Raw genomic sequence first — 72,089 nt, forward strand, 5'->3', positions numbered from 1 at the left:
TTTACGAATGGTTCATTAATTGCCGTTTTTTTCTAAGGTTAAGATGCGAAAGGAAGATATGTCAAATATTTTTAACACTATATTTCGTTTGCATTTTCAAATTAGGTTTTCCCGAGTGGTGCTGGGAATTGCAGGGTGCCGTAAATAGACAATATTACCTTCTTATTTTTTTTTTCACGGTTTTTCTTTATTTTGTCTTGTGGGTTAGTTTATGGCGTTTTTCGGCAGGTGTCTCTCGGTTACGGCCATGCATCAAAAGTCGTCCTTAAGTAGCGTCAAATGACGCCGCAAAAGGCCGGAGCATCATGGAATCGGACGTCGCTATTCCTACTTGCGTTTCGGCGTATAAGTTTTGGGAGAAAGCACGAGCGAGCGCAAGTGCCGATCTCAAGGCAGCGTGACAACTTCCATGGTTGCATAGCTTCCGCGGACTGGCAGAGCTGGAGAGCAAGCTCCAGGAGAGCAGGCATCTACCACACCCACCAGCGACGCTGCTGTGACAACGCTATTACCACGGCCAGCATCAACTATGGCACTTCTTTGACGTCAGCAGCTGGTAGTCTAGAGACCACTTATTCGGACGCAGTATATGAATCAGCCGGAGACGCGTTGCGGGCGTCTACTGGAGACGCGTTGCGGGCGTCTAGTTGAAGGCAGAAAGCTAATTAAGACGCATACACTCTTCACAAATCGCTTCTGTAATATTGGGTAGAACACTTATGAAAATAGAGTTTACAAATTAAAGTTTACGGAGGCTTATACAGTTGCCAATGAAAATCTCACGATTAACCGAATCAAAAGATGCTAATTAAAGGAGTAATAGCGAGTGCGGAAAGTCTCATCTGGCGAGTCGATGGTTGACGACATCTCCCTGCGCGGTCCGTCCAAGGTGGAGGAGTTCCGGCGGTCGGCTGGCTCACTATGGGCGGGGCCCCCTGGCCTCGCACCCACAGCTTCAGCTGACACGCTCACACACAGCGGAACGCCGTCCTGTACTTGGCGAGAGTCAGTCGACAGTCGTTTCGTCGCCCCACTCGACGACGCGATGGGTCCGTTCGCCTCCGAGTCTTTTCTCGCACTGCCCCCTTTGTTCCTCGTAATCAAACAGAGGTTCGCACACCAAGCCCGGAAATTTCCCTCTCCCAGACGGTCATTGCCCTGCGGATCTGCCCTTTGGCCCTGAAAGCAGTCTGCCCTGTAAACCCAAATATCCCAAAAATTCCCTGCCGTTTAAGGTAACGCAACTCCACTGGGTTCAAAGACCTCCTGTTATATTGTTCTGTTTGGTTTGTTTTTGGGCAGAGTTACGAGACAGCGTGTTTCGCAATATTTATGCCTGTGGCCGCCACAGACGCGGCCGTCTGCGGCCCGTGGCTTCGGGAGTAACCCGATCCTCCGGCAAGGCAATCAAGAACCTGGGCCTACACGCGTTCCCCCACTGAGCCCGGGAGAAAGGTGAGGGGAAGGAAACCATTGAGCGAGGTGCCGAAAAACACTTCCCGCACTCGTCGGAGAATTCAAGAAAGACTCCAGGAAGCCTGGCGACCGCTCACGTCGACAGAGTCCCCCTCTCCGACCTCCGTATACTATCCTTGCCGTTTTGTGTGACAGTTATAAACAAGAGTATAAGTCTTCGGCTATTCATCTTTTGAAAGAAGATAGAGAATGACGTTTGCTATAGGAATATTTAAAAAAAAAATTATCGTTAATCTGGGACAGGGGCTTGGAGAGTTTTCGTAAAATGCCATCATGTAATACTTGCATTGAAAATAAGAACAGCGCTTCTACCTTCCATTGCGCTCGAGACATGGCCGTTTAGAAACTTTTGTCAGCATTTCTCTGCATGCGGTAACGGAGGCTCTGAAAAAACTTAAAAATGCAGCTCGCGTTTTCATTGTTTTATTAAAACAATAAATATGCTCTTCTAATAGCTCTTTGTTCTTGACATGTTTATTTTTTCACAAATTTGTATTCGGGAATAAAATTCTTCCAGTTCAGCGTTTACGAGAAACGTGAAAAAGCTTAGTGACGCACAACTGAAACGCGATCGACAAATAGTCGACTCTATACTCCAGAGGCGCTTACCAAACTTCATAGATGTATATCTATGAACTACAGGAAAACAATCTTAGACTTCACACTAACTTCTACGAAAAAAAAATGTAATTAAAAAAAGCTACTTATGAAAAGAAGTCAAGAAAGGCACGGGGTTCCACAAAAGACCGCGGGCAATCTAACAACAGGGAAGAATAAATAACACCGACATCTGAACATACTTCGTCGGAATCGCGTAACCATCTCAAATGTAGCACCTTGAAATGTTGATGTATTATCAGCTTCCACTTCGAAATCCAATTTTTTTCTTTTCATACCTCTCTAAAAAAAAAAAAAAAAAAAAAAAAGTAACGTTTCTCTTTGTTTCAAATCTAAACGGGCGTGAACACTGGTACGTACAAGCGATCTTAATTGACTTCCTGCTGCGTTCACTACAGCTCTCGGGGTGGTCAGAAGGCTCCAAAACTCATCACGCCATGCCGAGGTAAAAAAATAAAATGAAAATGATGCGTCGAAAAGGATGTTTCTCTATCTCTTTCTTTTTCTGCCTCTCTTTCCCTCTTTCTCACTATTTCTTACTCTTTCTCTCTCTCTCCCTCTTTCTGTACTTTGCCACATCCAGCCTTTTGTTTGGCACGGTGTCTAATGGTGATCAAAATGTAACAACTTCTGTTCCTTTTTCCGCCCCTGGACTTATTCATGACCCGAAAGTCCCGAACATATTAATCGGCTGCTGGCCAAATTGAAAGCAGTCTGCCGACTAGACTGCCAAGCAAAGCCGAGCCAGTCATCCAACCGAGCGGTAAACATCCCGCGCAATATCTCACTCATATCCTGAGCAGCTCGGCTTTGGCTTCACTATGGTGCGAATTCTTCCGCTTCAAGGTACACCGTACGCAGCACATCGGCGAACAAAACCTGATGACGGGCAAAGTAACTCACGAAGACGACCCACGGCAGGTGACAAATTATCGGAGTAAACAAAGCAAGAAATAGCATGGCAAAAATCTATCTGACATAAAAAAGACTATTCCCGTACTTTCGCAAATATCCTTCATGCCGATCCTTTTAACAAAATAAATAAAGAAGAAAAAACCATGGCTCCATCATTATTTACCTTTATCCTAACGTTTTTCGCTTCTTCAATTCTTTACGGACTTGTTGGTTTAGCTGCTGATTATAACTTTTAAAATAAAATTATTCTAGTGAGTCAAAAATAAAAATAAAGAAATGCAATTTGTTAGGAAAGAACCGAAGAGGAAAAGCAGCGGAAGTAGCTACCTGAAGGGAATTTTACACTATTCCGGGAAAGTTATGTAGAAACAACTCAAGTTACGTGAAAATAACAAAAACCAAGATCAAAGCTCTACGGAAAAAAGTAGACCTTAGCATAAACGGACAGTTAAAAAAAGCTACTATGATGAGGTTCCTCCCTTTTCAAGGGCCTGTCCTTTCGCTAAATCACTTCGAGAAAACGAAGACCAGGAAAATCCGCCAGGATGGATCCCAAATGGATGGCCCGCATTAACGGCGTTCACTGGACCTTAAAATTGTCAAAAGTGTGATATGTTCAAAACTTTAATGCTTTATATTATTTCTTTTACCTAGCACCTTCATTCTGAAATTGTCAACTCCCAGGGGCTGGTTATTCTGTTCAGTGCTGCGATTATTTCGAAACGTTATATATATATATATATATATATATATATATATATATATATATATATATATATATATATATATATATATATATATATATATATATATATATATATCCATAGGTGCGCAGACACAGCAAACGCAGGATTATAAAAATAAAAATATAATTTAATGGCGAAAAACGTCACATACACAATAAAAGAGTAAAGTTCCGGAAAAATGTGTCATTAGTTTTCGAGAACAGTCAAGGCTAGACACAAGTACGCTAGATACGCCGGAAATACACTGAAAAAAATGACGGAATAAAAGTCAAAGTTAAACACAAGAACTTACAAACATAATTTGTTAAATAAAAAATTTTAAAAAACTAGAAAGGGGCCTGACGCCCGTGGACATTTCGTCAGTGAAACTGTCCTCTTCAGGACGTAAGCCTCCATGGCGAAGATGGTTGGATTTATAGAAAATCTATGGCCAGGGTTTTGTTAACGCGGAAGTTCGAAAGGATCCGCTGGGAAAGGGAAGCGCGGGGGATTTCAGGGCCGAGTCCACTTTTGTCCCGATGAAGGATGACGGTTGTAGGTTCTGTTCGGAGGTGCACTCAGGTTGGGTGGAAACGGTGCACTGACTATTGAGGAATCGGTACAGTAGTCATTGCTTGGACGACAAGGTATTCTACCTTGCCGCCCGAGCAACAATGGGCAGTCTTTTATTTGGAACTTGATTCAGACGACTGATTAAGTCGTGACTGCAACCCAAGCTTGATCTCTCCCGGGCCTCTTGCGTCAAAATCACTTCTTGTATTTACCCTAGGACGTCGCTCTTCCTCATTATGTTTGTAGGTTTTAGAAGTTTTAAAAATGAGCACATTTTTATGGGTATTACTCTCGTAGTAATTGGATACTTTTTTTATCAATATTTAATTATCTTACATCAGTATCAATGTATTGTTAATGATTCAGTGCCTTACTCGGTGTTGTACTTTCTTTTGTCGGGTAGAAAATTTTATCGATTTTGGTTGCCTCCGCTACTAAATTCCTTCATCATTGCTCAACATGTGGGTAAGCAAAACCACTCCTAACAGTTGCTTCCCGATTACAAAGATGTGCCCCAAGTATAGCTTTCTATTCAACGCTTATAACTTGTAGGGTTCGGTGCTACTGCTCACCCGCAAGAAGGACCAACGAGGCAGATATCATAGAACACACCTTTACTGTCTGGCGGCAGCCAACCGACTGCCGAGCCCCGAGACTCGACCGTGGCTCGCGCGCACGTTGCTGGCCGGGCGCGGAGCGCGAGTTCTTTTGCGCGGTGACGGGCCGCAAAGCCCACAAACTCTCCCCCCCCCCCCCCCCCCCCCCCCCCGTTCTCTGTCCTCTGGCTCCGTGGCTGTTCTCTCTGGTTGTTGGTGGTAGAGGAGGAGGGGGTTGTCACGATGCAGGCGGCCGGATGCGGTTTGTGGAGGCCGCCTCCGGATTGGTGATGCGGTTGTTGGAGTTACCCATGAAGTCCTTGAAGGGCGACGTACTCTCAGGATGCTTAAAGGGCCTTGCTCACTCCTTGGCAAGGTGATCCTCCATCTGCTCGATGGCACGGCCGTTCCTGTTCTTCGAAAACTTGATCTTGACGACATCGTTATACAGGCAGAGCAGACTGAAGAGCTTCTCGGTGTTCATCTTGTCAGAGTTGAGCACCATCACCGGAGACCCCTGATGATGGTCCGCCGCTTAATTACGAGTGGACACGTCCGGGGCCGTAGCTGGTAACGTCGGGCTCTGGTGGACCTTCATAGCGATCCTGGTCTCCATTTTTGTGTCCCGTAGCCGTCGTTGTAGCCGCAGCCGGGGCTGCTGATCTTGCGGCGTAGCTAGGGCCGGTAGAGGGTCCTCGGCCGCCCACTGCGTTGCCGTAGTCCCCGAAACCACGTGGCTCATCGAAGGGGTTGAGAGAACCTCCGGCAACGGTTGAGGCGGTAGCGAGACATGTCGAAGGTTCGAAAAGAACGAAAGGAAAAAAAAAAGAATCAACAGTTGTCTTCTGGAGAGACTTCTACAAGAAAGCGTCGGTACGTTGGGCGCGGCAATAGACTGGCTAAATTTGCGAGCACACTGTCGGTGTATATCGCACAGAACTACGCGCACAATCTGTATGGTGCGGAAACTAGTTCTCGTCAAAGCCTAATGCAACGCGCATTTTCTAAGTCTTCGTCTTCGTCTTCGTCACCAACATCAAAAAGAGTCCTCGCAGAATTAAGTTTATTTTTAATTATAACCCGGATCGGCATCACTCTCCACCTGCGAGAGAACTTCGTCATCCGATTCATAATACCGTTTGAGGTTGGTGACATGAACAGGTCCGGCGTGTCGACCAGACTCACAATGAACAAGCGTGTACGTAAGGCGTGAGGCCTTGTTTCGCACTCGATACGGACCATCCCACCGGTTCGCCAGGGAAGCTGTGAAACCTCTGGAGGCGTCACTAAGTGGGTGTGTCCGCCGGAGTACAAGATCTCCAACTTCGAATTGCACGTCCCGGTGGCCACGATTGTACTGCTCAGCCTGCTGAAGCCGTGCGGCGTCCAAGCTCTCCCGGGCATCACGAACGATGTCCCTGAGTCTGCGTCGTAGGCTTCCTGCGAACTGACCGTATGAGCGAGCAGCGCCACGGTTGTCGGTCGTGCAAGTGTTTTCCAGCGGGAAAGTCAGCTCTTTTCCGAAATTAAGGCAAGCTGGCGTAAAACCTGTAGACCGGTTAACGGTTGTGCGAGTTGTGAACGCGAGCTCTGGGAGCTTTGCGTCCCAGTCAGGGTGACGCTCGGTGTGAGCTATTAACATCGATTTTAGGTTTCGGTTCACCCGCTCTGTGATGTTTGCCTGTGGGTGATAGGGAGACGTCCGCTTGTGTTGTATGCCCAATGCGGCACATGAGTCTCGGAACACTTTGCTGGCAAAGTAAGTAGCGTTGTCGCTAATCAATTTCGCCGGAAATCCGAAGCGTGTGAACGTCTCCATCAGACACGACCAGATTCTTTTGGACGTCAGCGACCGTAATGCAAATAGCTCCACCCACTTGCTAAAGTGATCCGTGACAACCAACAAGTACTGGTTGCCACGCGGACTGCGTGGGAAAGGGCCCATGACGTCGACAGCAACGCATTCCCATGGGGATCGACTCACGACTGGCTGCATGAGACCAGGGGGCTGACCACCGCGCGGTTTGGCTTTCTGACAAACCGGGCATGAACGAGCGTACCTGAGCACGTCCTGACGAATTCCTGGCCAAGTTGCAGTACGGCTTAACTTTTCAAAAGTCTTGCAGCCACTACTGTGACCAGCCAAAGCAGAGTCATGGTAGTATCTAATGAAGGACGTGCGAAGTCGGCGAGGTATCACGGCTCGAAATGGAGTGTCTGTGGAGCCACCCTCCTCATCGTTGATCTGAGGTATGTACCGGAGAAGCAGACCGTCTTCGGCCAGCAAGTACGAGTCAAAACCCATGTCAGCGTCTCTGTTGCCACGTCGGTCACGTGAAGATAACCACTCAGAGACCCTGCGACAAAGTCCATCGTTCTGCTGTGCAGCACGAAGCTCATCTCGGCTAATCAAAGTACCCCAGCGCGAGCCAGCATCTATCGCAGCCACAACATTGGCATCCTCGAGCACGCGCTCTTTGCCGAGCGGAGCGCGCGACAAAGCGTCTGCAACTTTGTTTTGTGAGCCTGGTTTGTGCACAATAGTGTAGTCATATTTTTGAAGCGTTAGTGCCCAGCGTGCTAATCGTCCTGCCGGATTTTCCAGCCGCTGAAGCCAAGACAAGGCGGCATTATCCGACTGGATCACAAAGCGCGCGCCATCAAGATACATATTGAATTTCTGCAGGGCGAATATGATGGCTAGGCACTCAAGCTCGCAAACGTTGTAATTCCGCTGAGCTGCTGTCAACGTATGGCTAGCAAACGCTACGGGTCGTAAGACACCATCAAAGTCTTGAAGCAGCACAGCACCTAAACCGTAGCCGCTCGCATCGGTTTGCAGCACAAACGGACGGTTGAGGTCTGGGAGCTTCAAAGATGCTGTCTCAGCAATAGCTCTGGACAGTTGAAGGAAAGCATTTTGTTGTGCCTCCGTCCAACGCCACTTGACGCCTTTGCGCAGCAGTTCGTTCAGAGGCCGCGTTATCTCTGCACAGTGGGGAATAAACTGGCGGTAAAATCCAACTATGCCAAGAAATCTCTGCAAACTCTTTGCATCATGTGGGGGAGGAAACTCAGTTATGGCCCTCAGCTTGTCCTCATTAGGGCGAAGCGATCCATCGTCGATTACAAAACCGAGTAGGTTAATCTTAGATGTTGCCAGTTGCATTTTTCCCGGGTGAACTGTCAAACCAGCATTCTGCATGCGCTCAAGTATAGTCCGAAGGTGCACAAGATGTTCTTCAAACGTGCGTGAAAAGACTACTACGTAATCCATATATGCCATGGCGTAGTTGTGCCGTGCGTCTCCAAGCACAATGTCCATAAGACGCTGGAATGTGGCAGGAGAGTTGCTCAAGCCAAAAGGCATGCGCACAAACTCGTACAATCCTTTGTAGCATGTGAATGCTGTTTTCTCGATGTCAGCGGGTTCGACCTCTATCTGGAGGAAACCGCGACTGCAGTCAAGAGTCGTGAAAAAACTCGCGTTTCCCAAGTTGTACATGAAAAAACTCGCGTACCCATACCCCTCGACTCAATCGAGGGGTATGGGTACGCGTCGCGAACGGTTACCGCATTCAGGCGCCGGTAGTCGACGCAAAGCCGAGCCGTTCCATCCTTCTTGGGGGCAAGGACGATCGGGAAGGCCCAAGGGCTCTGTGACTCACGTACTGCACCCGTGTCGATCATCTCTTGGAGCGCCTTGTCCAGCAGGGCTCGCTTGTGTACGCTGATTGGTCGAGGGTTGCAGCGTAGAGGCCGTGTATTCCCGATGTCGATTGAGTGCTTTAAGACACCGGTTCTGCCGGGGTTCTCCGTGAACATCGGTGAAAACTCCTCAAGGAGTCTTTGGAGACGCCACTTTTGCTGGTCCGTAGCAGGACACTTCTGCAAAGAATCGCTTACCGCACATGGGAGTCGCAAAGCAGGCGTTCTAACGCCAACGTTATCGACACTGACGATACAATCCTCTCGTCTGGTAAATGGAATCAGTTGCGCGTCACTACCCAACCGGTAGCCTTTGTTCGGAATGTCCAGAACCAGGTTCTCCCCGAAAATGAAATCTCGCCCCAAAATAATCGGTACCGTGAGACCAGGTAAGCAAACGAAACGCTGACGGCGTTTTTTCTCGTTAAACCCGATCTGTAACCTCACGGCTTGACTCGCGAGCATTTCTGGTCCTGACGCTAGCTGTAAGCGCACGTTAGTCTCGCGCAGGTTGGCTTTCTGCTCTTTGCACCGTTCAATCAGGTAGTCCCCAATAAGCGACAGACTCGCACCGGTATCAATCAGCGCTGCCACAGCTATTCCGAGCACTGTAACTGTCATACGAGGCTCAATTAGCTCAAGGTCAGGCTGAATTCGACATACCGATGGAAGTTTTGCCGAGTTGTCCATGGTCATCGCGGCCGGCAGGCGTTCAGGGGTCAACGCCACCGGCCGTACTCGTTTCCCGAGGCTGCATTGCTGTTGCGCAGTAGGTCGGGGCAGTCACGCCGGAAGTGGCCATGGCGACCGCAGCCGAAGCACCGCACCGAGTTGCGCCGGTCAGGGCCGTGCGTCTGGCTTGCCTGCGCTTGTCGTTGCGGCCCTTCTTGGTGTCCCTCGTTGGACCAGCGATCGGCGCCCCGGTTGGCATTGCGGGGGAAGGACCTTAAACGGCTTTCACCCTGCCGTAGTCTCGATCCAGCCGGTCGGGCACGTAGCCGGGGGTCCGAACCATCGAGTGGTCTCCCGCGCTCCCATTGCCCGAAGGCGTAGGAGTCCAGCGCACGGGGGGGACAGACCGCGCCATCCAGGGTTTGGCGCTGAGTCGGACCTCTTCTGGGCCCGGGAGCTCGCCAGGCACAGGACGGCTCAAGAGCTTCTTCAGGCGGTGGCGGAGGCCGATACTGCAGCTCGGCCAGGAGCGTCTTTTGCATGCCGTGAGCGTCCCGGGCCAGTTGCTCCAGGGTGGAATACGTGCGGCCATGCAGGTAGGGCCGGAATCTTGGGTGGCTCTGCTGCATCACCCGAGCAACCCTGTCCGACTCCGACGTCGTTGGGCAGGCTCTTTCATAGAGCTCCTGCATCACCCGTACATATTCGACGAGGGTCTCGTCCGGGTGCTGGGTCCGGCGCTCCAGTTCTCGCTGGACTCGAGACTGTACCCAGGTGGAAGAAACTCATCTTGAAACTTCCGCCGAAAGTCTTCCCAGGTGAGGAAGGGGGCCACGATGCGCCACCAGCGGGCGGCGCTAGCCTGGAACGCCACGGGCAGCACCCGCGCAAGGACGTACTCGTCCGAGGCTCCCGTGGCGAGCTTATAGGCCGCCAGCTCGGCCAGGAAGTCGGCCACGGACTTCCGGTCGTCGTAGCCCGTGTACAACGGAACCGGCACTTGGGGTCGTGGCCCTTGCCCTTGGTGTCCGTGGTCAGCCAGGACCAGGCGTTGCGCGACGGGGTCGCACAGGTTGGCCACCCGAGCCATCACGTCCATGGACGTCGGGTCAGGCCCTTCTCCGGTCTCGCCTTGGTCTGCTGCGGCTCTATGGCGGGTCTGCATCGCAGTAGCAACCGCAGAAAAACAGGCAAACAGAAAAAACAGAACAAAACAAAACACAAAAAAACGGAAAAACACGCAATATACTACAATATGCAGACTATTCACAACGGCCAAGCCCCGATGGCAAAGATGGCGTCCGGTGGCCGAAGCCTAGTCGAACGACCACGTAGGCCTATCGGGGATGGCGAAAGCGAGAAAACCGGTCGAACACGCCTAAAACGGGCTAAAAGCCTGCGGTCCAACCCGCGGGCGAGCAGTAGGCCTCGCGTGGAGCGCCAAATAATGTAGGGTTCGGTGCTACTGCTCACCCGCAAGAAGGACCAACGAGGCAGATATCATAGAACACACCTTTACTGTCTGGCGGCAGCCAACCGACTGCCGAGCCCCGAGACTCGACCGTGGCTCGCGCGCACGTTGCTGGCCGGGCGCGGAGCGCGAGTTCTTTTGCGCGGTGACGGGCCGCAAAGCCCACAAACTGTACTACAATTAGCTAGGTCAAACAATAAGCGAAACGCCTTAAAATGTGTATTCATATTATAATTCTCAATGCATCTTTTACAAGCAGAAACCACATAATCTATATTCATTTATGAATGTATCACCCTTCAATGACAAGGCGTTTACGAGAATCTGCAAAGTCCTATCAGAATTAGAAAAAAAAATTTATCCGTAGAGGGATTGGAACTGGGCGTGCCAATAAACGCAGCTGGTGATATGCTTCGAATAGAGCTCTTGTAATGCATATACTTATAATTTCCTATCCACGCCATCACGTAAGAACTCAGTGCACGGAGGCGGGGAAAGGGGGGGGGGGGGGGGGGGCGGGGTGCCTCAAGATAAAACAGTGGCATCACTAGCCCATTGAGACATAAAAACTGTGCCAGCAGAAAGAATCATTATTTGACCTGTATCTTCTCTCGGCTCTTCATTTTCCTCACTAAAATTATCAGGCTCCGCCAATAGAAAGAGAATGAAACGGCGCTAATGAGGGACCCTACCACATAATCACGCTATCTGCAACAAAACCAGAGATAGCTCGGTCGCCATCGTTTATCACACAACCCATAATTCCCTTATCGGCTTCAGTCCCGGTATGCAAGCTGAACATCGCAATCACCGTGACCTCTTCTTTCTTTCTTTTTTTTTTTTTAGGCTTAGGTTTCCCCAACTGCTTCCTCCAGAAACTGGTGAGAGCGAAGACCCGTGCACAACCGTACAAAAAACAATTCCTTCCAAGTTCACGGGATCAAATTCCGCAGTGCTATTTCGCAAGGGCTGCAGGGCAATGCGACCAGAAAGGATCCAGACTCATTCGTGGTTCCGAGAGGCACTGACCACTTCCAAGATTAAAACTTCGAAAGGGTTGGGTCTAATTGGGTACAAAGGAGTGTTTTCTTTTTCTTTCTTTTTTTTTTTTTATACGCAATGCTGTAACATTTTGGAGATACTTCGGCAAACAAGTGCCAGCGCTAGTCCTCTTCTTTGGAGAGCCCAGTTCGGCTGGGTTCTACAACTCCGCTTTATCATAAATTGGCAAAAACTCCAGACTCTTTACAGGAACACTGAAGTGGAAACAAAAAAAAAAAAAAACATTTTGTGATGCGCTTAATGGGACACGCGTTTTTTTTTAATTTCTTTTTTTAAAATTTATTTGGGGAAAATTTTTTTCAGCAATAATTCTGACGCTATGCGCAATTTAGTTGGAGTTTACCATCCGGTCTAGGCCAAGCCCACAGAACGGTGGCCCCGCCCATTACTACCGGATTGGCTTGGCTGCTCGGCTGAACACGTTCGCAAACCTAAATAAATCTGCCATCTGAGCCCGTCCGCTAGTCGTGAGGGCAGACACATGGCAGCGTACGTTGTCGGCTGCTATAACAACACTCTCTCCTGGCACCCATGAAACGCCCGGAAGACGCGGCCATGAAAGCGGCGCGTCCGCTATCACTTTCGTCGGTGTACTATGCGGCGAGAAACTGAAGGCTCTGTTATACTCCGACGTAACGCGCGCGCAAGCGAACGCTAGCCGAAGTCGGCTACGTCACGTCAGTCACGCCGCGCGCGACAAAAAATCGCTCTTTTTATACTCCGGCGGCCCTGGCGGCTCCCGAGGCGCGCGTCGGTGGGCCGCCGGCGCGGCGCATGCGCAGACTCTGACTACGAGGGCACGTTTCCTGTGAGAGCGCGCTACTTCCGGTTCCTTTTCGTTTCGAATAGCAGACGAAAATCCTAGCGCTTCTTGAGCGTCAAGTTCGAGCGATGGCGTGGACGTACCTTGCACGACGAAAACTCGCGCTTGCACTGTTGACTTGGTGCACCGCCTGCGCCGCAAGCGTAGGCGGTCAATGTACATACGCTACATCTCTGACAAGCGCACGGTATACAAACCTCAAGCTTCCTCGTGTCGTAGACACACAGGTGAGGACGAATTCCCTCGATCAGCTTCTCGACCGACCGAGTCCGTTTCTTCGAACATGACTCCACACGGAGCGGTACTCCCGTCGTCTGCTATCGTTCGTATTCGTTGCGCTTCCCGCGCGAGGGCTGCCGGGAGCCAGCGCGTGATGCATCCTGGACCGGCGTCGCTGGCGCGGCCGGCGCGGAATACGGCATGCTCCATTTTGGCGTCGAGGCGGTCAGGCTGCGTCGAATGCCGCCGGTCGCGTCGGTTACGCCATGACGCCGGAGTATAGAGCGTCGGGTTTTCCTCGACGTGACGCCGCTGTGACGCGCTCGCACGCGCGCACGCGTTACGTCGGAGTATAACAGAGCCTTGACGGAGAGGAGAAGATGAGAGCGTACGCGGACACCACCACGACGCCCTCTGCTTGGAATAATTAGTGGGTAGACCTAAACCTAACTTACTTTGTCTTCACTGCACTCGTCGAACGCGTGCGAATGCGAGAGACAAACGCCAGATACCGCGCGTTCCCAGTCCTAATGCCTTCGACAGGCCCAGTGGAGACAAAGGCAGCTAGCTAGCTTTAAGTCTACCCACTAATCACTCCAACCAGAGCTCGGCGTTCTGACGAACCCACGCTCTCTTGTGTCCTCGTCTCCTTCAGTTTCTCGGCACATTCTGCCACCGTCTAATCCCGTCTCCGACAATCGCAAAATGTGACCATGAAACGGCGCTCTAGCGTTCCACATGTACGTACCACGGTCTTGCGATAACCAGGGACCGAGATGACTAAAAAAGATCATCAAAATAAATATGCATCCCGTTGAACATTTGTGTTCATTTTTTTTTGTACATGACACTAGCGACGAATGTGTGTTAGCGTCATTACGCACAATTAAAACACGACCTAAATATATTTGCTTTGGTAGGCCAGGTGCGCTGCAAAACTCAGAGCTACTCACCTTTTGAAGCGAAACGACGGGATCGTACCTGGACAAACTTCATTCAAGACGAACGCCCGATTGCCTCCAGGTGAATTACTCGAAAATAATTAGCTGCATAGGTATATACTCGGTATTGAAGCCATGGCCGCAATCACGATAGTTGCACAATTCACAAAGCTGCTTTTTATCGGAACAAATCCTTTTATTCGGCATGAACTCTCGCAAACGAACAAGTGAAGCCAGATAAATCGAAATAGCTGACGTGGGGTGCTACGCTTAGGCCAGTCCCTCTGCGAAAATATGCACCCACACAGGCGCTTCCGCTGTGTGGGTGCTTATTCTCTACGTCGGTTAAGGAGATCTTCCTCTAAGCACCTCGGTGGTCGCAAAACGACTCGCTCTTTTAAAATATAGAGCAACTCAACGAGCTACGCTCGTCGACCACACCACAAGCGCCGACACCCATGTTGGTTACATTTTCAAACCATAGCGGAATGGCAATTTTGGGATATTTTTGAAAATAATATTAACTTCATCTTGATTACAAAATATAAATATATTGTCGTTAAAAATTCGATTGCGGCACCAAGAAACAATTTACAACAAACAATCCAAACGTCAATCATCTCTCCAGCCAACGAGAGCCGAGAAACAGCGCTTAGCTAGCTAAGCACCTCTAGTAATGGACTGGGCCTAGAGCAGGGCACCTACACCAAAATTGCGTAAACCGGGGTAATTAATGCTAAAAAAATTTGTTTCCTTTAAAAAATATTGCAAAAACAACAGTTTGCCTTATATAGGCCCTTTATTTTTTAATTTAATTTTTTAAGGGATACTTTACACTAAAAAATAAAGACAAAATCTAGCTAGAAAACTTATTAATGTAAATGTTTTCACAAAAAAAACACCAATATTTACACCGTTAGTTTTAGTGCATTTTTTTTTCACGTGATTATTCCAGTTGTCAATTTCATCTGATAAGAATAACTCGAATAAGTACATCCGCAATGACACATACATACTCGCGGGATCCCTAATCCTAGTCGGCGGAAAGTCTGAGCAATTGTTCCAGTTTAATACAACCCCTCATTAATATAGCCAGCCAAAATATTACTGTCCACCGATCTTAGAAAATTGCTTCCGCCTCAAGCAGCCAGAGCGATAACGAAGCCAGAATGCGCAAGTTAAACAGCTGTAAGTGGAAAATTTAACGTCTCGATGTGCAAGGCAAACGCACGACATGTGACTACTTGAACGACGCAGTGAGGAAAAAAGGGAATATAAATTAGGGCACTGCAAACATGCGAACAAACCGGGAAATCTGCAACACAAGCGCACTCGAACCAACACCGAGCTCACTGTTCGCCGACCTGCGGGCACAGCCGGGTTTCCCGATTTACCGGCATTGTCTAACTCGCTCCACAGGGTAAGTCAATCGAGCAGCACTTTCCTTAATAATTCCTTTCGTGAAACCTTACCAGAGAAAACACAATAAAGTGTGGAAGACATGTGTGTTCGCTTAAAGACCGACGACCAGTTCGCGCTTTCCACTTTCACCCGCTTCCTCCTCTCCCTCCTACCCTTTCCACCCATGCCCGCCCCTCCTGGTCGCTTCTTTCCATCCTTCGCTTCCCTCGCCCGAAGGCGTGGAGAGGAGGGTCTTCTGCCTTGCAGAATCTCGAGTCTGGTCGTCGGCCTTTAAAGCAGAGTTAAAGGCGGACCAGCAGAAATATTCTTCCGCCTGGCGGAAATTCCTCCTCGCCCTCTTTCTTTCGTGTATTGTAGCACGGCGAGGCGAGGGGAAAGGTCCCCTTTTGCGCCGGCTTCTTCTGAGAGGATAAGCCGAGAAAATCTCCATGCTGAGTGACGGGCGATGGGTGCGGCAGCAGCGACCTCGTGACTTACAGGTAGCTTCAGATCCTATCGCGTAATCTGCCCCATTTTTCGGCGCTCACCAAGCCTAGCCCCTCGGGTGTAGGTTTTTGCGGAGCTGCAAGGCTGCGCCCGCGCACTCACCGAATTTCAGCTGTCGAAGGTCTTTGGTTTTGCCCGTGGCAAAATAAACACATACTTGAGAGCTGCGATGCGTCCCCGCACCCATTGAAGGAACGTTTCATATATATTCTCGGTTGATCAAGGAGCTCAAAAGACATGCGCGAGAAGTGGTGACTTGAATATGTAAGGATGACTTACATCTTTACAAAACGTTCCATCTTAAAAAAAACGGCTTATCGCGCTCAAAACTGCCTCAAATTAAGATTGATGGAAAAGAAAGCGATGTACCAGGCGCGGGCATCTTTTAGAAGGTCTTTGTTTTCTAGCAACGAGCACAAATATTATGTGCGTAACTTACACAATATGATGGCCAACGAATGTACGTGACATTTATATTTACGCATCCCAACAACCACATAAGGTGAGAAGACAGCAAAGGTGTGTGTCGATACTAAAAAGTTTTAGTGGATCGTCTTTAGCTCTTGGATAACCGCACCCTGCGACAATATATAAGCTATAACCTTTCTGTGAGCATTCTTGATCGAGTGCAGCTATCGAAGCGTCTGGTGTTATAGTTCAACGTTGCTTAAATCGGTGCTATAGAACGTGCTGCCACTTTAAAGTATTATTGAGGCATTAAAAATAAAAAATAAATAAATCAAATGTAGCCGATTTTTTTAACATGATACGCGTTTGTAATTTGTCTTTGCAAACACATTTTAGGTATACTGCCACACAGCACGGACAAACTATTGCCGGTCTTTCTAATTTTGTTTTTTAGAAATAAATTATGTTTAGAAAACTGTCAATGCAACTATCCAACCTAAGTGGCAGAGCTCAGTGCTAGACAATACATGTTGCTGGGCAGAAATAGTAAATAGCGCCGATGTCGCGTTCGGGCTAAAAGTGCCACGTAATGCACGCATACCGCTATAAGTGCGTCCGTACATTTCATCGAACGCCATTTCATCGAACGCCGTTTCATCAAAGCCGTTTCATCGAAGCCGTTTCGTCGAACACCGTTTCATCGAACGCCGTTTCCTCGAACGCCGTTTCAAAGAAGCCGTTTCCTCGAACGCATTTTCATCGAACAACGTTACAGTGTGTAATATTTAGGAATTTACTTTAATTTTTATACACAACTCCATCTAATTCTCTCCTTTTTTTCTTCTTTTGTTTCTGTTTTTATATCACTGGGTGCAGTGACGAGATAAGTTCCATCGTGAACATTTCCTGCTTCGAGAAGAAGCCTCCATGAAACAATGACCCCTCTCCATGTCACATAAAACAATTAAAAATGAGGCAAAAACAGAAAGCACGGACACTTAAAAGTGTTCTAAGTGTCTGTCCTTTATTTGCAGCGTCGTGGTTTCAGTCATATATGTATATGAGTAAAGATTTTCAGTAAGTCGCATACCCAATTGTTTTTATTTCTTTTTATGCCAATTGCTTTTATCTTTAGTAATTTGACACCACCTTTAAAACAATTTCACAAGTGACTACCTTAGTCTTAACAAATGCAAGGTGAAACATCTATAAAGCACTGTTATGCCCCAAAACTCGGTACAGAGCCATAACAGAGAAATTCGATGAAACGGCCCTTAGCGATTCGATGAAACGGCGTTCGATGAAATGTCCGTTCATTCGATAAAACGACTTTCTATAAAATGGCGAAAAAGTGAGGTTCACGCTTGGTCGGAGATAGCTACGGTTACCCTCGTACGCTTTTTCAGTTCTATCTCGCATATATAAGCTTCTTGCTCAAATAAACATTGGCATCTGACTTTTCGCTCATCTTGGCCTTTAGCGCGACTGTTAACAAGTTCTAAAACAGTCAAAGCAAAAGTGATTTAATTAGCTCAGGATTATAGACCATTCCATTTAGCGCTCTCTGGGCGGCACCATTTTGTTCGCCCGCAGCGCCCTCTCCACACATCCGGGAAGTTCAGCGGGTTCGGCGGGGTAAAACGAGAGAGAGGGCACGCGCCAGACTCCGCTAGCAGACGACTAACGGGGTGGTTGCCGTTCTCCATCTTTGGGCTGTATCGGCGGGCTCTAACGGACATCGAACTCTCGCTCGTGGCTGCCGTTGTGAAGTGGTTCGCGTTCTTAGAATAGTTGTGGCTACTCCAAAATCAGCCTATAGCTCTCTGTTGTTCTATTTTGCTAAATGATCAACTAGCATATCTTTTTTCCGTTACTTAAATAGCAGTTGAGTGAGCTGGCAGTACTACCCTCAACTACTGCTTGTATTGCGGCAGGAGAGCACGTTTTATTTATTATTTCAGACTTGCACTCACGGTCGCTAAAGGCCTACACCAGTACGAACTTGTGTATAGTGAAAAAGGTACAGCCACCGGATTTACTTTTCGCCAAAGAGACCGGCCAATCAGACACAGTTTTCCCAATATTTTTTTTTTATTTGCACGCAGGTAACAGCGCAAGTGGACCCCGTGAGTCTTTTTATCTAGCATAATATTACACGACAACTGGCATACCAAAATCTGCGCATCTGCGCTTGAAAGTTTCAAAATGACGCGATTTTAAGCAGAGTTTGCACGCCAGCCGGACGCTACCTACAGCCCACTCGGCGGAGCGGACGTCAGCGGGGTGAGAGGGGGAGTGAATTTTTTTTCTCTTTCACCCTCTCTGCTATGACCCTAATGGAACGGTCTATAGGTTGAGCGAAATATTTACAAAGTTCGAGGTTCCCTGAGTCGTCTTTTGTATTTAATCCGCCCCCCCCCCCCCCCCCTCACCACCACTTCCTTCCTCTAAATAAACAACGTAGGTTATTTTATGAACCACCAGTAATGGAGCGTACTCGCAAAACGTCTATTTGGCGTAAGAAAACGTAAGAAAGGCCTTGTATAAATGTTCGAGCAATGAACTGGTCTTCTTACTGTGCGTGACACAGCTAGCACGAACACAATATTGATATTTTTACGCAAGGCCCATGCAGAATTTAGTGTAGAACAAATTGATGCCTCGTAAGTTGTACCCAACGGAAGCACTCTTTTTACCGAATTGCTTGTTTAAAAATAACAACTTTTCAACCGTAAAAATAAAACAAAATAACACCACTTCTTTGGGGGCCACTAAATTTACTGATTCACTCCGTTAGCATTGATTGTGCAGCGGTATGCGTACATTACGCGACACTGTTAGCGCAAACACGACATCGGCGCTTTTTGCTATTTTCCCCAGCAATGTATCGACTCGCACTAAACTCTACCGCTTAGCTGGGATACTCGTATTAACAGTTTCCTAAACATCATTCAGTTCTAACAAGAAAAAAAAAGTGGGAAACACCGGCGATTATTTGTTTGTGCTAACTGCGTGGCGTAGGGTACCTAAAAGTTTTTTACAATGCTAAATACAATTCTGTGTCACGTTAAAAAAAATTGTCTGCTTTTGCTTTAGTTTCTTTGAGACACACAAATACTTCGAAGTGGCGGCCCGTGCTATGGTACCAATACAAGCAACGTTGAACCATAACACGACACGTTGGACTCGCCAAAAAGGGTTTTAATATTGTCTTTTCCGCTCCATAGCCACACTCGATAAAGAATGTAAAGGGCGAATCTAGCTTACATTTCGTTCTGGGGTACGGACCGTACGGTTATCTAGGTGGCTAAAAGTGACCCACTAAAACTTTCTAAAATTGACATCCACCCTTGATGCCCTCTCACCTCAGGTGGTTGTTGGGAATGTGTAAATATGAATTTCATACATTTTGCTGGCCGTCATGTTCCGCGAGTTAGGCACACAACAGGGCATTTTAGTAAATCGTTTTCAAAGGCCCGCTGCCACTTCAGGCGCGTGCTTCAGAGAATGCATCGAAGTGGCACCGCGAGCTTCCGCTAAATATATGTGGCCTGAAAACATAGTCTGCTAAAGTTCTCCAATAATTTGTGCTCGCTGCTAGGAAACAGAGAACTTCTAGAAGATTCCCGCGCCTGGTGCATCGTTTTCTTTTCCATCGATCCCAATTTGAGGCAGGTTTGAGCGTGATAAGCCGTTTTTTTAAAGATGGAATGTTTTGTGAAGATGTAAGTCATCCTTACATATTCAAGTCACCACTTCTCGCGCATGTCTTTTGAGCTCCTTGATGAACCAAAAATATCCATGACACGTTCCTTCAATGGGTGCGGGGATGCATCGCAGCTCTCAAGTATGTGTTTATTTTGCCACAGGCTAAACCAAAGACCTTCGACAGCTGAAATTCGGTGATTGCAGCTCCGTAAAACCTACACCCGAGAAGCTAGGCTTGGTGAGCGCCAAAAATGGGGCAGATTACGCGATAGGATCTGAAGCTACCTCTAAGTCACGAGGTCGCTGCTGCCGCACCCATCGCCCGTCGCTCAAAATGGGGATTTTCTCGGCTTATCCTCTCAGAAGAAGCCGGCGCAAAAGGGGACCTTTCCCCTCGCCTCGCCGTGTTACAAAACAAGAAAGAAAGAGGGCGAGGAGGACTTTCCGCCAGGCGGAAGAATATTTCTGCTGGTCCGCCTTTAAGTTAAATGCCTGTCTTTAACGTGTCGGACATCCAAAGTGCTTTCTCCTAGCCAAACGCGACTTGTCACTCCAAATATGGGTGGGGACTCAGATTGATTTCCGGTGCTCACGAAAGCGACTCGATGGTCTGGGTATATAAATGTGCCTGGTAAACAAGTATTCGCTTTTTCGCCTTAGGGATTTAGTTTGTAATATTCAACTCGGTTCCTGTGGCGGCACGCCAGGGGGTAGAAGAAAAGGATGTCGAAGAGCGAGACCACAGTCACGCGCTTTCAGGAATAGACCGATCTCACCATTTAGCTTACTAAGCCACTGTTGCCGCAATGCGTCGAGAGAACTTTAGTGTTTGGGAATGTGCGACAGCGCAGATGGAGCTCTGCACTGTGCACGTTCCCAAATCCGCGTGTAGAGCATCCGGGTTTTCCGGCGTGTAGAGCACGAAACGGCACGAGCCCTCTTGTACACTGTCATCTTCCTCCTGTGAACTCAACGAATGGCGGATTTACGCATGCGCTGAACGCTTAGTGAGACTGGTATAATAGACAGGTCACGTGCAGGTCACCAAATATTGATACGGACGTCCTGTCAGTCTGATATCTGCTTGCAACTGTTTAATTCCTAAAGGCTCTGGACAGCAGTTTAGCGCTTCGGCTTTCATTTCTTCTAACCCGTGGCGTGCCGCCACAGCTTCGTCTCCGAACGCGAGATCTGCTCTTGAAGGTGATCTGCCCTTAACCGCAATTGTGCGATTGAAATGTAGTGCTTTAGGTTTTCCGGTTTATATAAAAAGAAAGCACGCCGCTCAAGTAATCCCATGCTCTGCTGCCATAGATAGTCACTATGTGGCTGCAAATCAACTTCATTGCTGAAGTACTTTAATTTTGCGCTTTCATGTGCTCCCTCTCGCCCAACGGTGCAATATCTGCTGCTCTGATTATGTGTCTTTCTTAGCGATATTTGCTCCTTTCTCGCGCGACAAGTAAAAAGTATAAACATACCTTCACTGGTTGCTGCCACTAATGTGCATATCTAGAAAGGAAGCACTCGCAAACTCTGATCAAATATAATGAAATTTAGGCTCACTCTGCACAAGAGCTTGCAAGGGGCCTCTAAAACAACAATACTTGACAGCTAGACTATTTTTATTCATAGATGAGGTTGATTTGAGTACACAAAATTAATAAAGGTTAATTTTTGTGTATCTATAAAGTGTCCCCAGTAGCACAGAGCTCCGGGAGAACCTGGGGTTTGCACGGCGCATTCTGGGACTGGGTCGGTCAATATCGGCGCGCAAATTGCCGGATTCCAGCCGCAATACGCCGGCCTGAGAGCGTGGCGTCGTGAATAAAAAACAACAAAAAAAAAAGTCGGTCTTCTGTTGCCGTAAACTCCCGCTTTCTGCTGAAGGAGACACGTGACGTTTTCCTCCTCTGTCTCGCGCTCCCTCGCCCTTTCCGGGCATGAGCTTGAAGATTCTGGCAAGCCGCTGCAACGGTTATGCGCAGACGGTTCATTTCTGCACTTCGCGCCAAAACCGTGTGCCCGGCTACGCCATCGCGAACTTCTCCAAAAGTGAAAAGGTGCGGAACGAGGAGGAACGGGCGCCTAAGGATAACGGCATCAGGTAACTACAGCGCTTCCTTCAATTAACCTTCATTTCGTTTGCGTAGTTTGTTCCGGGCGCTTGCCTTACGTCGATATGTGTCGGTTAAAAGGGGAAGACTGCATGTTTTCAGCGCTTCGTCGCTTTGTTGCCAGGCCGCCAGGATCACTCAAACGGAATACATTCGAGCACTCTGGAGCCCGCGCCGGCGCAAAGTTGGTTTTGTTTGCTTCTTGATTGTTTGAAAGTTGATGTCAGTGCCCGCCCAGTGCTATAAAATAGCTGATTGAGCCGGCGGCCGGAGCCTGATAGCAAAGCTATGGTTGGTGTAGCATAACGAATAAAAGCATACTCCTGCCAGCACATCGGGGTCCAAAAAGCGAGATCTGTCCTCTCCACGGTGTTTGCTAATGATTTGAAGGTGTGGACTGTGTGCTTTTCGCGGCTACCAGATAAATGTTGGCTCGTCGCTTTGGTTTTAAGCGACGCCGACATATGACTCGTCGAGCTGGAGTCATCCCGGGACACTTCTCCCATGCTCTTGGGATTTTTTTTTTTTTTCTCTCACGCAGTCGCGCCGTTAGACGGCTGAGCACGGTGGCTGCAGGATGATGAGCTTTTCAGGTTCTCGTCAACCGAACGTTATCCGTTTCATCGTGCCGCACATTTAGCCACGCAGTTTCCTCACCTAAAGTGTATACCTTGCACCGTGGTTCTCGCGTGTACCCGAAACAGTGGCAATATCGAAAGGCATAAGAGCGAAGTCTCTTTCTGACAAAGCGTCGGTTGAATTTTGATAGCCTTGGCAGCTAGAGACTTCGGATTCCCAATCGGTCGCGTAGACAAAAATAATTTTCGAGCAACTGGATGTTTTTCCTGCAGCGACCGCGAGGGGCATTTCGAGCAGAAGTAGGTGTGACTGACATGATCTAGCCCTGCCATTCCCCGCGCGCACGCCGGAGTGTTTTTCGGGCAGTTGTAAATCCTTATGTCTACGTTCTGACTTACTCCCCAAAGATATATGTTCCTGATGAGCATGGCGCGCTGGGGCTGTGTTTTTGTATTACAGAATTTTTTTATTTGTTCGGTTTTCTAGTGCTTTGCAATACATGTGCAGCAAAATACTAATGTTAGTTGGGCTCTAAATTAACTGCAGTGACAAACTTTACTCCTGCATTGTTGTATGTCATACATTCGCTCACAAACGTTTCTTATAGTGCAAATGAATATAATTTATTTGTTCAATTTTGAGTTTTTTAACGTTTCATACTTAAAATCGGTTGTTGGAAAGCATGATGAGAAGATCGTGCACCGAACAAATTGCTCCTCAAGGTCATGAAGCTTCCGTACAATCTGTATAAAGTGGACTTTAGCGGAACGCAATTCAGTGTTGACAATTTATTTCATTACTCTTTTCCGGTTCCATGAGTGCCTCACCATTTTTATACTTGTAGTTACATGTGGTAAAATGTTCATTTTAAGTCTGGTGTTTCTTCGCGTCATTGCATTAATTCCTCTTTTGTATACTTATTTCCGCTATTTCGTTCTTTGCTATTCTGAACGAAGATGGGCCGAAAGGGGGTGAGCTCACTTAGAAGTAGAGTGAGGAAAGCAAGCATATTCACGTCCTATCTGCACACGACAAGCAATTGTATTTGTAATTAACAAAAACGTTCTTGGCCTCATTCCAAGAATAAACCAGGTGAATATGCACCCGGCTTTCTCCTTAGGATGTCAAGGTGGAAACGCTTCAGAGACATCCAGAAGAAGGTGGCGGAGGTGTTATCAGACTCAACAATTTCGGCAGGTCCCTCCAACGCGCAGTCATGCAATGGAGGACAGCCATCTTGTTCTCGGGACGTTGCAGAGTTGACAACAGATGAAGCTGCAGTGTATGAAGCCAACACATTCAAGGTTGATTTCGAAACATTCGATACGGTTCAGGGCCCAGGAAGTGGTGAAGAGCCCAATCACACTGATGACTCACTTTCGGAATCCGGCGTTGAATATTGTGGTGCAAGTGACAGCGAATATGAAGGTGCGGCCGGATCTTTAAGCTATGCTTGGGGAGAGCATGAGGCAGCAAATCATCTCAGTGCCACAGAAAGACTCGGAAGAATAGCTCTGAAACGCGGGCTGCCACATGAAGCTGTCAATGACCTAGCACAGATGCTTCGTGACCTTGGTCACAAGGAAGTTCCGAAAGATGCGCGCACCATTCTAAAAACATGCCGGAAGTCTAATGTAAAAGGCGATTTTGCTCATTTTGGTTTGATTGAAGGCTTGACTCGTAAGCTGTCTGCTGAAGTGGGCGTCAGTGATGTTGTGGAATTGCATATAAACATTATTGGCATTCCGCTTCGCAGAAGTTCAAGCAAAGCACTCTGGCCAATCACATGCTCCTGTGCAAATATACTAGACAGGACCCTGTTTCCTGTCAGCATTTATTGTGGCAGTGGGAAGCCAGTTGATGTGGAAGAGTTTCTGTCTCAGTTTTTGGAAGAAATTCAACAGCTTGAGATAGATGGCATCACTGTCGCTTATAACACTTTACAGTTATTTTGACGGCAGTAATTTGTGACATGCCGGCAAGAAGTTACGTCAAGTGCACAAAAGGACACTCCGGCTACAACTCGTGTGACAGATGCGCTCAGAGGGGAGAGTACATTGAAGGCCGAGTTGTCTTCCCCGACGTATCTGGCATTAGGTTGCAAAGCAGTGAAACGTTTCGCACAATGGAAGACGCCGAACATCACCATTCCCTGTCCCCTTTCTGTAGCATGGCCCTTGATATGGTTTTCAGTTGTCCACTTGATTATACAGTCATGTCTCGTTAATATGGACCCCGTTAATCGGGACACCCCGCAATATGGACGCAATTTTCGGCGACCAGTCTCCCGCCATGCAATTCTGTCCCGTTAATACAGAAACCCGCAGTCCGGACTATGGACGGCTATTTTGGGGAAGAAACGGGAAAATACAGGCATTTTTGTCTCGGTAATATGGACACGTGTCCACGAAAAAAAAATATTAGTGACCCCAGTGTGTACTACTCGGAATTCCCCATTGCCTTTTTGTTCCCCGTCTGGTTACTTTGAAGGCGAGTCCACATACCCGACAGAAGAAAAGGTTAGTGAATCGTAGAGGTCACAGTTTGTACCCGGAATTCACTATTGTCCTCCGCCCTTGAGATAGGACCTGCGCGCCTGAAGGTGGTCATTTTTTTGTTTTTTTTTTGTTTCTTGTCTTTCAAGCTTAAACGTATGCCATCTCCTTCCGGGTTGGCATACGTGATGAATCACATTGGGTTGTGCATAAGAGGCAAGAGACAAGGCTGGACGCTTCTCCGGCCATTTCGGAGGTGGAGACGATGACAGGTGTTAAGCGTAAACGGACGGAGCTTTCTGCTCAGCTGAAAAAGGAGATATGCAAATTCAAAACTGAAACGCCTTCAGTGTCTGTTCAGTACGTGAAAGAGTGGAGTGGAAAAAACCTTGGCGTTGATCTCGGAAAATCGACAGTCCACGCAATTCTAAAAGAATCAAAGAAATGGATGAGCGTTCCCACAGCCAGCTCCAGTTCCTGCCGGCAGCGACCCTGAAAGTTTGAGAAGTTGGAGGAGGCCGTCAACATCTGGCTTGCGGAAATGCGCTCCAGAGGGGCCGCCGTCAGCGACGAGATGCTGCAAGAAAAGGCGAAGGAGTTCGGCACAACGATGGGTAAGTGAGTTCTGAGCGTATCTTTTTAAGCACTGAGTTTGAAAATGTTTTCTCAAAATGTTACCAGTGATGTGATTGCTGCGCCAAACTGCGCCAAGGGGCTAACCCTGCTACATCCTGCTACATTTTGCCGAAATATGGGTAATCTGCGCCAAGCCTGCGCCAAAAGACTGATTTTGGTCGTCTTTCAAAACCGAAACTAAACTAAGTACTGTAACGGACCATGCATGAGCTAGGCGGCGCAAACGGCCGCCCAACAAAAAGTACCCTGTATCAATCGTCCATCTGGTTTTACATAGTTTTTCCCTCCACCTCTCGTTTCACGCTCGCGTCGTTCATGTGTCTCGTCTCGCGTCTTAAAAAAAATAAAAAAAATTCAACGATAGACGGGGGCATGTGTTGACTGACGCTTCAGTGCTTCAGTCGTTGTACAAAGCGCTCCAAGTGCTTTTTGACTCTGACTCGCGATGTCTTGACCTGACTCGCTCAGGTTCTTTTTTTTCTGTGTTTAGCTTGTACGTCGCCTGCCGGCCAGGAAAGCACGTGCCGCTGGACTGTTTTTTGTCGTATTTTGCATAAAATTTTGGAAACCAGTTGGCGACGGAGCGGAGGGGCATGGTGTCTGTTTCGATCGAACAGCCATCTCCGCTCGCGCGACGAAGCACATGCAAATGAAAGCCTGCCAAAGTTGCCCTCATGTGCGCGCGGACATGACTGCACGACAGAGGCACCAGCCGGGACGCTTGCAAGCCATTGTTTTAAGTTTGCTTACTTTTGACGAAAATCTGGCGCGTCGGGAACCAGTAAACCGGTGACAAGCGGTTTTTCGGAATTGCTCGGCAACGCCCACAGCGGGTCTATACCACATGAGCGAATGACGTTTTAGCGAACAGCGACATTTAAGCGAATCAACGTTTTAGCGAATAACGGGGGCGCGCGTTAACCCATCCGCCGCGCTGCGCTTTACGCCGCTTCGCGGCGACAGTCTGCGGCGGCTCATAAGAAAAAATGTGAACCCATTTGGCCCGCCCGAAAACGCCGCTTGGCGGCGTCCGACTATTCGCTAAAGTGTCATTCGGTGAAACGTGGGCGTTCGCTAAAACGTCATTCGATCAAGTGAGTGCCTCCCGCCCACAGCACTGTTCATTTGTGGGACGTCTCAATGTCTCTTTGGAGACATTGAAAGTGGGAATTCATTACTAGCCAAAGGCAAAGCAAGTCTTGCAGGAGCCTTGTAGAAAGTTTCGAAAAGCAAAAAGAAAGCACCCGGTAGTCTTAATGCACCTTTGTCTTGTATACAATTTCGCATTGCACTGCAGTAGTTACCTGTTTCATCAGTCGGAGACAGCTTCCATTTATTATTTTATATAACTGAGTCGTTCAACCTAATGCTGTGATATTTACTAGTAAGCTGGTCATTTTCAAATAAATTCTAATATGTGCAGTTTGGTTATTATTTATCTATAACCGTACATATATATGTATAACTTAACTGAAGCATTGAAAAATGTGTCATGTCATTGTCTTTTCAGTAACATGTTAAAAGACTCCCAGGTGGTCGAACTTGACCATAATCTGTTTACTGCGGCGAGCGAAGTGGCCTTCGTTCGTTCAGCACTTAAAACGAATATGTTTATTTTTCTAAGAATATCTGCTCCAAAAGCCACTTTTACTGCTCCGAAACATTGTTTTGGCTGCTCCAAAAGCAACTTTTGCTGCTCCAAAACACTGTTTTGCCTGCTCCAAAAACCACTTTTTCTGCTCCAAAGCACTGTTTTGGCTGCTCCAAAAGGTGCTCCAAAACGGCTTAGGCCAATCACATCACTGTGTTACGCATTCCTCTTCAAAAATGTTGTTTCTTCTAACGATTTTTCTAGTTGCTCGTTCTTGTGCAATTACGCATCTACGTTAAAATAACTGTTCTCTCTTTAGTGGTTTTATTTTAATGTTTGCAATCTTCACGTCTTTATGCAGACATTCATGACCTGAACTACTCAAGGGGTTGGCTCAGCAGGTTTAAGAGAAGGCATGGAATTTCAAGCCACCGTATTCATGGAAAGTGGAAGCGTGGATACAGCCGCCGTTGTCAGTGCTCGGAAACAGCTTGCGGAATTTCTTGCTCAGTATTCTCCAGATGATATTTACAACTTCGACGAGACTGGCTTTTTTTACAAGTTGGGCCCATCTTCGACTCTGGCATCCGAACCTGTGGCTTGAAACAAGTGAAGCAAAGAGAGAATCACGGTGGGATTCTTGTGCAACGCGAGCGGCACCCACAAGTGGAAGCCCATTGTAGTGGCAAAAGCGGAGCGACCACGATGTTTTGGAAAGACATTTAACCGAACATGTATTGCTCTTACGATTGCAACAAGAAAGCATGATGTCAGGAAAGATATTTGAAATCTTCTTGGCAAAATTCGACCGCTTCTTGAAGGCTAAGAAGAGGAGGGCTGTTTTGTTGGTTGATAACGCATCATGCCATTCTGTTCGTGCAGACTATGAAAACCTTACCTTGAAGTTCTTTCCACCCAACATGACTGCCAAAATACAGCCCTTGGACGCAGGAATTATTCGCGCGGTTAAGGCACACTACAGAGGTGAACTTGTGCGGCACTACATCGCTTGCGCGGAAGACAACGAACCGCAAACTGTTGACTTGAGGTGGTGCTTTCAAAAGCTGAAGAAGACGTGGGACGCGGTGAGGCCTCAAACCATTGAGAACTGCTGCCGTCACGCAGGTATTCTTGTTAACAGCTCTGCTATGGAGGTGGAGGATCCGATGGATGAACTTCCGCTCGCGGCCCTTCGTGAAGCTCTTCGAAAACTCGGGGAGAAAAAGCCAGATGAAGAGGCATCGGCATTCTTGGATATAGACGAAGAGACTAACAGCTGGGAGCCTGTGAGCGACGAGCAGATCATGGAGCTTGTCGGTGAATCCGCTCAACAGTGCCATCAACTTGTAGAAAACTTTGCGCCGACAGAAACAGACGATGAAGAAGAGAGACCAACCGTTACTTGATGTGAAGCTCGCCGTGGCTTGGAGACAGCGATCGCCTACATTGAGCAGGAGGGGGACGGAGAACGTGCACTTCAAGTGGCCGAGGTGTTGCGCTTTTTGGACACTAAAGTGGGATCGAAAGCGTCAGTGCCAACTCATATCTCCTCGTTCTTTGCGAAATAAACAATGCTTTTTTTTAACAATTCTTACCTAATGTTTGTGTTTTTGACCTTGATTCGTTATTATGGACGATTCACATTATGGACGATTTTTCTGGGGAACGGTGGCGTCCATATTAACGAGACATGACTATATGCATATGGTCTGTCTCGGTGTTACCAGGCGGCTTCTTCATTTCTGGGTGCATGGCAGGCTTCCATTTAGACTCGGTGCTCTTCAGAAGCAGCTTTTCAACAAGGAGCTTGAAGCGAGTTATTTACCTTGTGAATTCCAGCGACAACCATAAGGTATTAAGGAGCTGGATGTTTGGAAAGCCACAAAATATCGATCATTCCTCCTTTATCTAGGGCCCTCTCTCCTCAAGCGTGTACTACCTTCACGCTTATATGACCACTTCTTGCTGCTGCACTGTGCAATATCCATCGTGTGTTCCCCAGTGCTGTACCTGGACTACAATGACTTTGCATGTCACTTTCTCACAGAGTTTTCCAGGGAGTTTGCGAAGATCCACGGAAAGTCTCAAATGTCATACAACATCCATGCACTTTTTTATCTTGCGTCGGATGCCAAACTTCACGGTCCTCTTGACTCTTTTTTGGCATTCCGTTTTGAAAACTATTTGGGCAAGTTAAAGACGATAGTCAGGTCTCCTTGAAAACCTCTGGAGAAAATCAGCAGACGACTTTCAGAACAAAATAATGGTTTACAGTTCCCTAACTCTGAGCGTCCAGTAAAGTTCTTGGGTGCCGACTCTGAAGCCAACTCTTGCTGCATGATGCTCGATGGAAGCATTGTCACAGTTTCTCAAGTAAACTCTGATAAGATTGTTGGATTCAAGCACAAAGATCTCACGGATTTGTACCGGCACCCCTTCCCGTCGTCGCGCCTACGAATCTTCAAGACCTCGTCAGTGGATAGCGTCTTGAGAACATGGCCAATCACTCTGCTGTATCAAAAATGTGCGAGGTTGCGTTATGGCACTGGATTCGAAGTTATCCCACTACTGCACTCAGAGCCCAAGGTTGGTGAGTCTTCAATGCAAGTTGACATCTTCAATAAATTAATTCTTTAAGACAGAGGTGATGCACCCTTATTGTGGCCCTTGCCACGCAGCAGTTCCCTGCGAAGTGCCAACTTTTATGCCATGAAATGAATTGCTAATGGATAACCTGCCAGATCTGTTCACCCTCGGTGAAGTGCACGGAGATATTTCGTTAAATTTACAGGAATGTGTCTCTTCAGAATTGATGTTACGACTAAAAAATATTGTCAACACTCCTCTCGACGCACTGGCATATTTTATCTCCAGGCATTTCAGATCATTACAAATGAAGCTAACAAAGAAAGAACCTTGCAGTCGTGCCGCTGGCCAAACACCGCAGCCAAGTTAGACCACTGGTATGTGCCGTGCAAAATTTAAAAATTGGAAGATGACTGGAGTGCAACACTGGGCGCGACCATTTAGGCTTTCCAAATGCTTCCACCAAACCTAAATGGCCGCACTTGAAGGCTTTGCTTTCCTTCCAGGTTATAGGTGAACAGAACATATGCATTCACTCAAGGTTCACCTTTATTGCTTCCTCGTGCAGGCTGACCAGCCACGAATCCAAAACCATGCCAAGGGTTGGCAATTGTGGAGTTCTTGGGAGAAGAAGCGACCAGCTCTGTGCCAATTTCCTGGTTGACCGAAGAGCTGACGAGGTGCTACTGGCCAACAAATGTCACAAGTGGAAGACGGGAGTTTGTGATCAAACGTAATTCCCTACCTGGACCATGGCGCATGTTTCCCATACGTGTCTTGGGATATGCATGAATGTTTAAAACGGGGAAACACATTCGAAATGAAACTACTCTAATACCTGCTTTTTAAAACGCGATTTTTTACTTTCAGCGTCCTATGAAGAAGCATGTGAGAAAGTCACTCGCGCTCTGGACAAATCTACAATAGACCCTGAGTCAACAGTTGATGCAAATGAGCTTGACAGCGACCTTGAGGAACCTCGGACTTTCATAACCCTGAGCCCGTAATATACTGCACTGACCATTTCGCCTTTTCCTGAGACTCCATTGGGGTAATTTTCTACATTCTGTTTTTATGTCGTTACCATTACAGACCTTCGCTCACTCCAGCTGTCCAATCTGTGCCCTCTCTGCTTGCATGAGCAAAGAGCAGTGGGGTCTGCAGGCAGCCCTTTGACGTCGTTTCGTCCGCTATCATCAACACAGCAGCACGAGCCTGTACTCAAGCACCAGAAGTTAACCAGCGTGATTAGAGTGGTAAGTAAACCGAACCTTTTGTTCCTTACATGTGATATCGTGCAAACATAAATTCAAAGGATACCCTTGAACCTAAGATTGCATTCATTTGCATCACGGACTATCTCTTCGATGCATTGATCATAGCTCCACATTGTCTTTTCGCAGCTCTCCTTAAAAAATTCGCACCCTTATGGTCGAAGTAAAAAATACCGTGGAAAGCTTGGAGGGACGTGTGCAACTGCTACAGCAACAACTGAATGGCCTCTGTCCAGAAACTGCACTAGAGACTCAGCTGCCTGTTTTCCAACTGACATCAGAAAAAAGATGTGGCTGCACTGGAGCCTAAACTTCGGCGCCCTGAATTTCGAAAGGAAATGGTAAGCAAAACATGCAACTTCGACATTACACTGAAAGGCATTTTCTCTGCCAGCTTTCGTCAAAATTTCCAAGGTAACATTTACAATACATACTTCCTCTGTTGTGGCAAGGATATATAATCCTTCCCACTGGGCGGACTCTCGCATACTATACATACCCATTCCTATCCTGCTGAAACACATTGACGCAAACACTACCACAATTTCTTTATTTAGCGTGGTTCTTTTGCCTATCGCTTGTTTCTCTTCATATTAATGTACTTTCATTAAAATAAGGACACCAATTTCACCTAACAGAAATAACAACGTCAATAAATGTTTCGCTTCGCATACCGGAGGGCGTCATCAATGCATACAGAAAAATGAGAAAGTTTCGGTCAACGCAGCCCTACCTATCGGGAATGTCCATGTATACTTCCAGGAAGAGGCCACGGTTCTTGTTGCGCCCTGACGCATCCGCGCGGATGAATGACTCAAATAGCTTGCGTGCGCCCCACCTATCTCCTTTCGCCTCCGTTGTTGCGGCCGTAACGTTGAAATTATTTCCTGTAGTCCACGCGTGGACCACGAGTTCTCTTTTAAGATGGATCGGGTTCGTAGAATACTTTGTCCCGGGATTTTTTTGTTATCTGTTCTGGTTCAACTTGCAGGTCTCCTACCTTGAACGTCTTGGAGGCGAGACGTACAAAGATGCTGTAGTCATAATGACAAAACGACTCCTCTCAAGTGAGGTGATGTTACTGTACACGCTCAAAGGCACGAGCAGCAAAAAGTGCTTTGAATCTCTGGCTCTCTATGAATGCATGCGAGGTAAAACCTGTTTTTTCTCATATCTCGATATAATTACAAATTTGATTGGCATGAGTAAGACTCAAATCATTGCGGTGTTTTGGAAATGTTCAGATAGTTTTTCTTAGTGGAAGGCTGCATTTTCATTCAGCGAAATAAAGAAGCGCATCAGCCTTGCGTGTTCTCATCGTCATCCATCATCATGGTAGCCAAACCAGTCCTACTCCGAAGTGCATTCATTGTGCTCGACGTGAAGTCCTTCTGATTATATTAATAATTATATGCACGAAAAGATAAGAACAACAAGCAGAAAAAAAACAACTCTGTTCTTTCGCTGAGACAGCAAATCAGTTTGTTGATAATGGAAAGGTTGTGTCCACGTCCTCCACGGTTTTTCTAATTACTTCGCACAGACTGATTAATCAAGCAGTATTCACTATAGTAGTAACATATAGAAATCATCCTGTTGTTATATATATGTACAACTGTAAGGCACAGCCTAACGCGATATGAAAAAAGAACTTCCGACAAGGCAGTTTCTTCAGCGGCGTTGGGCCCACCATGGCCATATGTACTTTAATTTGACGGAGATGGCAACAAAGGTTTATTCTCCAACACCGCCATCTAAAACTACCTTGTCGAATGGGACTGTTATGTGTCTAGAGACTGTATGCTCATAATGACTTGGTATATCACAAATGTGATGTACACGCTGTATCTTTGTGTTTCAGATGTACTGCTTAAACGCTTTCCTCCCACTGGCGGCACACGGATCGCACAACGTATAGGAAAATTTTTGTCAGGAGCATCCGACAGAGAAGGCGGCCGGGAGAAACGACGAAAGGTGATGAGATCAACAGTGGAAAACAGAGCACTTCGTGAAACTGACACACCGACCGAAGGAATTTAAAAGGAAAACTATGCTGTAGCCTGGAAATTACGTAACTGGATATGTTAAAACATGTTGGGCCTCATGGAGGGACACTAAATTAGTTATTTTTTGGTACGACTCTTCATGTGATAAGATAGTCACTAAAAAACAAAATCTTAATTCAAAGTTTCTGCGCGTAATGTCTTTCTTTAGATCCTGCCACAGAGGGATGCAGGTCGGCGAAAATACCGCACGCCGGCACGTTTCGCTACAATAACCCGCTACGGAAAGCAGAGAGAGAGACCGATATCGGTCTCCCTTCTTTGGTTTTCGTAACTGGCCTTTGTAGCGAAACGTGCGGACAGTGCAGCGCGGCCCGTAACCCTTCGGTGTTGCAAAACGGCTCCGGCCCGGTGCCGGCTGCCCCTGAAAATGTCGGAAGACGCCGAGGCCGCCCCAGAGCCGGCCCGCACGTTTGTGCTACTGGGGGTCCAATGTTCGAGCTACAAGTGTGCATTCGATGTCTGGTAACCTGGTCTCTGGGAGTAACTGTAGGTCTCAGTGGAAGTCTAGTGATGACTTTAGTCGCCCTTAGATTTCTGGGTGTATTATGATTCTTGGAAGCAAAGGAAGTAGCTGAGTTTATAAGTCTTTCTTTCTGTGTCTTATCCTTCGAAGAAAAGTTTTGTTTTTGTGCCGCAGTCTCAGCACTGAAAAATAAATCAATGTCCACGTGCTCGCCTGCACCCGACTGTTACCAAGCGAGGACCCAACAAAATTAACCCTAAAAAAAGTAACAAAAAAGTTAACGAGATCTTGCTCGTCGTAAATGTATAGTTTTTATACTTTTTAGAGTTGGTTCCTTAGAAATAAGAATAAAAAATCCCTCACTGGACAAAAAACAACAAAAAAAAAATACGCCGTTTTTTTTTTGTTTTTTTTGTAAAAACGTAACGAGTTCCCGTTCCAGTTCCACCGATGAAAGATGGAACGGCGGCGTTGCTTCGTTCCTCCTAAAAGGAACGCGTTCTAAGAACGCGATTCCTTGGAACGCCGTTCCCCAGCCAATTCTACGATCGGTCGAAGTCAATCATGCATCTTCTAAAGCGCGTTGTCACCGCGCGCGTCGTTTTCCGGTGTTTTTTCTTTTTTTTCACGGGCTATACCAGTCACGCAAAAAGATTAAAATGCAATTAAATGTAAAGGTGCAAGCGAGTTGAACAGAATGACGAAAATAATCCGTGGAGAAGGGGAACGAGAGGGACAAAGGCCAAGCACAAATCTCCAAACACAGCTACGTGACTGGTGCGCGACCGAAAAAATCCGCCTGGTCCGGGTATCGAACCCGGACCACGGTTCCGCCTCTCCAGGGACCATTTTCGTCATTGTTGTCCAACTCGCTTGCAGCTTCGCATTTGGTTGCATTTCGATCATAACCTTAAATTGCAAGCTTCACCCTTGTTGGTGTTAGACTGGTGGCAGCTGATAAAACCCGTTTGTTATACTGATGTCTAACCCCTGGTTAGCTCAGTTGGTAGAACGCTCCACCTGTAATGGAGAGGTCCCGGGCTCGATACCAGGACCAGGCGGATCTTTTCGGTCGCGCACCAGTCACCTAGCTGTGTTTGGAGATTTGTGTTGTCCTTTGTCCCTATTGTACCCCTACTCTAGGGATTATTTTCGTCACGCAAACCGAAAACCTAAAATGACGCCGTATTGAGTGTGCGTGAATGGCTTAGCCGGCGATATCAAACATATTAACAGAAAGAACTTTCGGTTCTACTTGATTAGCTCCATCGGTTCGTACACTCTAATAAATGCCTGCGCGTCTACTTACCTGCAAAACACTCAAAAAGCCAATATCTGTCATCTACAGAATCAGCTCAGCGAATGATGAGAAGGAACATCTGTTTATACATCAAAATGAAGCTTGCATGCGCTTTGCATAGCGTAAGGCCAGAGCGCAGACTTAATTTTTAGGTCTAAACAGATGCTCCGCCTCAGCATTCGCTGAGCTGATTTCGTAGAAAGCAGATTATGGATCTTCGAGTATTTTGCGGACAAGCAGACGAACAGGCATTTCTTAGAGTCTAGCTTTGGTTGTGGAGGGCAAGTCGTCTGCTTCTTGCGCAGGGGTGGCGGTTATGTCAGAACGATACCGAGCTCTGATTGGCTTTGATTGAAAGGATAGTGGGTAGATCTCTAGGCTAGATGCTTTGAGGTCTACCCACTATTTTTTTTTTTCAATCAGCCAATGAGAGCTTGGCGTTCCGACATCATCGCAACCGCCATGCAAGAAGTAGAACCTCCACTCTGCATGGAGAGGAAGTCTTGCCAGGCGAAGCGCGCTGTTCAGAATTTAACGTACTGCATCTCCATTGACAGAAGAAAAAAAAAAGAATTTTCTTGTCTCACAGTTTTTATGATGAAAGTATTCTGAGTGCCGAGTTTGCTCGCATCAGCGAAAGAGATACGAGTATCTCTACATTTTAGCTCTTGGCGCTTTAGATAATCTTCATAAAACAACGACTGCTAAGCTTCTCGGTGCGAAAGATGGGCACTCACTCTTGCTGAAGACATCACGCTTCAATTTTAGAAAACAAGAAATACAGGGCACGATAAAGCAAAATTACAAGCATTGTTAGTTCTGCATGTATTATTGTCGTCGCGGGAATTATCTAGACAAGTTTTCGTTTTAAGGGCGTATAAATCGCCGAAGGGGATCAAGCCTATACAAAAACGAAACAAATTTAACGAAAATGTAACGTTAAACTTTCTAAACACGCTTTATATTTGCTTTCTCCCATAAAGTGCATTTTTATAAGCTGATCAACGAGGAAGGCTCATAACCAAAACATGAAGATAGGTAATCCCCGTCCCCCTAAGAAAAAACAAACAAACAAACAAAAAGCTTCTGCAAAAAAAAATAGTTTTTTACGTATAGAAAAAAATTATACCCCCTTAACACCTGGGCGATGTGTAAAGTCGTTGCTTCAGCAAAGTGAGAAAGCCAGAAAGTTTCGAGCTCGGTAATCCCAAAAAGCAAAAACAAAAATCTATTTTGATATCTACCGTAACCTTTCCCGTATATCCATCACTTTACTATAGCTATTACTAGTGATTCCAAGCACTGAACAGTAGAGCACTGAGGAGTTTCCGATCATTGACGGTGTTCACATAGTGAACAGATTGCTACCGAAATACCACACCTCTTCCTGCCTTTACTTAATAGATTTTTTTTCTATTTTTTTTTTGTATTACAAGAGGAACGAAAAGCAAATATAAGAAAGAAATCTAAACTGCTAGAGCGCACATTAATATCGCTCCTGAAATCTCGTGGTGCATTTAACCAATGTTCGCGGTGTTCATGCGACGGTAATCTTGACGAAACTTCCAAACAAATACAACTATCCGAAACACGCGGAAAGAATTCAGACTCTGGGAAGAAGCAGACCACTCCAGAAAAACAATTCCACGTCTACAAAATAGGTAAAGCAATGCAGGCCCAAGGACTACGCCTACTTCCTCCGAGGCCTTTCCAAATCCGCTGCTAGCAAAAAGTAGAAAAAAAGAGCCTCGTGAACCTTGAGGACAAGAAGCTGCACTTCTCCGCGAGAGCAATGAGACCAACCTCGTTCGGTTCGCACCAAGAGGAGGAGACGAATGGCCACCCCGACACCTCTCCAACACCGCCTGTTTCCGGTCCCGGTCACCCCTCCATTCAATTGATAGGGTTTTTACTCTTTATGCTGGCCTTCGCCACCGCTCTCTCCTTGCCTCCGAGTGCACGCTGCGGATGCTTGGTTTTAACTGCTTTGGTGGGGTCAAACAGGCTGTTTGGAGTGTTGGGGTTTTGCTCAAAATTATTGTAACTAAACCTGGATGCGCCTCTACACCACCAGACTGAATAGACAGTCATCTCATCACAACCAAGCATATTAGGCTCGATCTAGCGTAATTTCCGGTCAGTAGAACCCTACTATAAATAGGTGTTTTCGCAAAAAGGTCCCTATGTAAGTAGCACCGTCGTGTAACTGAAACTTATAGAGGTTTTTTTTTGTTTTTTTTTTTTATGAGGTTACACTTTTTTTATGAGGAGGTTACACTTTTTTTAAGCCTCAAAAGCCTAAACTAATGCGGTCTGTTCAGGTGAGGTATACGACAAGGGTAGCATAATATACGAGTGTAGTCGTCACGGTGCGTCGGTTTTTTAACTGAAATATGCTAATTGATTTTTAGTTACTAAAATAAATATACAGTTTTAATTAGAAACTTACTGATTGTCATCGAAATCCGCTAATTCAATGAATTTTAGAAAGGCCTGGGAGCACGTCGGAAGCACGGTTGACCTCTAAATCTACCAACCGTACAGTAGGCACAGGATACCGGTGCAATAACGCTTTCGAACGGTTTTTTCGTCTCTAAGCATCCGCGATTTCTCAACGCTTGCTTCTTGCCTGTTTTACAAGCGGTTACTTTAGCACCCGTACGCTCGTCGTTTTCGCGTGTTTTCTATCGCAGGCCAGTCAAATCACGCTCAAAATAAATGCGAGTTCACGCAGATTTACTGTACTTGATTGCTATAGGCAAGGACACAAAAAAGGCGAGCGCCGTGACGATCCATTGATGCCGCTGCTCAATTCGCTCCATAGGATTGCAGCGTGGCGTCTGCGGTCGAGCTTATTGTCAAACGGAGTGTGAACCCTTTTACCGTTTACAGACCCAAGCCGTCTTTGGCTAGCCGGGAGACTTCTGCTCGCTCCATTTCGGCAGGCGTTCGGAGGCTCGGCGACGCCAATTTTCACGGGACGATGAAGTTCTACAGAATTCACGAAGTTGGGAATTTAACGAGGGTCTTCTGCCTTGATGTTTGGTATTTAAGATGGGATCGGTCGTTTCATAGGAAATAGAGGAATCCCCAATAGGTGTTTCGCTAACCGGTTCTTTAGCTAACTGCCCCTGCAGACTGGTCTTAAAATATTTTGTGAGCGTTACGAGAAGCGATGCTCGGGGGGGGGGGGGGGGGGGGGGGGGGGGGACGATTTTTTTCGGTTTTTGTGACCGGGAGTTTGAGGGGACGTAAATTGCCAACAGCGCCTCTTGCCGCCACTTCTAAATGAAGTGTCTATAGAACGTCCGATCAAGAAATGTATTCTGTCTGATACAAAGAATCCTATATTTAGGTCAACCTTTCTCTCTGGATCCCGACACTCGAAGGTGCGAATGGAATGGGCCGCGCTTCAAAATCAAGCTTTTAAGGTAAGTAGATAAAAACTACTCTCCATCCATTCGATACTTAGATGAGTAGGCTCTAATAGTCCGACTTCCGAGCCGAAGCGACACTCGATGCGCCTTATGTGGATTTTCCTCTTCTCCGGTCGGCGGTCCACTGAGGCTGCTCATATATCCAAGGAGTTTAATTTCTGGACCTTGATTATAATCCTATTTGTACACAAAGACGGGCTGACGTTTTCTTTTCAGTCCTGGGAAGTTCTAGTCGACCCTGAAACAAATGAATTTAACCGTATATTTACTTTATATCTAAAGGGTGCATTTCTTATGGTCTGTTATGTTACTTCTAAACTAAATGCGATAGGCAATCGCAACAAGCTCACTATGCAAAATATTATTTAGCCCTATGATAAACAATAATTAATATTTCGTTTTCTGCAAAGGACTGCAAAAACGTTGACCTTGTTTGCTTGTCGTTTATTTTTTGTTTGTTTGTTTGTTTTAAGATGATGAGATTAATATGCAGATCGAGGCCTGCAGCGACAAGAATGTATTTGATAAAATCAAGAAACTCACGTGAAAGTTTAAAGAACACTTAAGAAAATGCTCTTTAAATAAAAAAAAGAAACGAATTTATAAATTATTTTATCATAAATACAGTTCCAATTTATCATCCAGAGTTGATCAAATATACATCGCCGTCTCTTGATGATAGTTTTGAACTGAATTCTGCTATAAAACTGTTCTGGGACAGAATTCAACTGGAATGGAATTCTGGCTTGGGAACAAATGTTTCTAGCGGAAACAATAATTCAAACCACAAACGAGAGGCAGGAAAAGTTGTTGCAATGTAACCGGACACGCGCCACTGCATGGAACGAGTTTGAGACTCCGTCAAATATAACGGTATCAACGTTTCCCACCGTGGGTTTCATACTCTCACAAGTTGGTGACTTTCTCTGGGCTACACTGCGATGGCGGCAAGATCTAGCGTGACGAACAGTGACGTTGATATTTGTAAAGTATTCGGCAAAGCATATAGCGTCTGCGTACAGTGGTCCAAGTTCTTAATATTATCACGTGAGCATCACCCGCTGGGCTGGCCTGCGCTGCGCCGCTGAGTGGTACGGCGATACGGCAGGGATAAGGCGCGCGCGCACAAAGCTCTTTTTGGTGCTAGCGTTGTCTGCTGGGCTATTCTGTTGACTGCACACAGCTCCTGCTCCCTAGCAAAGGAGCGCAGGATGCTGATTGACTTTCTGGTAAAAGCGAGCGAGTAGAATATAAATACTTATTATCAAAAGAATTAAAAACGGAGTAGAAGCACAGGACAACCACGTTCTTTCATTATTTAGCAACGACGTTTATTCTGGGCATTAAAATTGCACCCTGAACGATATCCTAACTAAGATAGGGCGATAAGAGGTAAGAAATTACTGGGGGATGAAAAGGGAGAGGAAGAACCACGAGGCTCGGGCAGTACTACAGTGATGGTATGGTTAAAAGGTTAAAAGGCGCGAACAAACAGGACGAAAAGAGACACACGTACGACCGCGGAGAGGCGCCAACTTCCAACTGATTTATTGGAACACGAATCATCGTCAAACTCGATCCCAATCGCCTAAACACATGCAACTGGTAAAAATTCTTATCCCTCATTACACACATCCTTGAAGAAACACAATTTCTTTGGTTAACAGATAAAGAGATGGCCTGCTTACGCATCTGTCAGCCGCTTTGTGTATACAGAAAGCTTCAATTAGGTCTGTGTTTTGTATTGTGTGAGTTATTGAACACTGTCCAGTTTCGGTTTCAGATGCTCGGTTGGCAACATGGTGTCCTTGTGTGTGTATATAAAGTATGGCGTCCTGAATAAACGCACTGTTCTGTTTGGCATTCCGTCGACTGCTGGCTCTTCATTACATGGCGACGAGGATGGCCTTCCCTTCGATATGTAGCTCGTAAACGGCGCCTTCCCTAACGAGCCTCGCCATGGCCTTCGCTGGTCTCGCCCCTCCGGAACCGTTCCTGCCGACGCCGGGACGCCCGTCCGTACCCTGGCAGCAGTGGCATGGCATGTTCAACGTCTACCTGCTTGCGTCTGGTGCTGCCGAATTTCCTCCGGAGCGACGCAAGGCCCTTCTCCTGCACTGTCTGGGAGCCGAAGGCCAGCGAATTTTCAACACACTACCTGACACGAATCCTCCAAGCACCGCCCAGGACACCGGCAAAGGCGCAACGAGCAAGCCGGACGTCTACGCCATCGCCGTCGCTTCCTTAGCCCAACACTTCGCTACAACCAGCAACCTGGGGTGCCATTCTGGTCGCAAACGGGTACCTTTCGAGTTGTGACGTATCGAGAAAGAAGGGGTGGAGCCCCAAACTAGAATGATTCTTGTTTGAGGCTCCGCCCCAACGTTCGGGTTCACGCACGCGGTCAGCTAGAATCTGACGATGCCCTACGTCGCGGTGACGTGTCTACCCCGTTGGGGCGAAGAAATCCCTGCATTTCCCCTGTTCTTTTTGTTATCTTCTTCCTTTCCTCCGGGACTTAGAACGAGCGAATAACGGAGAAAAGGCCGCCTTCCGGAAAATGGAAGGAAACAGAGAAAACTAATATTATCCTTTTATAAAATACGAAAGATTATTTCAATAATTATGACGTAAAGTAAATTTAGCTAAGATATCTCAGCTTGTTTTCTCGAAGTCTTTCGCTACGGTCTTTGAAAACAAACATGGCGAAAACCGCGGTAACGACCTTGTGGTGTTTGTGTCTCGCTTGCGTGGTTGCTTTCCCTGTTTCTGCACGATACGGACGGCATTACGAGAAGAAAATATTATGTGAAGGTACGCTGCGACACCGACCATCCTTTGTGAAGCCGCCGTGAGCTTAAGCTGCAAATGAAATTTCCTGTTCGCCTGTGAGGGAGACTCCAAATGGATACAGAGCTGACGACGACTCTGTGGTAATATATGACTAGTCATGAGATCGACGCAGAGTTCACCGGTTGTGAACATGCTGTGGATGATGCAGGAAAGTTTGTTCGTGTAGTTTTAATAATGCTTTGTTCGCTTTGCTCACCACAGTGATTACGACAGTAGTCCCCATAAGCCATGCTCTTCTCTTTCGGCGCTGAAGAAATGGACGCAACCGCATAATCTCGGGCAGTCTTTTTTACTTATTTTTATATTTGCAAAAAAACACGTGCAAAAAAAAAACGTCTTTTACGTTTTTACACGTCCCTACATAGGTACCTCGGTATCCCATTGGCTTCAATGCTCGTGACGATTCAACGCTCTTTGCCATGGAAACGTTCGTGAAACTAGAAAGCCTCTGTTTGCCGCTAACAGTCATTTTTCGAGTTCGGGTTGTGACGACAAAATGACGTAAGAACAAGAATGCACGGGACTATTTGCATTGTTTTAACTCGACAACCGTACCCTTGGCGAGTTCAACTCGAAAGAACATGGCCGCGATGCTCGTCGGATCGACCGCGGCTGGGGTTTGACATGCGATCGGTCACTCTATCAACGCGCACACAAATGCTTTCGTGCTGTTGGATGATCCCATTCGGCGGCAGGACCGGGTCGAAGAGCACAGTGAGCTGGCTTTTAACGTCTCCGATATAACACTTGGCGAGATGCAAGACTTGGCTTCTATTTGTGCCGGTGTTATGAAGCTTGAAAGTGGTGGTGGTGTTGTGGCTCGTACGGTAGCCTTGCTGAGATTATGAAGACGGTAAAAGACCTTCATTCAGTCATGCATCAAGATTCAAAACCTCCCTTTTACACAAAGGAAACCACGTTTCCGCGAGCACGGAGGAAGCAGCCAACGGTCTGAGAAAGAATTGTGCCGCCGCCACGACCGCCAGCGATCGCCCCAACGGCAAGAAAACAAACGACAAGCTCATTGAGATTTGTGTAGTGCTGACTGCTGGTTCATTGGACGAAAAAGCTGAATGATGTAAAACGCAACGTAAGTTTGCCAGCGTTTTGCAAAACTAATGCGTTTCGTTGAAAATTTAATTTGTGGAATTCGTTAACGCCTTGAACGTTTGACGGGGACTGCATTGTGAACGCAGGCTTCACACAAGTGTTTTTTACAGTGTGTGCTTTGCCTGCACGCATATAAAGACAGAAACACTGCCTATATGGTGCATAAAATAAAGAAAACTTCGCATATCTTGATAGTGTTGACTATCCATTGAGTGCTGTTGATAGTAGTGGCGAAGCCAGGAACTTTTAAGGGGGTGAGGGTGGAGGGGGTTGGAGGTGGCTGGGATGTTCATGACTTGGGGAGCGGGGGGGATGGTGTCGAAATTTGTGTGTATATTCTAGGGCCCGCCGAATTTGGGGAGCGGGGGGGGGGGGGGGGGGCAAAGATAAGCCCCCCCCCCCTTGGCTTTGCCACTGGATGATACCATAAGGGGATCATCCTACAATCACAGGCTGCCATAAGCATCTGCAGAGCCACTGAGCTCGTACCACAATGGCAAGATAGTTGCTGACGTTTTTCACGTTACGTAGCGGTTCTTTCTTTAGTACATATGCTCGCTTTTCCTTCACACATCTGCTCTGCTTCAACAGTGCGTATTTGCTCTGCATTACAGGCAAATTTAAAAAAAAATCCAGCTCACACTACTCTATAATTTCAATGAGTTACTGTCACTTTTGAAACGGAAATCTATTTAATTTGTATGATAACCTTTACATTAAACAGACGGGTGCTGAATGTAGGGCAATTGTATCTTCATTAATTTTCTTGGTCATGGAGATGACGACCGTCAACAAGATTGCACTGGCTAAATTTCTCGTCTACAGTGGGTAACAATGTTACCATACTCCGTCAGACTGAACTCCTGCTGTCTAAACAACTAACGATTCATTTTAGGACACACCTGTTTGTAGTTAATTGCAGGGTATCGAAAAGTGTTTCTTATGACTGTCCGATGACTGACATGCAATTCCAGAAGCTCGGCATGAAAAGGTAAAATATCTAGTTGATACAATAAAATGCCATCAGCAACCCTTTAAGATTTTATTGCGTGATTGACAGTAGCTACAAACCGCAACAAATGGCCAACTGAAGACATAGGCACTAAGCATGCAATAACTTCGAAGCGGTAGAAACCCTTAAATTTTAACGCCAACTTACCACCATGTTGTTAATAACAAAGTGGCGTTTGCGGAAAAGTGTTGGAGTCCTCCAGAACGGTGACGATCTCCTTCAGACCGATGATGATGGTGACGAAGGTTCTGTTAGATTCTAGGTTCCGTCAACGCACCCCACGACGTCGGTGTGCTTGTCGTGGTGGCGACAAAAGCCTTCTTTCGCACATGCCTCAGCTGCCTCGGTCCGGGGTTTCGACGACCCAGCCGTCTCTTCCCAGCCGGTTGACAGCGACACTCGCGACGGCCGTCACGGCTCTGATCACCATCCACTGGGCATCAGCTATGTGATCATCGGTGGCAACCACGGTCTTGTAGTTCCCCGCTGCGAAAAATCTCAGTGCGATTCAATTAGTAGCTACTGCTCGACGATCATCATCTCTCATCGTCGCCGTCTCTCGTCGCGCAGCTGGTCACACTGCGATCACACGGTGCTTTTCGACACGCTGTATTGTCGTCAGAAACTGTCGTCGTGCATCGCGAAGGCTACCGGGTGCTCGCGGAAAACCCGTCATTGTACGCGTTAATCGAGCCATCGTTGCGCGACAAGCATCGCCGCCATTTTTTACGCTCTAGAATTCTGCCCAAAGCTTGTTCCCCTTCGTGCAACAGAAACAGAAGTTAAAAGCACGAGGACATCACCCCAAACGATGCTTGCACGAACGTTGGCTTGCACTGCGCAAGCGCGCCTGCTCGACAGGGACGTTGAAAGCCCGGAGAACGTTCTTGTAGCTCCTACACACGCACTAGCTCGCACTCATAGTGAAACAGAGAGTAGGGTGTGTCGAGTAATACCGCAGTTAATCTAGTTACGCGACTTCCGGTATGTGCTACGTAGGTCGGACGTGGTCATACGTCACTTCGTCGTCACGGTCCGAACTCAAAGAGCGACAGTTACGGCAAACGGTTGCTTTCGTGTTTCGGGAACGTTCCCATGGGAACCGCGTGGAATTATCACGCGGGCTGTGGCCAATAGGAGCGCGCGGTTCGTAGGGGGGAGGAGTTTTCGAGAAACACGAACGTGACCGTTTGTGACCAGAATAGCACCCCTGGTCATCGAGCGACACCGCTTCCACCGGCGTTTCCAATCCCCAGGCGAGTCTGTTCATGACTTTGTTGCCGCGCTACGTGAGCTCGCAACACCGTGTTGCTTCGCGTCACAAGAAGAGGCACTACGAGACCAATTCGTGACCGGCGTGTCGTCTAACCGCGTTCGTGAACGCCTGTTGCTGGAAGGTTCGTCGCTGCCGTTTTCCACCGCAGTCCAGATAGCCCTTCAACAAGAACAAGCGGCTGAACAAATGAAAGAATTTTCTGCGTCTGTACAACCATTGTAGGCGCGTACTAGCAAGTATTCCGAGCCCCCTTCACAGTCTTCACGCTCACAGCACGTTACGGGAAGTCACCAGCAGCATATTCCCCGAAGCGCTACCACACAACGCGCTGCTCAAGGGAACCGCCCCTTATCTCGTGACCGCCGCGACCGCCGTCGCTCGCCTTCAGCACCACGCGCACAGTCGCCGCACTGTTTCCGTTGCGCCTCTCGTCGGCACCGCGCGTCATGGACTCGTTGTCCAGCACAGGGACAACGCTGTTTATTTTGTGGTCGCATTGAACATTTCAAAAAGGTATGCAACCAGAAACGCTCGCAGTCGACCGTTCGCGAGGTAGTGGTCGACAATTCGTCGGAGGATGATGCCGTTCAGGTCCTTGTGCTTCAGCGTCCTACAACCTGCGCAATTCATATCGATGTTGAAGTCGGGCAGGTTAACTTGCAACTTCTAGTTGACACTGGGTCGTCTGTGTCCATTTTGTCGAAACGAGTATTCGACGAACACTTTCCGGGTCTAGTTCTCCTGCCTGTTCCGCGTGTCACCCTGCTAGACTTCTCGAAAAGGCCCATTTCAGTTCGAGGTTGCTTCTTCTCCGAAGTCTCCTTTCAAGAACGTCAGGCGCAACTTCTCTTCTTCGTTGCAGAGCATGGAACTTCACTCATTGGTATTGATGGTATCAAGGCTCTGAACTTGCGCATTGAAGGCTCCACTATGCAGTGCCTTCAAGCCTCCTCCGTCCCTGAGGAACAGACCTCCATTGCTGTCGGCCTTCCGCCACTGCCTTCGGCCCTTGCTCACTTCACTCCTCTTTTCACTCCAGACTTAGGCCTCGCCAAAGGCTTTGTTCACAAAGTCAAGACGCGCTCTTCGGTCCATCCCGTAGCATCAAAGCTTCGTCGCCTGCCTTTATTTTTGCGACCTCGGGTGTCAGCTCAGCTTCAGCGCTTGGAAAGCCTTGACATCATCGAACGCATCGAAGCGTCGGAGTGGGTTTCTCCCATTGTTGTCATTCAGAAGAAAGATGGGAGTATTAGACTTTGTGTGGACCTTCGCGAACCCAACAAGGCCATCGTTCCCGACATGTTTCCCCTGCCACACATGGAAGAGTTGCTTCATGCACTGGTGGGAGCCACCCACTTTTCAAAACTTGACCTAGCTTCAGCCTACCATCAGGTCCTCCTGCACAAGGACAGCAGAGACTTAACAGCCTTCATCACCCACGACGGCTTGTTCCGCTTCAAAAGAGTTTGTTTTGGGTTGGCCTCAGCGCCAGCAACGTTCCAACGCCTGATGTCACAGATTCTTCACGGCTGTCCTGGCGTCCTCTTTTATATTTACGACGTTATTGTCTTCGGCAAGTCGTCGGAGGCACATTTGCAGAACCTGGCCAAAGTCCTGCAACGCATCAGGGATGCAAGCCTTAAACTGAATCAAAAATGCGTTTTCAATGTCACAGAGTTGACATTTCTAGGTCACAAGGTGACTGCCCAAGGCATTTCACCCCTCCCAGAAAAGGTAGATTCAGTCGTGAACACGCCTGTTCCAACCAAGGCTGCAGAACTCCGCTCCTTTCTAGGTCTCGTGGACTATTATTTGAAGTTCGTTCCTCGCCTAGTTGAAGTCGTGAAGCCAATGAGAGCTCTTCTTCGCAAGGACCAAACGTTTGTGTGGACCTCACAAATTGATGCCAGCTTTTGCAAGGTCAAGCTCCTGCTTTCTTCAGACCTGGTGCTTCGTATGTTTGACCCTGCTCTTCCAATGGTAGTCTCGACAGATGCATCTGAATGCGGACTAGGAGCCGTTCTCCAACAGCGACAGGGCCAGACACTTCGCACCGTCGCTTTTGCTTCGCGCACCCTTTCACCTGCTGAAAGGAAGTATGCTGTTGGCGAAAAAGGAGCACTGACCTGCATTTGGGCATGTGAACGCTGACATGTGTTCCTCTGGGGACGCCCATTTACTCTGCGAACAGACCACCAAGCCCTGGTTTCGCTTCTGTCTTCACGTGGTTTGGGACGACGTCCGCTTAGGGTCGCACGCTAGTGTGGAAGACTGCTCTGCTACAATTTTACAGTCGAGTATCAGAAAGGTGCGCAGAACAGTGTAGCAGACGCTGTCTCGTCTTCCCGCCCCGACCAGGGACCCCGAGCTGGTTTTTGAGGAAGAAGCTGTCTGCCTTGTTGAGCCTACGTGTGTCACCATGGAACAATTTTAACAAGCAGTTCTGAGTGACGCTGTCCTGACTCAAGTGAAGTCCTACGTCCCCGATTCTTGGCCTCCGCACAGAAGCCTTCCTGAAAATCTGTTGCCGTTTTTCAGAATTCGAGAAGAACTGTCAGGGGTAGATGAGGTCCTACTAAGAGCAGAAAGGCTGGTTGTTCCCTCGTCTCTGTCGGCACAGCTCATTGCTACAGCGCATGAAAGCCACCCAGGAATCATTCGCACTAAGGCAAGGCTTCGCAAACAATTCTGGTGGCCGGGAATGGACAACCAAGTTGAGACGGCCATCAAGAACTGCAGTACTTGCCAGGAAGCCGACAAGTCAGCCAAGACATCAACTGCTCCAATGCAACCGGTTGAGTTCCCCGAACGACCATGGCAGAAGGTTGCAATAGACATAGTTGGTCCCCTGGAGAGAGCCCCTCAGAACTGCCGGTTCGTGATTACTTTGATCGACTGCAACTCCAAATGGCCGGAAGTCCATTTGAGCTCGGAAGTTACATCAAGGATTGTAATGGAGTTCTTGCTCAACGTATTTTCCAGGGAAGGCTAGCCTGATGAGGTAGTATGTGATAATGGTCCACAATTCACGTCCAGGGAGTTTGTCCACTTTCTGCAAGAACGGTCCATTCGGCTCTCGCATTCATCAGTGTACTATCCCCAGGCCAATGGCCAAATAGAACGGTTCAATCGCACTTTTAGGCATTCATTCAGCTGGCTGTTTTGGAACGTCGACCGCTGCGACTGGCTATTACCGAGTACCTCGGAATCTACAGGTGCACTCCGCATGCTACTACAGGGATTGCCCCTGCTGTTCTCCTTCATGGGAGATTGCCAAGAACACGGCTGAACGGCGTCGGTTTTCCATCACTGTTGCTCGAGGAGGAACCAGCGAAAGAGCTGTCAAAGTTGAGACAGCGCGTGAAGCGTCACCAGCTGTACAGCAAACAGTACACCGACAGAAGGAGAGCAGCAAAGAACACAAAAGTTGCTGTAGGAGATCACGTCAGGGTTAAGAAGCCATCCGTTTCCTTCAAGGGTGATCCTGTGTTCAGTCGTCCAAAAAAGATCGTCAAGCAGCGTGGCCCGTCGTCCTTCCTTCTCGACGACGGACGCACTTGGAACGCCTCCAAGTTGTGCAAGGTGCCTGCAGTTCCGGCTGACCATGACCGCATTCAGCCAAGTGACACCTGGGTGCCCCGCAGTGCTGCATCTCAGGGGCAAGTACGAACTATGCCGCCCGAGGTGCCTGTGCCGTCCCAGGAACCGGTGCCGCCCGAGGTGCCTGTGCCGTCCCAGGAGCCTGTGCCGTCCCAGGAGCCTGTGCCGTCCCAGGAGCCTGTGCCGTCCCAGGAGCCTGTGCCGCCCAAGGAGCCTGTCCCGCCCGAGGAGCCTGTGCCGTATCAGCAAACTACGCCACAGGAAGAGCCTGTGTCGGGCCAGCAAACTACACCGCCTGAAGAATCTGGGCCGGAGCTAGAGTCCAACCCTACAGGGACAGGCATTTACCTGCTAGGTTCCGAGATGATGCCTAATGTTGCCTTCCGGTTCTTTTTGTACTATGTCTTCTGTTGCGATTGTGAGCTGTAAGTCACATGCAGTTATGTAAAAATACTATAATGTTGTTTGTAATAATTGTATAATGTATATATGTACATATTTTGGGTATATATTTGATAGGCAAGTCATTGCTAACAATCCACTAACCAATTAACCTACTAACCAATTGTCACCCAAACAAATTCAAGGAAGGGAATATGTTGTGTATACACCTCGCAAGTGGGCTCATTTTCGTCTTCTGCGCATGAGAAAGAAAGTAGCGGTGACATCAGAACGCCGAGTCCTGATTGGCTGATCGCGACCCCCCTATCCCAGTGTCGTCTGCTCCTTTGCAACGTCGTCTGCTCGCAAGATCGTCTGCGTCTGTCTTACCTTTCCTGCGACTTTGGGAAGTATCATGGTGTAATACGCCAAAACAACAGGGACAGACAAAACGAAGGTAGAACTAGACAGGACGTCTAGTTCTACCGTCCTGTCTAGTTCTACCTTCGTTTTGTCTGTCCCTGTTGTTTTGGCGTATTACACCATGATGCAAAACCAACTAGCCCAACTAGCCATCCTCATTTGGGAAGTACAGGTCTTTACGAGCGAGCTCGACTTTGCCTATCAAAGACGGCAGACGAAATAACTCGAGCGGTACGTTGTTTTTGTCTAACAACTAGCAGACGCGCATCAAGGAAGGAAATCAAAGGACTCACCGGCGAGGTGTCCCGAATCGCCGAGGTTTGTTTGCTAAGAACCGAGAGTGAGCGTGTTAGTGCCCGCAAGTGCCTTCCCAAATACTTTTTTCCTCCTTTCGTGTGCGGCGAGAACCCTCACTCTTTAACGGCGTCGGCGGGTTGGCGCAGTTAACGTCGTCTGCTTTACGTCCGCTGGTCAAAGCGATGGCTGCTTTAACTTTCCTGCGTCTGTCGGAGATTCACCGCTTTTTCACCGGCGAGAGTCACCGTTGCCTCGGGAAACAAGGAGATAACAAGAGGAAGAAATTGACCTCTTAATATAAAATTAAGGTCCAGCGATCAAAATATAATATGGGAAGGGTTCACAAGAGTCGCGCGGGCATATTCCATTCAGCACGCCAGCCGGTCGTGGGCAGAGGGTTGCCGAGTCGCAGAGTGCCTGCTAGGCCCAACTGCTGAGCTCGCTTCGTCGGTTTCGGTGGTATCGTGGCCGTTGGATCTTTTCGCGGGTGTTTGTGGATCCAGCGTTCTTGTTCATTGTGGTCTGTTTCAAGTACTTTTTACTTTTTTCTTGCTGCGTGAAGTCGGGACGCGTGAGAAGCGCACTCAGAAAAATAAACGTCCGTGGGTCGTCGCGACCGCGACGATGTCGGCCATGCTGATTTGATCGTAAGGAGTGCGTAAGACAGCTTCGGAGCTGTCGTAGGATTTCGTCGTAACCTGCGCGAAACGTTCGTTTCGTGAATACGAATTTGTTCTTCAGTTTTGTCTTACGCTCATTTTTGGCGTAAGATCGTTTCGTGAATCTGGCCTCTGCACTTTCGAAAGTCGTAGGAAAGGTAAGACAGACGCAGACGACGTTGCGAGCAGACGACGTTGCAAAGAAGCAGACGACGCTCAGATAGGGGGTCGTGATCAGCCAATCAGGGCTCGGCGTTCTGATGTCACCGTTACTCCCTGCGCAAGAAGCAGGCGAACTTGCCCTCCGCATAGTGTGAGTTATTCAACACTGTCCAGTTTCGGTTTCGGATGCTCGGTTGGCAACATGGTGTCCTTGTGTGTGTATATAAAGTATGGCGTCCTGAATAAACGCACTGTTCTGTTTGGCATTCCGTCGGCTGCTGGCTCGTCATTACAGTCTGTTTCCATTTTTTATTCCCTTTCTCGATAAACCTTGTGCGCTCAAACAAAGGTTCGCACCCACACCGCAATCGCTTTGCACGTGAAGTCGTCGAATCGTTCCTCATCCAGAACGCAGAAAACAACGTTTCATCGGCCTCAGTCTCCTTATCAAGACGGGAAATAGAATTAATCAGGCCTGAACGGAAAAAATATCACAACTCCCCTTAAAGCGTAACTGCAAAGAAAAAAAAAGGTTTTTTTTTAAACAGCCTAATTGGGACAAGCATGTCAAAAAACAATTTTACCGCGTGAAAAAAAAATATTTTACAGCACTATTTATTGCGTGAGACTGATTTTAATTTGCGGCTATTTCGCCCGTTTTAAATGGCGCCCCACAAAGTTGGGATTTTGTGACCTTTATCCCAATCGGCTGCTATACTTCTCATTGGCTGAGAGTTTGATTGACAGCTTAGATATTGGTTATTAAACCTTTGTTATATGTAGCAATTTCCTTTTGAGCGGCATATTTTTTACGTTTAAAGAATAACCCATGGGATGAGAGTTATTATTCTTTACAAAAGGTTTACAAGACGGGCACTTCCGTTTGGATTCATGCCATAACAAACAAAAGGTTCGCCATTCTTTCATGGCCGCCGAAGTCTCTGCTTCCGCCTGTCTCGCCTACCTCGACTAATCGTTTCGCCGAAGTGATCAGTGTTTCGTGCCCACCCAGGTGCTTGAGTGAGACTTAGTGCGTGTTTAGCAGCTCTCGCAGGTGTTAGTGAAAGGAAGCGACGCGGGGTTTTGGCTTTCATAGCGTGGTTCTTTCGTTTTCCTCTTTGCTTGCGTAGCGTGCTTTTTTTGTGTGTTTGGTTTGCTTGTTTGCGCGTGCAAATGCTGACTTTTCGGAGATGTCAGATGCGTGATCCCGACAGTGAGCCTTCCAGCAGCCATGTCGCCCCGAAAGGATTGCTATTTGGCTGGAGGCGATCGGGCGTTCGCGTAGCGACAAACGTGTCCAGTTACGTTCTCGTCATATCGCTTCGGAGGCCATCGAGATTCGCACTGGGTGCACCTAACGTCCACAACTAGACTCACAAAATAAAAAAAGCACCATGTTCACTACGTAAAAAGTGGTCTCAGTTCATGCATCTGTAGACAGGTACGAAATCTTGCCCAAATTTATTCACACCGCACGACGAGCGCAACACGTCGCTGTGCAAACGCAGTCCAACAACACGAAGCATAAAAACGGCAGATTTAGGACAAAAATTCAAAGTCCATTGTTCAATTAAAACGACGTGATTTATTTGAAAACGCCCGCAGCTTTTTTTCGCGGTATGCGTCCTGAATCTTCCACATTTTGAAACAAAACGAAGGAAGATTTACTTTTAAAAACGCTCGCTGCGTCTTCCCGGACCAGTTTTACTGGACCAGCTGACGTTCGACGGGACTGGACTCGTTGTGCGCCAACCCCGCATTACACACATAGCACCGCATTACACACATGACGAACGTTTCAGCTCTGTCGCGTCGCCGTGTTGCACCAAACAGAACGAGATCGCCGAAACCAACGCAGCGCTGTCGTGAACCTTGGCTTGTGGTTGTGCACTTGTGGATTCTGTGACTCCCTTCGCTTTCAAAACACGCACGACGATTACGAATGATACTTTCCGTCTTCCGGGAACATCACAGGGGCACTACTCCGGTCACGTCTTAGCTACATGTGCTCGCAAACCGTGTCAGACCAAAACAATACGCCTCGCAAGTGGGCTCATTTTCGTCTTTCGCGCATGAGAAAGGAAGTAGCGGTGACGTCAGAACGCCGAGCCCTGATTGGCTGATCGCGACCCCCTATTGAGCGTCGTCTGCTCCTTTGCAACGTCGTCTGCTCGCAACATCGTCTGCGTCTGTCTTACCTTTCCTGCGACTTTCGGAGCGAACTCGACTTGGCCTTTAAGGGAGGGCAGCCGAAATAACTCGAGCGGTACGTTGTTTTCGTCTAACAACTAGCAGACGCGCATCAAGGAGGGAAGTCAAAGGACTCACTGGCGAGGTGTCCCGGGGCGCCGAGGTTGGTTTGCTTAGTGTCCGCCAGTTCCCTCCCAAATACTTTTTACCTCCATTCGTGTGCGGCGAGACCCCTCACTTTTTAACGGCGCCGGCGGGCTGGCGCAGTTAACGTCGTCTGCTTTACGTCTGCTAGTCAAAGCGATGGCTGCTTTACCTTTCCTGCGTCTGTCGGAGATTCGCCGCTTTTTCACCGGCGAGAGTCACCGTTGCCTCAGAAAACAAGGAGATAACAAGAGGAAGAAATTGACCTCTTAATCTAAAATTGAGGTCAGCGATCAAAGTATAACACGGGAAGGGTTCACAAGGGTCGCGCGGGCATATTTCATTCAGTACGTCAGCCGGTCGTGGGCAGACGGTCGCCGAGTCGCGGAGTGCCTGCTAGGCCTAACTGCCCAGCTCGTTTGGTCGCGTTCGGTGGAATCGTCGCCGTTGGAGCTTTTCCCCGGTGTCTGTGGATCCAGCGTTTTTGTTCGTCGTGCTCTGTTTCAAGTAATTTTTACTTTTTTTTTGCTGCTTGAAGTCGGGACGCGTGAGAGGCGCACGTAGAAAAATAAACGTCTGTGGGTCGTCGTGACCGCGACGCTGTCGGCCATGCTGACTTGATCGTAAGAAGTGCGTAAGACAGCTTCGGAGCTGTCGTAGGATTTCGTCGTAGCCTGCGCAAAAATTACGAAAATTTCGTTTCGTGAATACGAATTTGTTCTTTAATTTTGTCTTACGCACATTTTTGGCGTAAGATCGTTTCGTGAATCTGGCCTCTGCACTTCCGAAAGTCGCAGGAAACGTAAGACAGACGCAGACGACGTTGCGAGCAGACGACGTTGCAAAGAAGCAGACGACGCTCAGATAGGGGGGCTCGATCAGCCAATCAGGGCTCGGCGTTCTGACGTCACCGCTACCCCCTGCGCAAGGAGCAGACGAACTTGCCCTCCGCATACCGTGGCCTCCTGCCGTAGTTGCCAGATCTTACCGGAAGTCGAGACGCTGCGTAGTTAAATTCTGCAACGCAAGGAGAGTGGGGGGCGGGGCGTGCTTCTTCTCCGCGGGGGTCGAAAGAGCGGGAGTTTCAAATGTGGAGGGGTTCTGACTCGACTAAATTACGTCCTGTGGCGTAAATATTGATAAAAAAATTTAAAAAAAAAACGTTTTTTTTCTTTGCAGTTACCCTTTAAAAGATCACACCATCACTGTAGTCCTGCTCACGCCTCGTAATTCTTTCTCCCCCTTATTATCCCCCAATATTTCTCTCCCATTTATCACCCTATCTTAGTTGGGATCTCGTTCCGGGTGCAATTTTCCTGCCCAAAATAAACGTCGTTGCTAAATGAAAGAACGTGGCTTTCCTGTGCTTGTCCTCTGTGTTTTATTATTTCGACTTTAAGTGCTGATTGACATACCTGTTTATCCAACGCTGACCTCCCTCTCTCTCTGCTTCTCTTATCTAATGGTGGAGCAAATGTCTGAACAGCGAGCGCTGGCGTGATGCTCGTCTTGCGCAGCATAAACACTGTCGCAATGATAATAGTTTAGTCCCCGGTCTGGTCGTGTTTTATACTTCGTTTCAGCTTCGGTCCGAGCGCGGCCGATGTTATGATTCAAGGGGCCAATCAAACAGCAAAAGAGGCACAACGTCATGGCGTGCTCTCTGCAGGTGATAGGACCAGCCGGTATTCGCCGTCTCTCTGTGCGTGCTCCTCCGCCGGCTAGTCCTATCAAGCGCAGAGAGCACGCCATGACGTTGCGCTCTTTACGCTGTTTGATTGGCCCTTTTGCTCGTAACATCGGCCGCGCTCGGACCGAAGCTGAAACGAAGTATAGTTTCCAAACAGTTGCTATTTTGCGTGCCAAAAATAAAAAGCGAGTGATAAGCAAGCGCTGTTCAGATCTTTTCTTGAAAGTGGTTAGGACTGCCAGCAGATAAGGAGCAAGGTTTGTGTGCGGTAAACGGAATAGCCTAGCAGACGACGCTAACACCGAGAATATCTTTGTGCGCACGCGTCTAATCTCCCCCGTATCAGCGCACCCTCCGCGGCAGGGTGCTAGCCGGCCCGGCGGTGGACGCTCGCGTGATATGATTAAAAATTTGAGCCACAGTATTTTCCTTTTTTTCAGCAAGTCTCACCACAGCGAAGGCTACGATCGGATGAAGCCAATCAATCAAGCGGCGCCGAAAATACGACATTGAGCTCGTCGTCTTTGAGAGTTTCGTATCGCCGGCTTAACGAATCACACGAGCAGTAAATGCGGCGTCACTCTGCGATTTTTGTGTTAGTGATTGGCTCAGCCGTGGATAGCAAACGCTCGAATTTGACGATCGCTATGAGGATGTACTTTTTTGGCGCTCTTTGACAGCCCCATCGTATCGTAGAGTTAACTGTGTCCGGACCTAAAGTGAAGGGGAGTGCAGCATAAATAAAAATAAAACAAACATGAAAATAAATACAGCACTTGATAACGGCTTATAGACACTCGAAACACACGCGAGAAAAACGTAAATTTGGCACATCTTTTTTTTTTCGAAAGTCATGCGGAAGTTATATTCTTTCTGAGCAGCAGTGATGGACAATGAGACACGCATCGTTTGCTCGCGGTCGGGTGCACTAAACGGACACAGCAGCCTTCTCTTTTCGCGGCGCGTTAGGCGCATGCATAATGTCTCGGCTTACGCGCCTCGATGAGAGAGAGAGAACAGTTCCACAGTTAAGAAGCATTTGGATTAAGATAGATAATTTATGCTCGCTTGCGCTACCTGCCAGAATGCATCCAGCGCTGCGATTCCCCAAGGGAACGCGCTTCTATAATAGAACCTTTTCTGGCTCTCCTTCTGTATTTTTTGGAGTCTCACAATCGAGCTCTTCAACCTACATTTTTTGTAGCATATATTTAATTGCGTTTGTTATTTCTTACTTTGTTTAGAAGCGCCCATTTCCTTATTTTTGTAAATATATATTTGACTGTTCTATCCGGAAGTTATGTGTGTAGCCATTCATTCTTATCTATGTGAGGGGCCAAACGAATAATAATGAGAAGGCGATATTATTGCGCGAGTCTTCTCTATTTAGATTCGCTACACTGATCATGCCGCCGAAAATCATACACCAATTTACTTGTCAGAAAACATCTATATACTGCGCCTCAGAAATTGAAGCTTGTTCCGAAGATTTAATGTCTTCGATAGAGTATTTGTTCATTCATTATTAAGCTGAAACGTGGTGGCACTTAGCCTTTGCGAGAGGTTCAAACTGCAATCTTCCTTATAAAAATATACTGATAAGCTCTACCATTATCTCGGCATGTTTAATCATACAGTAGTATATATGTAATATATGATAATAAACTAAATGTGAGAATAGCCGAAAACTTCTTACAGCTAGCTTGTTGCGAAAAAAAAGACAATTTCTTTTTTTCGGATAGAAGATGGAAGCGAAGATTTCGTCTCCAGCTATAGCAAATATTGTCCAAAAATATTTGCCACCTTTTTTTTCTTGCATTTTTAATAAATTGAAAAAAAAGTTCAGTTGAAACTTTATACGCGACCTTGAGTGGTTTACACGCAACTTTTACTTCGTTTTGGAATGCTCATAACAGTGGGCCTTCCAATCATCGGCTGTAGGACGCAAGGATCTCCACTGTTATCTTCATCCATCTAACAATTAGTATTTTGTTTAATATTTCCTCGGTGTGCATATCTCAGGGTACTTTAAATGTTTGATGTATTTTTGTTGTCTAAGTCATAGTTTTCTTTTCTCCCATCTCAGCTGCACTGGATGCGCGACCGACACCTCGTAGAAATAAAGCCTGCGCGCATTGTCTTGCTACGTCAGCAACGTGAGGAAACATAGATCCAGAAAGAAGAGTCAGCAGAGGGACTTCACCGCCCAGCGTCCGCGACGATGCTGACAAAGCACTACCGATCTCCCGGGAAAATATATACATTTTTTTGTGGAGCGTCATCGTCGTTGTGTGCGGTCTGAGCGTCAAAGATTGAATTGTCTTATCAGTTGTACAAACTAAATCTAATAAAAATAATAAAAGAAGATTACGCGTCATGACGACGCAACTTTATCGGATTACGGGCGGCTCGGAAGCAATGCAAAACGAGATGTTGTGTGCACATTCGGGCAACGTAGAAACCGTTGGGAAAGCGAAGACAAGACGTCGCCTGCGTATCTACTGAGTCCGTCGGCAGCCAGAATTTTTAGTTTTTTTGTGCCTGCTTCATGACTAAAAACAGCGCGAACGGAGGGGACAAAAGTGGAAGGAGCACACAGGCCAGAAGGATGCAAAAAAGTACACTGGCGAATGTGAGTAGATGCCTTCTTTGTGTTGTGTGCCGTGGTGCTAAGGAAATTTCGCCAGCGAAACGGAGGTCCACATATTCTCCCCAGTAGACGCGCATTGGCGTATTTAATGAACTAAGGAAATTCCGAGAAAGAAGTTTAAGTTACGGTGCGCTTCAAAAGTATGTTGATTTGGCATATTTCAGTTTTATTCTTCTACTGACGCACTTCCGGATTGTCTTTGTGATCTGAAGGATCATCGTACAGTCAACAACTCCATTATTTTGTGCAGCCTCAAGGAGGCATACTACCAACATCAAAAAGTATTTTAAAAGATTTTAATGGTTTTAGCTTGCGTATTACATGCGTAGGGTATTTCGCTTTGTGCTCTAGCATGTAGATTCGACATCACCGGCTGTGATTTTGCAGCTCTGTCGTTCAAGACACTTGTTGTGATCTAAATATCTGACTACTTCACGTCTGTGGCTGTGACGACACTCAAGTATGAATAGTGAAGAAAACATTTGTTTTTTGGAGACGAAACTGCCTCACGATGCAGTGGTTCATCACCTGACTGGTGCTTTAAAATTAGATTGATTGTACCTCCCAACTCAACTGCTCGTCGGCGTGATAATGCACTCTGAAGCAGTTGTGAAAAAGCTATTATGTTTTTTTCCCGCACATCGCTGAGCTCTTGTGGTTACGTGATCAATAAAAAAGTTGTTTGGGACCTGACACTATCTGCGCAGCCGCAGTTTGGAAATTTTGACACTTGTGCAAGCGATAACACACCTCAAGAAGTGTGTAAATTTATACTCACATTGTCGACTGACATTCTTCTCAAAAAGATATGCAAGGGAAAATATTATGCATTTATGCAGGATTCAAGGTCTGTTTCAGGCAAAAAGCGACAATCTGTGTTCGCAAAAAAAAATGTTATTGTGAAAAAAAAAAAAACGGTGAAAGAATTATGACATCTATAAAGGCCGACATATCACTGCGACTGGGAGGGGAGGATCTCAGGTGCGCAACTAAGATTCGGGGCTGTGACACGCTGATCGCCTGGCACCGAGTAAATAGACCTGAGTGAGTGTAGTGAATGTAGAGACACCTGGTAGACAATTCAATCGGCGTCTTCGGACTCCCTGAGCCCATGTTATACAGCCCTCCGATGGCGAAAAGGCCCTCAGGGCGAGAGAGAGGAGCCTCCACCGGACTTCGAGTGTTCACTTGGTGCTCGAGGAGCGGAGGCGACTGGTGCAATCGCCCTGTCTTCTTTCAGCGAGGTGCAGATGATGCAACCCGTAGCCGTGCTTGCCTTGCTGACCTGTCTGATGGAAGGTGTCGACGCTCTTCCCGCTCGAACTGAACTGCAACACCGACAGACACACAAACACACGCACGAACGCCGGTGTTTCTCCTTGTTTGGGCCGGCGGTCCCAGATCGCCTCGTGGCTTCCGAAAGTCCTTCTTTTTTTTTTTTAAAGCCCTCAGTGGAGGTCACCACCCGCCTCATGTCTCAGGGGTCTGCGCCCCGGGCAGAGTGGGGTGTTCTCGGGTGGTATCCCCTTCAGAGCTCCCAGAAACGCAAAAGCTCCTCCGCCGACCGGGAGAGGTTTTTGAGTTGTAGCAGTCTGCAACCGCTCCACTGAAAGATGTCAGCTTGTCGTCTTCTCCCATCAGTCCAGGAGTTTATCAGTCGCCGCAACCACTTAAACAGGCAACAAGCTTGCGAATCACGAAACCACAGGGCTCCAAACAGCAGAAGGCCGCAAGCGTCCACCTCCCCCGAAAGCTCGCCACGAAAAAAGATACTTACTTGGTGCCCATCAAATTTATTTTAAAGTCCGAGCGTGGCTGGCACGCTGAATAAAAAAAAACTATTAGAATGAATGGAAACCTAAGCCCTGTAGCACTAAAACCAGACTCTTCGAAAACCCTGCAGCGTATTCAATACATGTGACTGAGGGAAAAACTGCATTTGAGTTTAAACTCACTTTTTTTATAAACTACGTTGAAGTTATGCTTCGAAGAGCCAAGCTCCTTCTTAACAGGCCTCCGTTTTTTGGTGACATTTGGTCAAGCCAGGTGAGAAAGCAGTGGTCAATCACGAACTGCCTGCCAGGTAACAGGATAGTTTTCGTGCGGCCTAGACAAGATAAGCACACTCCTTTTCGGATACGCTCTACACCTCTTCTCGTGTTGTTAGCTTTTGGCTCGCATTGAAAATCCAAAGCTCCTCTCCGTTCTTTTTTTTTTGCACAACACCACTCCCATTCTCCGATCACTCGCGTCAGACTGGACAAAAAATAGCTAATTGAAGTTGGGTGGTGTCATCACCGGCTGTTCCTTGAGCACTTTCTTCGGGCTCTGGAAAGCCTGTTCTGTCTTCTCGTCCCATACGACCTTGTTGGGCTGATGCTTTCGCAGAACGTCCGTAACGCGACTAGCTATCTAAAACCAGTACAGTACATAACGTTGGTAATATCCTGTGAAGCGCAAAAGGCGACAAACCCGCATCTTCGTCTCTGATCTTGGGTATCTGTCTATGACGGCTACTTCTAATCTCCGAGGGCCGGCGACACCGTTGTCAAATAACGTGACCTAGGTAAATAACCTCCGCTTGTCCAAGCTGCACACTTAAAATTTTTACACCCTTATTCGTGTAAATGGCTCGTCCTCTGGCTAACGCCTTTATTCGTGTAAGGGTGTTAGCCGCCGGAGGTGGTGAAAATCGTGTTAACTGCTAACACCCTAAAAACAATATGGCGGCCAGTATGCGACCGGCGATACGAGCCTGGCGAGCCGTACGCGGCTTCTCGCCGGAGCAAGAGCATACGGCTCGCACGCTCGTTTGGTGTCATCTGTAGGCGCAAAAAACTTTCCAAACATCTCTATGTCCAAGCGCCAACACCGCAAATAATACGAGTAAGGCCGAAACCGCTGGAGACTGAACAGCCGAGACTGTCGCCGAAGTCTCGCTCGGTCTGCTCAATGCCGGTCGCATTTTCATCGCATCAGAAGCGCTTATAAAGAAGGGATAGCTTTACAAAACACTGACAGGCTGGCTTTATTGAACAAAACGCCCACTTGCCGTGGACAAGTTGACAACGAATCGCTCCGACACCCTCTGTCGACAGCGGCTAGGAGGTATCGCACTCGCGCTCCGTGTGGCTCTCGATTAACTATTGCCTGTGCTCACCTCTGTTACGTGCGTTATCCACTCATGAACGTTTGTGCGTGAACAGCGGCATTAGCACCTAGAACACGCGCTGGGGAAGCCGCCTAACCTCCTTTTGTTGCAATCAGGCAGCATAACACGGCGACACAGCTGCCAGCGGAACCGAACAACTCGGAGCGATCAACACGACGGATGGACTAATGGCATCCAGCCCTCTAATAGTTATAGATCACCAACCGCCACACTTTTCAAATTGGGCGGCGACAACCCCCATCTAGCGACGAAAAAAAAAAGTAATAAGCATTTGAAAAAAGAAAACGGCAATTTCTTTGCTGCCCTCCGCGCGGTTAGATTCACTCACGACATCGACATACACACAACACTGTACATACACACGAGCATACAAGCACTGATCAATGGCACAACACACAACAAATAGTACATACAACCTACTTATACAAACCAACAACTGCCCCGAGCGGTATATATGCCCTCCTATTTCGCGCATCGGTTAGCCCAGTGACCACGCTAGTCTTAATCAAGATATGAAAAGATTACGCCAATTTTATTTTTCAATAATATTTTTGCTGCATTTGTCTTAGGTATTTACACATATCCCTTAATAACTTCTTACAGCATAATGTATTATAATGATACGCGCCTAACTTCTAGTAACTCAACGTGAGTGACGAGAAAAAAAAAATCGTGTGAATTCTGTCTGGCAACCACACTCGCGGCGTGGTTGCTATGGCGACGCTGTCGGTACGCGCGCCGGCAGCCGTCCAGCTGGTTCGGCCGTTCGGCTGGTTCGGCTACGGCCGAGTGCGCGAGTCCACGGTGAACGCCGCGAACGCAATCGAGAAAACAAAGCGTCGACTACTGAAGCTGTACGTAATCGAGTTTCCGCCCGTTCGCCGCCGAATTCTTCGTAGTCTTCTTCCGCCCGTTCGAAAGGGAACAGCCTACCAGTACGATTACCGCCGTGGCTTCAGTGGCTTCATCTTCGGAGGGAACTGTCAACTGAATTAGTTCCAAAACGCGGGTGCATCAGGCAGCGCAACGTGGCGCGGTCCACGCACAAAGTCGGTAAGTAAACAAAACACTCAATGCCGTTCCATTCTTTTTTTTTTTTTTTATTTACGGGGGCGCGCGGTGTTTCTGGGTGGCTCAAGGTATGGGAAAGCAACCGGAAAAATCGGCGCCTGATCGATCATGGGGTGAAAATTTCAAGGCGTATCGTACGCAAACGACAGCGTTTGCCAGCGGAAGACTCGGTCGTCCGTGGCGAACGCATTTTTAGTATTTTTAAGGATGTTCTAGCTGCAAAAGAAAGGAGCGCCTTAAAATTTCACAAGGTAAAATACACTGCTGAGGAAACGACGCCCCTTTGCGTGCAGGCGCCGATTTTTCCGGCAGAGTTTAGGGCGCTGTGAAATGCAGTGTGCATTTAGGGAGAGTTTTGGCATAATATAATGTTGCTCATTGGAAATAAAAAAAAGAAATGCTGGCATCATATATTTACACACTCTTAGTCATTTTTGGAATCTTAAGTACCCTTTTTGTGGCAGGTATTGGACGCCAGCACATTTTACGTAGGAACGAAGAGTGGAATCCGGCCAATTCCCTTCCACATTAACATCAAATGAGTGCTGTGAAAGCAAAGAAGAAAGTGAGGGTGAAACAGTTCCTGCAGTAGTAAGTGCCAGAAACAAGAAAAGTGCCCCGAAGTGGAAAATATACTCCCTTGAAAAGGATCCAAAAGAAATAGAGGTTATCAAGTATACCGCCGAGCGTCACAGACCTGGACACTCCATTTCAGTTTTTTAAATGCCCATGCCCTGATGAGCTGTTTACAGCGATATTTGGGGGGACCATCCTGTATTGAACTCAATGCCACCATGAACACCATTTTCGGGTTCTGGTCACAGCTCCACGCAGGATGTCCAGCTTATTCAGATCAAGGAGGATATCCTTGACAGAATCTCCTGTACGACAACGCAGGCGGTCCTGGCCCTGGATATAAAGGGCGCCTTTGACAACGTCAGTCACACGCTGGTGTTCGAGAACTTGGCCTCAACTGGGTGCGAGCCCCGGATGTATGATTATGTGCGGGACTTCCTGAGCAACTGGATGGCCACCATCGGAATCGAGTCCATCCGCACAAGCACCATCCCGATACCGAGCAAGGGCAACCGGCAAGGCTCGGTCCTGTCACCCACCTTGTTACCTGGCGATGTGCAAGCCGCCTCCTCTACTGGAACGGATTCCCCGGATGAAGCATACACTCTATGCCACTCTATGTGGACGACCTGACGATTTGGGCTACGTCGGGATCGGACAGCGGGAGGCAAGACTTCCTCGAAGAAGTCATTGAGACGGTGCAGAACTACATCGAGGCCGGCAACCTCCAGCGCACCCCCGATAAGTCTCAGCTGTTGCTCCTCCGCGCGGGCAAGCCAATTCCCGAAGAAGAAGAAGGCGGACATCCGCCTCACGTTAAAGGATGGTACCCCCGTGCCGGTGGTGAAGCGGGTTCGGATCCTGGGGCCTTCACCTCCAGCGGGACGGCGGAGCCAAGTACACGGTCGACCGACTCGTCAAGACAACCACGCAAGTCATGCGCATGATGAGAAGGATAAGGAGTCACAGACACGGGCTCGAGGAGTCGGACCTGATCCGGCTGACCCAACCACTCGTCGTGAGCCACATTGCCTGCGCAAATCCGTATCTCAACCTGACCTGCTGTCGAGAGGTAAGGGCAAGATGGACGTGATTATTCGCAAGGGGTACTAGCTGGCACTGGGGGTGCCGCCGTACGCGTCGAACGCCAAGCTCCGGCTGCTAAGTGTAAACAACACCTTCCAGGAACTCATCAACATGCACCTAGCCAGTCAGTGGGAGCACCTGGCCCTCACACTGAGTGGGCGGCATGCCCCGAGCTCGCTCGGCATCCCCATCCCCGCATCGCAATGCGAGGCTATCCAGCTGCTGCTGGCCCTTTGGGACAAGATCCAGGTGGCACCAATCCCGTGAAAGCTGAACCCATCTTTGCATCCAGGTCGCTGGATGGCTCCCGGTCCTTTGATTCCGCTTGGTCCCGTCGTGTAGCATAGGGCCCCTGGTAGCAATCGGTTGCTAGCCCAGCATTTAAGCATACTCCAGCCTTTTTGTACGTAAAGCAAAACAATTACTGCAACCGAATACTTCTCACCTGACAATAATCGTAGTTTGCACTGCTCAATGCCCTTCTGTTTTATCTAAAATACCGCAACTAAGTACTCCGAGTACTGGTCGGAGCACTGCGGTGCAGGTGAAGTTTCTACTTCACCTGTTGCCCTTCTGTTTTATCTAAAGTACCGCAACTAAGTACTCAGAGTACTGGTCGGAGCTCTGCGGTGCCAGGTGAAGTTTCTGCTTATAAAAAAGTGTCTGCCCAAAAGCTTGCTTCGGTACCACGAGCTGCAACAGGAAGCCTGATGCAGAGGCTTTAAGAGCAAGCTCCATGCTTTGAATGTTGCTAAGCATGCGCGCTTGTGCAGTGCAACTGTCGTTCAGGACAACGTGCTCATTCTTGGCATTTCAGTTTCACTTGCACTTTAAGGGATGTTGAACCGAAATCTGGATTCCATAAAACACGGCGGCAAAAGCGTGTAACAAGATGCTACAAACACCAAAACATCACTCGTGCAGCGATATTTCGAATGGATGACCTTATTTTTAAACATAGGAGGCGCATTTGACAGATTTGTTTGTCTTGTTTCTTCGAGAAGGAAAGGGAACGACCTCGCGTCTTCTCCGCCTCGCCGCCTTGAGGGGGCGAAGCAGAGAGAGGAGAAAACGAGATATCTTGACGTCACGCGCCTCATCGGCCTCGTTCAATCTCAACCTCTTTCTCCAAAAATACGGCCGTCCATTCGAGATATCGCCTTGTTACTACGAGTAGTGTTTTAGGGATTGTTGCGTCCCGCCTACGGCTTCTGCATCGTTTTCTGAAATCCAAATTTCGGTTCACCAGCCCTTTAAAGGGAAACGGAGTGTGGCAGCGATTGGATGATTTCTTGTGTCAGCCGGAGTTGCCTACCATTACCACTGTAGGGCAGCAAAGGCTACAGGCATGCAAGAGTGACTTTGAGAAGCGCTTTCGCAGAACAAGAGCTTGCGATAGAGCGTGTACTAGCTCGCACTTGTCGCCTTCGACCGCGCTGTCACCCTGGCAAGCCTTCGGCAACACCTTCAGAATGCCCGCATTCTTCAAGAAAGCCACAATGTTATGAATATACCACAACGATGCCTGGCTTTTATTTTTTTCTAAAAAAGAGCATTTATGAAACTTTGAAAATGCAGCAGTGCACGCTCATTACCTTCGGTACTGCTTAGTACGTGCTCACTCACGCTCACCTTATCCAGGCTGAAAAGCTTGTGCTCGGACGGGGCGTATTGAACACTGGTGGTGTCTTTTGACTGAAGTAATATACAAAGTATGAACAGGAGTGATAAAGAAACACAACATTTAATGCCGGTCATCTCCACTTTTAAAAAGTATCTCAACGTGAGATTAATTTGACATTTCGTAGTAAGGGTGATGAATTCCAGACAGGGTGACACAAACCGTTTTGATAAAAACGTAAAAACAAAATGTAACTACTCCATACAGGTGCCTAATAGTTTGATGACTAGGAAACAACACGGAGGACTAGAGAAATGTGATGAATATAAATGAATAAAGCTGGTCATGAATTGAAGCATACTTAGGTATGTGAGCCACACAACTTGCAGCTGCCATCTCAAGAAAAACAAACAAAGCCTCTAATGATTTCGAAAATCGGAACAATCCTGGCAGGAGTTTCACAGACTTTGGCGATTGCACTATGTGATCAGCAATCAGGCTACAGGTGTTTTCTTGATTGTATTAATCACCTTGATTGCAACTGGCCGTAGCTGTGAGTAGATTAGAATAAGACAAAGCCTCTCAAGAAGGCAGCTCGTATTGTACGTCTTCTGGCCATGGGTGAAGCCGAAAAGCCAGTAGGCCCCCATGACCACAGTAAAGCCTTCGAAAAGCCAAATGGTTCCCTCCTACATATAAAAGCAGAATTGATTCAGTCAGAGAATAATAAAGGCCGCACTGATGAGTATGATTTTAAGCATGAAATGCTTTTAGCTCCCGGCCACCAAACTGATGACATATCTTTTCGGGAACTAATGCCAAAAATCACTTCAAAACATCCCAGGTTTCGAAGTTGACTTTTGCGTTGGTTTTCTTATTTGAAACCGGCTTTGAAACCTACTGGGTCTCGAAGTCAGTTTTGGATCAGAAACGTGTGCACTAGCAGGGTTCAAAATTTGCTGTCAAAATTTTGTTTCCTTGAGACAAGGAAACAAAAAGGAACGTACACACCACCGTCTCAAAACCAGCACAGCATACAGCTGTCATTTATTTCCACAAGTCATCTTCCTTGTCATCCCACACGCTACACATGCTATGGAACCTATTCCTATACACACTATGAAACCTATTAATTCCAAACTATAGCTTTTCTTTCAAAGTTATAGGTTTGAAAGCTACACCCCTTCAGAATAATCCCTCCTCCCCCCCCTTTTCCGCCACTTTGCTGACGCCCATGATTGTGGGCACCTCATCACTTACAAAATGTTTCTAGGACCCATGTGTAGAAAGTAGGCGCCACCATTCAAGCCCCTGTCATGACTACAGTGCAGACATATCACAATAGCAGGGAAGAACAATAAATAATAATGGACAGTCTGACCGGAAACAATATTGGTACAGTTTCAGACTCGCCACTCAGCTTGCCAGCTGAGCCAGGCTAGAAAAACGAAATTGGCAAAGTGAATGAGTTGCGAGTATAAAGATGCAACAACAAAACTCTACTGGAGTTCTTAGAAAATGCTGGGGCCTTCTTGTCAATGGAAAAGGCACTCAGTAATTAAATCCAATACTCTTTCGGATAGTGAGATTGATATCGTGGTAAGGTGGGTGCTTGTCCCAAGCTCTTGTTTTAGCACCAGTGGGTGTCAAGTTACACACAGCCAGAAAACAAATCAGCATAGCCAAACGAAGCACAGGACAATTGCATCCGTAAAATAGCCGATGTTCCATATTTCAATTAGTTTTTGATCTCACTCTGCGCAGCACACAATTCATAGCAGACGATTGTCCCTTTTTGGCTCTGTTCGCATAGCCAAAAAGGGACAATCGACGAACAAGTCTGTTCGTCAAACGACGAACAGACTTGCCAGTATGTTCGTCGTTTTGTTTCTGTCAGAGAATGATACCTACCTAGTAGCAAACAAACTCATTATTATTCCCTCATGTTAGCAGACGATGCGTCTGGTAGCGGTATTTTATAGCGAGTTCGCTTCACACGCACTGGCACCGTTCGAGTTCTCTCCCAGAATGCATCGCACTCGCAGAGTGTTGCACTGAGAACTGGACTCAAACGAATTCGCCAAATGCACCAAGTGCGGAAGACTGATGCTGCCGCCATCTATGTTGTAGAAAGAATACCGACCTCAAACCGAAACTGGCGCCTTGCTGTTCGGAGTGATGGGTGGGAATGCGAGAGTACAGTCGCTACCAACGTTTATCTACAAACGTTGGTCGCTGCAGCCTGTAGTTTATAGTTGCGATGACTTCAAGCAACTCGGCTGTCATAGGGATGGTTACAGACGGCGTAAATTTCCGCAACCAGCTGTCTACAAAGCAGCTGGTTGCGATCTTTCAATTCTCATAACCGTTTACACTGAAGAAAATGGATGATGCTGTCCGAGCAGAAGCTTGATCCATTTCAGCATGGCATTATGCGTGGACCACTGAAAGGGTACGCCTTAAAACTCGTCTGCTGGAATACCCAGCAAAACTTTTCGATTTCGATCGTCATTACAGGTGGATCAGATATTAGCGTTGGTGAGGGCGTCGAGAACGAGAGCTTTTTCGAACAAAATATGACGGGGCAAGTTAGCTGAAGTAGGTAAATGTTAAACATGATGATGTTGCCCAAGCCTCGGGTAAAATCACTAAATTTAGCTTTCTCTGATGCTTATTGGGCAGTCAAAGTTTCTGCTGGGGCAGTTTTGTCGACAAATGTTCAATTTTTCACCCGCACAAGTTGGTGATAAACATCTCGGGGGCCGCTGATGCATTTGTTCTGAGCATTTCTTTACACACTGGTATATTTCAGCGTTTTTATGGCAACAGAGCAACTTAAAACCTCCAAATAAAGCACGGTTTGTCAACTGCTTCCTTCATGAAATAGGAGACGCTCACAGTTCAAGCTCGCGTTTGATTCCGTTGCCCGCGGGACGCAATTTCTATCAGAAAATCTACTTTTTTTCCTTTCAGTTCTGCGACACATCGTAGCAGACAAACTTTCGTCATCTGCTCCAGCACCTTGCCGGCCTAGCCGGAGCGAGGCACGACGGGATTGCATTTTGGCGCAATCTCGATTTTCTCGGTGCAGCGAGTGCATGCACGCGTGGGGTGTCAGCAATGAAACAAACTCGGAGAGTGCAAACACTTGTGGAGTGCCGGCTGAAACGAACCCGCTCCACGCTGCGGGTGCCGTGAAACGAACTCGCTAATACTTCTTCAGTGCAAGCCGGTTGAGACCTCAATGACCAAAATCGGGCTCTCGGTGAGATGGAATGGCAAACTGAGAATGGTTTCATGACCAGGGGCCAAACAAATAACAGGTGCATTGTATGGTGAGAGTATTAGCACCGGGAAGTTTAGGAGGCGACCTTTTACAACGAGCCGGGGTGACGTCCTGCTGAGGACAAAATTTACCCCCTCACTCGCCCTACAAAGGCCGAGACGGCGTTAACTGTCGGCATATTACTTTCGTCTTTTTTTTTTTTGTGCGCATTTTACGTAGGAAATGCGAATTATTATATGCGGCCTTATTGAGATATGGTCTGTAGCTGCAGGTGAAACTTCAACCAACATTCCGAGCATGGTTTCCAGGGCAGACAGTGCATGAATCACAGATGGTATATGAAAAGGAAGAAATGCCACCACACTTGCAGGAGCATTGCAGTATATATACATCTCGCACAATCAACGCTGCTGATGATTTGAATAAATTAAGAGGTTTTTTTCAACTTTGTTTCTAAACAAAAACGTCTCAGCGAAAAAGCTGCACTCTGCTTGAGCAACATGTTAAATATATTCTGGGCCATGGGGAGAAAATTACAAGTGAGACCGCCCAAAGGCCTTTGACTTAAATGCCATTTGTATGCCCGCAAAGCGGGGTCTGATGTTCTCCTAAAGCGCGAGACAAATGGACGGCAGAATCGTCCGATCCGACAGTCCGAACGCCGCTCCGAATTGAGACACATGCACACGCTTCCGACCTTGCAAGCGACACAACAATCCGTTCGGCTCCGCCCAGGAGATCCAACTTCCAAGCACTCCAGCGGAGGTCCGCGTTCATAGATCTCTGGTCCCAGATTGATGGTTTAGCTTGCACGAGCGAAGCTAGGAGCTCGTTCTTGTTAGCGCGTGCATTCTTTGCCGGGGCCATCTTTCTGGAATGGATCAGCGGAATCTACGCGAACGGCTTCCCGTCGCCCGTCCCGTTTTCTTATTCGTCCCGAAAGACCAAGTATGTCATCATGACGTTCGCGCTAGCTGTGCTGTCATTGGCTGGACGCATCCGACAATCCGTCCGCCGTGCAAAACTATCTGGCGCGTTTGACGCATGTCGGATCGCCGATCTGACGCCTGAAGCGACCAAATTTTTCGGATCAGGCAGTCGTACTGTCGGATCGGACGTCGGATCGGATGGATTTTTTGCGCATGTGTCTCGTGCTTAACTCATGACTCTGCAAAGAACAGAATTTCAGTGTCTGAAACACTTACACCGCCGCTTCCACAACCCCATGCACAACCGCCTTATATCGTGTGGAGGGGGCGGGGGGGTTCATCGACGGAGTTGCCTCCACCGATAGCTTTCCATACTTATAACCCAATTATAAGGGTAAACGTGACAAACACGGTTGGAAAAGCTATGAAAATTCTGTCGGCATAAGTCTCACCCAGCGCCTTGTACACTGGGTAAACGAAGCCCCGCTTCTCAACGTGCTTACAGCTCACAACGGCCGATGTTGACGGTGCCTTTCCCATCCTTAGTCTGACTGTCCATGCTCTTTTTAATCTCGAAGTTTTCGGGTGGTAGAATATGATACCAGCTTCTTTTCGGAAATTGCATTGCAGCGCTGAACAGTAGGTCAGCATGATCACAAACCTCCGATCGTGAGGAAACGGGCGCAGGGAAGCCAGCTAGATGCCAGCTAGATGCCAGAACGCGAAGCGGAGTCCGTCACCAGACGTCACGGTACACCTCACCCAATCAAGACGTGGCGACCGCAGCGACACTTGTGTTTGCTCTGAAGACTAATAGTACGCCGTGCAAGCAATACCATTGATCTCCACGACAATTTGCTGGATCGCGTGTCTCCGCTTGGTCGTTGCAGCTCAGGTGCGGCCACCGGATGGCCACCTTGGGACAAAGATTATCAGTCAACCTTTTGGAGCGTCGCGGAGGCTGGGCGGCAGTAAGCTGAAGACATGTTTTCTGCTCGTTCGTTGTCATTTACCGAAGAAGTTTGTTAAAACCCCGAACGGTGAGAATTGCATTTGAGAACACGTGGAAATTTTTACGAAAGCTCAGCACCGCAAGAAAAAGGGGCAACTCGTCTAACGCAAGTCTTACCGTTCTGGCGGCATGATCAAAGCTTCCTTGGCATGCAAAAGTGCTGCATCTTTGTCTTCGCACGCTTGAATACCGATCAAGAATTAACGCCGTGTGGATTTGTTTCGTGAGTGCAAAGAGCATGAAGATGCATGTGCCTCTGGAGCAGCATTTTACTTTACTCTTACGACTGTATTTGTAACTTGCGGCACTTGCAGTCCAGAAGCGGGCATGATCCAGTGGCGAAAAAGGAGGGGTAGGAGGCTATGGCGACGGCGACAGATTGCACACAACTATATGGACAAGCCACGTTTGAAAAACTTCAGATATCGCCGCTTCATACTTTTGCCTTCAAAAACCTACCTTCTTCCACAGCATTGCTCTATTTGTGCTGTCATGTGATCCATTTGAGTAGATTTGGAACATAGCCATGGTTAATCCATAATAGCAACCACCGATTTCGTTTCCTATTGATAGCAACTCGCTGGAACAGCTGGGTGATAGAGAAGACGCCTATGTGCGACATACCTTCAAAGCTCTGCCATGGCATTGATTCTTGATAAGTATCCAAGCGTGAAAAGGCACAGAGAAGCAGCAGTTTGGCAGGCCAAGGAAGCTTTGATCACGCCGCAAGACCGGCGAGACTCGACGTTCGACAAGTTGTGCCATTTTCCTGCGGTGCCGCGCTGTTGCAAAAAATTTTATGCGTTTTCAAAGGAAATTCTTATTGTTTACACATTGCGAGCATTTGGCGCTCCTTTCACTAAACAGAGGGGAGCGCCGCCGGAGACTGACACTCGAGCGTGCTCTTCGTGCTCCGAGCATTTCTTGGAGCACAAGTGACTTCTTTGCGCTCCGTGATGTCACGTCCACAAACAAGATGGCTGTGCCATTGTTGAGATTGTTGAAACAAAAGGCGTAGCCGGACAGCTGCTCCTTTTCAGTCCATTAGTGGTTAATCCAGCAGGTAAAAACAATTTGATTTGAAAGCCAAGACAGCAATTAGCATTCCGGAAAAGGTTTGTTCATGTGCCTTGCCTGAGAACAAAGTGATCTATCGAACGAGCGTGCTGATAGCTCGGCGACAGAAAAGTTGCCGAGAAGACAGTGGGACGGCTGCCCTTTTGAAACTGCTTAGTCCAGCTGCAGCGAATAAAGATACTTAGATTGGAAAGCCGAAGCATCAGTTAGCATTGCGGGAAAGGTTTGTTCGTGCATCTCGCCTGAAAACAGCTTGCACGGTCAAATATAAACAGCTTGCACGGTCAATAAATAGATCAGCCAAGGTGCCTTTCCCCGCACGTGCTCGAAGCGAGTCTCCAAACCTCTCAGAAATACTTAAACGTTCGTAGAAACTTCATAACGTCGCCGTCTCTTTTACTTTGTACCCTGCCGCTCTACACTGGCTTTAATTAATTTACCACCGAAATAATTTTGGCTTCTCCCACCCGTATCCACGGGATGCCAGGTTCGTCATAACCGTGCGGTGGGAAGGAGCTTGTGCGGCTAGTCAATAGATTTGGTGTGTACGCCATGCGCCGTTTAGTTGCTGTGCCTGGAGTATGAAACTCGGAGCGTCAGAGTAGGAGTAAAGGAGTGTGGACTTAAAGGGGAGCTGCAATCATACTTAAGTGTCTACCTCTTTTGCGGTTTCCACGTCTCTTTGGGTTCGGGTAAGCCAGCGGGCACGGAGAGAATAACTAAATATCAGTGAGCATATTTTAACCGGACGACGCGGAAACCTCCTCCACCTACAAGGGCGACCCGCGTTGCCGAAAGCGCGGAATATGTGACGTCTTTGGTCCTGGGCTTACTACTGGTCAGAGCCGCTAAAAGCATTTTTTTTAGTCGATACAAAATATAAGTGTCGCGAACCGTTTTAATTATGTATGAAAGTAGTTTTTGTTCAGTATTTTAGATCAGAAAAGAAACAAATGCAGTTTATAAAGTACGGAAACAAGAAAAGACCCGTCGACAAACCCGCCACCAAGCGGTGAAAAAAACCGCGCATACTAGAAAGGCGTAGTGGGATGAGGCTCCGACGAACAATGGGCTTAGAAAGGTCCCGGATGTATGCGGTGGCGCTGCGGTCGTATACCGGCTCGAGGATCCGACCGGTTCCGAACGTTCCCAAGGCTTTCGGCGCGGGCTTGGCTGGCGATTTGACCCTTTGGCGGTATGGCAGCGCGAAGTGGCTCCCGTTCTGAACTGATCTTTACCCCGTGTTTGCCGTCGTTTGTGGCCAATGAAGTGTTATGCCGAATTAGTCTTTAATCGCGCGGCAAATGCAATGCGAGCTGCCCTGGCCGCCCGCTTCATACAGCCTAGTCAACACGTGCTTTAGTGGCACCCTCTCGAGCCGTCGACACTGAGTGCGGCAGCCGTGAGCGCTCGATGAGCTCACTACTTCACGGCCACTCAAACCA

General features: G+C 47.6%; 1 protein-coding gene across 1 annotated transcript; it reads left to right on the plus strand.

The window, feature by feature from the left end:
* Positions 1-40,326: 40,326 nt before the first annotated feature.
* Positions 40,327-44,840, plus strand: LOC121838181. Its single transcript, XM_042294265.1, has 2 exons — positions 40,327-40,636; positions 44,548-44,840. Exons 1-2 carry the CDS (start codon positions 40,327-40,329, stop codon positions 44,838-44,840), a joined length of 603 nt encoding a protein of 200 aa, XP_042150199.1.
* Positions 44,841-72,089: the final 27,249 nt, after the last annotated feature.

The sequence above is a fragment of the Ixodes scapularis genome, unplaced genomic scaffold, assembly GCF_016920785.2.
Source record: "Ixodes scapularis isolate PalLabHiFi unplaced genomic scaffold, ASM1692078v2 PGA_scaffold5__190_contigs__length_132052651, whole genome shotgun sequence".
NCBI lineage: Eukaryota > Metazoa > Arthropoda > Arachnida > Ixodida > Ixodidae > Ixodes > Ixodes scapularis.

Coding starts and splice junctions, on each gene's coding strand:
- LOC121838181 (XM_042294265.1), top strand. CDS start 40,327: ATGGCCTTCGCTGGTCTCGCCCCTCCGGAACCGTTCCTGCCGACGCCG. Junction 40,637..44,547: donor CCAACACTTCGCTACAACCA/GCAACCTGGGGT, acceptor TGACCAGAATAG/CACCCCTGGTCATCGAGCGA.